This window comes from Electrona antarctica (assembly GCF_951216825.1).
Source record: "Electrona antarctica genome assembly, chromosome: 21".
Lineage (NCBI taxonomy): Eukaryota > Metazoa > Chordata > Actinopteri > Myctophiformes > Myctophidae > Electrona > Electrona antarctica.
The window spans coordinates 17,166,265-17,238,353 of NC_136802.1; the positions used below are offsets into that span (position 1 = coordinate 17,166,265).

The following is a 72,089-nucleotide window of genomic DNA, read 5'->3' on the forward strand; positions in this document are numbered from 1 at the left end:
GCGTGCGTGTGTGCGTGCGTGCGTGCGTGCGTGCGTGCGTGCGTGCGTGCGTGCGTGTTTTCTCTCAAGGGATGTTCATTTCAGTTTGCCATCTGTTGTATTGTTTTTTTTTTCATCACGTATCCCAATTCAATGTAATGTTCTCTCTTCTTTCCCAATCTCCCTGTCTCCTAATCTCCATCTCTCTCTGCCGGCCGGCCGGCCTGCCTCTCTCTCTCTCTCTCTCTCTCTCTCTCTCTCTCTTTCTCTCTCTCTCTCAGACACACCCAACCCCTCTCTCACACCCTAATCTCTATCTCTGTCTCTGTCTCTCTCTCTGTTTGCCAGACACACCCAACTCCTCTCTCTCTCTCTCTCTCTCTCTCTCTCTCTCTCTCTCTCTCTCTCTCCAATCTTCCATGTCTCTCGTCCTCTCATTCTGGTAGCTCCCAGCATGCCTGTTGTTCCGATCATCTGTTGTTTATTCCGACTCTTCCCCTCCTCTTATGGGATGCTGTGTATTCACACCGCCATCATCCATCATTCTGACCTGTGTATGTTGATGCCACACTGCAGGTGTGTGTGTGTGTGTGTGTGTGTGTGTGTGTGTGTGTGTGTGTGTGTGTGTGTGTGTGTGTGTGTGTGTGTGTGTGTGTGTGTGTGTGTGTGTGTGTGTGTGTGTGGGTGGGTGTGGTGTGGTGTGGTGTGGTGTGGGGGGGGGGGGGTCGGGTATGAGACGGTGCTCTCTCTGAAACGTGTTAATATAATTTATTTCCACGTTCTTACTCTAACCTCCGCATGTCCCCTGGTCTATTTCTCACTTTTAGTGTCGTCTGCACATTGAATTACAACAACACAGACAAGACAGACAACACAGAGAGAAATGACCTCACCAGCAATTTGTTGCACAAATAAGACATTCCAGATCCCATCCCATTTCAGCTTAATTGATGCTTTTGATGCCTTCTGGTCCTTTCGCCCCCATCACAGATATTTATTTTGTATATATACAAAATATAGTGGTTGCTTGTTATTGGACTTCTGTGCTAGTCATAGACTGACCATAACAAACACAATGTTCAAGCATAAGGATGCTCATAAGTGTACTTGGTACCAGAGCACCTTAGGCCAAAGATCAATGATCGATTTTGTAATCGTGTCAGCTGATCTGAGGCCGTATGTTTTGGACACTCGGGTGAAGAGAGGGGCTGAACTGTCAACTGATCACCATCTGGTGGTGAGTTGGTTCAGATGGCGGGGGAAACCTCTGGACAGACCTGGCAAACCCAAGCGTGTAGTGCGGGTGAACTGGGAACGTTTGGAGGAGACCTCTGTCCGGAAGGACTTCAACTCCCACCTATGAATGAAAAGGCTTTCAAAATAAGACGGTTAACAATGAAGTGAACGGTGGCGGTCTTCGAGTATAAATTCAGTCACCAAATGGCGGTGATGGCGGCAGGTGAGTTAAAACTCATTGGCTGCCAAGGACGAGTTAGACAAGTTTAAAACCTTTTTTTTATCTCGGATACTTTTCTCCGATTTCTTTTTTGATCACAAACGTTTTTAAAGTCACGGTTCATAACAAAACGGTTACAAAACTAATTTTTCATCTTTAGTGTGACTCAGTAAGGTATTCATTTATTGAAAGACATACAAAAGTTTAAATATTACACAATGATGCGTGACTTTATGATCGCCTTTCCTCAAATGTCAACGTAACATGGCTCTGTTTATACTTTATTTTACTCCTATTTATGTTCAATATTTAATTGTATATACGTACATGTTTTTATCTCCATTGTTTTGTTCCACATTTGCTTTGGCAATGTAAACATATGTTTTCTCAGGCCAATAAAGCTCATATAAATTTAAATTAAAAATGTAATAAAGCAGCTCCGCTCTACATGAGAACAGAGTGTGTGCGGGAGCTAGGGATACTGCATTATTATTATTCTCTCTCTCTCTCTTATTTACAAACGGCACAGCCGTAGGGTCTCTCTTATATTATTTTAGTGGTTTCCAGATATTTACAGGCTTGTAATTCTCTCTCTCTCTCTCTCTCTCTCTCTCTCTCTCTCTCTCTCTCTCTCTCTCTCCCTCTCCCTCCCTCACCCTCCCTCCCAGACACGTTCGCCAGCAAGGTGGCCGCCATCCAGGACCAGTACGCTGACGCGTCCATCGGCAACGTGACAGGCTCCAACGCCGTCAACGTCTTCCTGGGCATCGGCGTGGCGTGGACCATCGCGGCCGTGGTGTGGCGCTCGCGCGGCAAGCCGTTCCTTGTGGACCCGGGCTCGCTGGCCTTCACCGTCACGGTGTTCACCGTCATGGCCACCGGGTGCATGTTCATGCTGCTGTACCGACGGCGGCCGGGCGTTGCCGGCGGCGAGCTGGGCGGCCCGCGGACTTGCAAGCTGGTCACGGCGGCATTGTTCTTCTCGCTGTGGCTGGTCTACATCCTGCTGGCCTCCCTGGAGGCCTACTGCCACATACCAGGCTTCTGAAGAGGAGGATGCGAGGGGAGGGAGGAAGGGAGGGAGGATGGATGGATGAAGGAAGTGCATGTGTTTGGTCCGACGTACTAACAGTCCTACAGTCATGAGTCCGACACCCTACCCAAAACCCAACCCTAAACCTAACCTCACAGGACACCACAGGTTAGTTTTAGCCTGCCACGGGTTAGTTGTAACCTGCCACGCATGTCGGGACCTATGGGTTAGTTTTAACCTGCCACGGGTTAGTTTGAACCTGCCATGGGTGAGTTTTAAACCACAGCACGGGTTAGTTGTAACTGGCGACGCACGTCGGGAGCGACATACAGTGTTGTCGAACTAATGCCTGTCAGACTGTTAGTATGTCTAACAAACGTATGCACCCGGGAGGAGGATGGGGCGGCAGTGAGAGATCCGAATTTGACAGTTTATGGTCTGCACATTTGACACAACTCTCTACAATTTAGGCATTAGCAGACACTCTTAATCCAGAGAGCGACTTACAGTATAAGCGAGAACAACGACCGGTGGGTCTCAAACTTATAATAGGCCTACTTTTTGAGACGGAATGGAGTTGTTGGGTATTGTGGCCTCGTCTGCCAACTGAGCACGGCTACAATATTACCCAGAGACTGAGGCACGTGGTGGGAAGATCAGAGAGGACGTGGGGAAGGCAAGGGAGAGATAACGACCAGCTGGCACACGTCCTCCGTTTAAATATTGGATGTTTATATATTACAATAAAGTACAGGAAAAGAAGGAAATAGAGATAAATTAATGGTGTGTGTGTGTGTGTGTGTGTGTATATATATTGTATATATATCTACTATACATATATCTCTTCTGCAACACTTCCTCTCTCACTCTCTCAGCCCACCATATCTTGGTCACCACGGGAACGGTGGATCCACGCCATATCCATGGCAACCCCAACATGTAATTCTATTAGCCACTTGCTCCTCTGCGATGGCACATGCCTACGCAATGCTATCATGCACGCACGCACACACACGCATGCACACACGCACACACACACAAAATTTATTTTTCTTATTTTCTTTTTCTCAATGGTGTCAAGTGTTGATATTGTTTACCGTGAAATTGTTAAAACTTTTGAAAAAAAAGACCCCCCCCCCCAAAAAAAAAATAGAACTAAAAATGGACAGAAAGGGAAAAACAAAGCGCATTTGTGGAAGATTTTCACAAGAGACATGTAAAATATGAAGTGCAGCAAACATAATGGAATAGCATTTACACTAGGGGGAGTTGTGTGTACTTTGTATGGAAACATCATTGTGTGAGTTTGAACAGTGGAGTGGAAATGTTGAATGGTCCTTGATGTTAAACTAGCATATAGAAAAGCCATTCAGAGCACGGCGTGCTTTCAAAGCTGTCAATTGTTTACATTGTGATACTGTAGAGTCATAGACATATAGAAAGGTAGATGCCTCTACGGCTCTGGGACGTATATGTGCAAAAGTGAGGGCAAGCTTCCGCGTTGGTGGTTCAACAACAGGCGAGAGGCAACAGTCTGGCCACGCGAGACTAGTGCTTCACAGAAGCTTCCACGTGCGTCACAGAGCGGACGTTCGGGTCTGACATGTCCCGGAAAAGACGTGCTGTGATTGGCGAGTAGTCACTTGAGTGGCCGCGTGGCTTAGCATGCCTTCCTTCCGCACTTCCGCCCTCACGTCGATATACACGTCTCTCCAATGAACTGCAGCGGCCAATGAGGCATCTATTTTGCAGTAGAGTACAGAGGGTCAAGTGTGACTGGCGCTTCCGCTCAGTTCAAAGCAACATTGGCCTGGTACCGAATAGGAAATGATGCAACATCATGATGACACAGGAAGTAAATGACTGGGAGACATCAACGGCACTGATCAGAAGGATTGACTCCATTGACCAATCAAAATGAAGGATTGTAATGACGGAGAGCGCGATGACAATGATGATGGTGGTGATGCTGGGGGAAATGAGCGGTGAACTCCGTTATTTCAAATTGTACATGATAATAATCTTCATTGATGTATGTGAGAGTATACGTTGTATTATACTTTATATTAAGCCGTCCTTCCCAGATACGAAACATTTCATACAGTAGGTCAACTTGATTATTTGAGGAAATTTAAGAATGAAGAATTTGTGCTGTTTCTCTGAAACAAAGTTTTAATGGACATTTGCCAATGATACAAAAACAAAGAGTCAGATGAGTGATAGAAATAGAATTGTCGACAAGAGGGCTGGTTGTTCTTTTGGGAACTGTGTGGCAGCTCTGGAATATTCCACAGAATCAATGCATTCTCACACCCGTGCCATCAAACGGGTGACAGCTGGAGGACGGATTTGACCATACGGACTCGCTGGCTTCAGATGGCATGCCCCCCCCATCCATAGTTTCAACAGATCACCCTCTGTTTTGATACTTGAATACAGTACAGCAATACTGTTAAAACAATTCTGAAAGGATAACAGAATTGTAGTCCATTGTACTTAATTAATGATGAAGACATACAATCAGTAGTACAACACCAATAGTAGCAGATATATTTAGAGAAAAGTGGATGCCACTCCCTCTGTATACGTTTTGGGTTTGAGAACGGCACTTCGGCAGTCCAGTGTGGGTGGGATTAATGTTGTCTCGTGCCGCCACCAATAGAACGGCTCGAGAGTGAGAATGCGTGACAGCTCGCGAAGTTGTTACTTTCGTTAGAGCGGACACAGCCCTCTTGTTCTCCATCTGTGCAGCTACCCTGTGTTATGTGAGCTGCATCAGTGGTTCCCAAACGTTTTCATGTCAAGGACCCCTAAATTGACACTAATTAGCCCGCAGACCCCCATTTGAAGATATATGCCAGAGACGCCCATAAGAGAAGATTTGTATGGCTCTAGCAGTGATTTTTATATTGTAAAATCAATGTTAATTTAACTCTGAGAGTGTACAAACATTTGTACACTCTCAGAGTTACAGACCCATAAGGGTCCATTTGGTTCCAAACTATCATTTAGCTGGGGACCCCCTGGAACTCCTTCAAGGACCCCTGGGGGTCCCCGGACCCCACTTTGAGAACCACTGAGCTGCATGTCTTCACGGTGTGCAGCTACCCTGCGTTATGTGAGCTGCATGTCGTCACGGTGTGCAGCTACCCTGCGTTATGTGAGCTGCATGTCGTCACAGTGTGCAGCTACCCTGCGTTATGTGAGCTGCATGTCGTCACGGTGTGCAGCTACCCTGCGTTATGTGAGCTGCATGTCGTCACAGTGTGCAGCTACCCTGCGTTATGTGAGCTGCATGTCTTCACAGTGTGCAGCTAGCCTGCGTTATGTGAGCTGCATGTCGTCACGGTGTGCAGCTACCCTGCGTTATTTGAGCTGCATGTCGTCACGGTGTGCAGCTACCCTGCGTTATGTGAGCTGCATGTCGTCACGGTGTGCAGCTACCCTGCGTTATGTGAGCTGCATGTCGTCATGGTGTGCAGCTACCCTGCGTTATGTGAGCTGCATGTCGTCACGGTGTGCAGCTACCCTGCGTTATGTGAGCTGCATGTCGTCATGGTGTGCAGCTAGCCTGCGTTATGTGAGCTGCATGTCGTCACGGTGTGCAGCTACCCTGCGTTATGTGAGCTGCATGTCGTCATGGTGTGCAGCTACCCTGCGTTATGTGAGCTGCATGTCGTCACGGTGTGCAGCTACCCTGCGTTATGTGAGCTGCATGTCGTCATGGTGTGCAGCTACCCTGCGTTATGTGAGCTGCATGTCGTTGCGGTCGGGCAGAAATCTGTCATTATGTCCAAGACCAAAACCGTTACTTTTAAAGAAATGGAATAGTGAACCTGTGTTTCAATGGATCCGATGTAGTTATCGAGCTGTTGTTAATACTTTTTTCAGTGGTTACATATTTATAGAATCCACAAGAAAGACTTTATGTAAAAATATATTAAAAAATGATGTAGATTTTGCCAAACAGCAATGATGTAAAAAGGCTGAATTGAAAGTCTAATAGAGCACCAAAGTCTGACGTCAATATCGCTAGAGGGCGATAATTCCACAGGTTTGTGTATTTTTGTATTTGTATTATAATCCGCATAGGGGGATCTTAGATGGCCTCATATAAGAACTGTGTTTGAAAAATAAATAGCGTTTTCACGTTTCACTCATATGGATATGAAGAACCAACTGACTGCGAGAAAACTCTAATGTTACTGCTGCCGAATTAGTAACATTTTCACTAGAAACAGACTATGAAATATTAGTGACTGACTGTCATAAACAATACAGAGACAGACACCTCCCCGACAATATCACAGAGACTTATTTTGGACCACAATTCTTATGAGACGATTTTACGACCCAATGTTATTCTCCATAGATAAATTACTTCTGCAAACCAGGGGATGAGCGGGTGATGTCAGGACTTTGGTGCTCCATATAGAAACTAAATGCAAGCCATTTTACAGTGGTTCTCAAAGAGTGGTCCAGGGACCCCCAGGAGTCCACGAGGAGTTACGGGTCTGTAACTATATTAACATGTAGTGCTTAAATTGATGGGCGACCTTTTGTTGTGGGAGAAAAACAGCATAGACATGGAACTGAACCTGTGGATGTAAAGGTATTAAACATGCTGAACATCTGTATTTTCATGGAATGATATCGTAACAAATTCTATCTATTTTCTTTTTTGTTTGTTTGTTTTGTAAAGTCTGTGCTGTTTCAGGCATGGTGTGTGTGTAAAATGCTCATTGGTCAACTGATAATAGCAAAATGATTTCATATGAAAATATGACTTCTATGTATCTTCACCAACTATCTCTCAACAGTCATTGCACGTATTTTTCAACAACAAAAAAATCGAACAAATCGGAAGAGCCATGGCTCATCTGCAACATGGTGGCACAGCTCTTTCCAGTGCCGTTGCTTTGTTCCATCTTTCGCTTTATACGTGAACTTGTTTTGCCCTCTCACTTTGCCCAGGTCAGCAACCATTCCCAACAAGTGGGTGTTCAAACAATTGCCAAAACACTGACTTTGATAACATGGAAAAAGTCTGAATCAAAAATAATTATCTAAAATCAAATGTCGTGGTATATTTTTCCTTTAACACATTCCGTGCGTTATAGGCTATATGGTCACTGCCGATATTGTTTTAATTACCTTTGGAGCATACGCCGAAGTATTTGTGCCTCCATGAAAATCCCACTGAAAATAGTCCCATGGTTTGTTGCCAAGCCGAAAAATAATCCACCGTCGTGATGCGGAAGAACAACAAACATTAATGGCTGGATGGATCCCAGTGTAAAACCCTGTTCACTTGCATTGAACTCATTTTTCCAGAAGCCCTTGCAAGCCAGTGGATAGGTCGATTTCCGGTTACATCATCATAACGCGTCGGCCTCGTCACCATGTCCGCGACATTGCTTTTAAGTCATTAAAAACGGCGAATTAAACATATAAAACAAATAGCGGGTATAGCGTCTTACAATGGAATAAAACGAGCGGGTTACGCAGGGAAGCTGTTAAAGTCTTGAAACATTTGTTTTCATTGTGATACTGATAAATGGGAACTTAAAGAATACTATGTTATTTATTTTGTTCCAAGCCGGAACACAATTTTTGAGCACCGCTGGCCTAGGTGACTCTTGGACGCTAGTGAATAGAGGGATTGTCATCCCTCTAGTCTAGTGTGCCCGTTTTGAATGCCATCAATGCATTGAAAGGTACAAAATCACGTTTAATCAGAGCATTCAATGCTCTAGTAGACGCGTCTACTGACCTACCAAGATCTCAGTGGGCTGTGTTCTGTGTGGTTGATCACGGCTACCAGCGACGACGCCCGTTGTCAACTTACTATGTGGCTGGTTAAAACTGATATGAGGTTAGGGGATTTATGTGGCCGGTTAAGACTGATGTTAGGGTTATAGTAAAGGTTAGATTTAGTTTTAGGGTTTGTAATGCCGTGACATACAACGTTTAAAACGTTGTATGTCCTGCCTGCTGTGATTGTGAAAGAATTTACCTGGAGCATTACAAAGTGAGTTGCGAGCCCTTGCTTTATATCTAGTTTAACAGTTTGGCTCAGCACCAAGACCGGAGGATGTGCGCTATTTTATCTTATTCTGAAGGTTTGTAATGTAGGACAACGCGCGTCTAAACAGTAGCTGTGATCAACGCAGAATACAGCCTACTGAATTTCTCCAAAACGTCACAATGAAACATTTCGCGCTGGAGACGGTTGCAGTAGACAGCATTGAATGCTCTAATAATTAAACGTGACTTTGTCCCTTTAAATCCGCTATCTATAGTGCCATGATTAAATCCCATCAGCACTCATTAACCCAGCCTAATCTCACAGAAATAATATGCATACACAACTAGAAACCCCCCAACTCCGTACATATGACAATATAGTGTTTTGACCGCGACAGAGGCGTGGCTTTCACTAGTATGGAAGTCCTATTTCACCGTGGCTGGTTCGGGCTGCGGGTGAGTTCGGGTTTGACATTATTTAGGCCTACTATTCTGTCCCTATCGGTTTACAACTCGAGCGGGGCTGATTCGGCTCTACCGAACTTCGCAACGCAAGTTCGGTAGAGACGGTACCCCTCTGTCATAGTCTATGACTCTATGGGGAGGTATTTCAATGTCATATTTACGGATTTTTGGGTTTTCTAGTCATGTATGTACGGAATTGCAATTCCGTACATATCTTACTATCTCTGTGCATGAGATCGGGTTGCATTAACCACTTGCACCCTAGGAAAACATTACAGTTGGCAAAAATACCGTAGCAGTTTGTGATGCATTTCAATGCGTTCTGAGCTTGTAGATCAGCTATTTTCAGCGAAGATATTTCGTGTAGGCCTACTGTAGAGGAATACAGTTAAGGGGGGCTGGGATAGAGCCCCCAGGGAACCCGGTCAATGAAGGGTTTAAGTGAATAATGAAAGAACGTCATTGCAAAACTAATTTGTACTTGGTCAAGCGTTTTTTTCTTTTTGCCATACTACATGCTAATTTGACCATGTATAAATTGGCTGTTAAGGCTGGCTAAGTGCAGGGCCCAAGAAGTTGAGACTGAATGGGCAGTGAAGTGGGCTTTCTGATACAAGGATATGATGACGTTACACAACTGAATCTGAAGTGCAGGCTATTTAAAATGAGTGATAAGCCTCATGGGAGATCTTATGTATGTGCGTGCATGCATGTCTGTCTGTACAGCATCCTTGTCGGGTGGAAAACTTGTATGTCCAATATGGTTACTTTTCAGGAAATTGAAAATAGAACCGTGTGAACCGTTCGAATGGATCCAGTGTGGTTATTATTATCACTAATTCATCTGTGCATGCATGTCGGTACATGTCTGTGCGTCTCTGTTGGGTGGAAACCTTGTATGTCCAAAATGGTAATTACATTTCAGGAAATTGAAAATGGAACCACGTGTTATCACAAGCTATTGTTGTTAATGCTTTTCATTGGTTGAGTATTTAGACAAATCCACACAGACACAGCCAATTTGCCAAACTATCTCTTTCAAAATGGTTATGGATTTTTGTATTACAAAGCAGTGAATTATTTTATGGAAAATAATATATATAAATAAGTAAATAAATAACGAAATAAATAAATAAATATGGAGATAGATGGGAGGTTTTAACCATACAGCAATGAGATGCATTGTACAGTGACGGAATGCGAACCATATTTTTAGTCTCTTTCCTGTTGCTTAGCGACAATCTATCTTCACAAGCCATTCTTGTGTGTGTGTTTGTGTGTGTGTGTGTGTGTGTGTGTGTTTTTGTGTGTGTGTGTGTGTGTGTGTGTGTGTGTGTGTGTGTGTGTGTGTGTGTGTGTGTGTGTGTGTGTGTGTGTGTGTGTGTGTGTGTGTGTGTGTGTGTGTGTGTGTGTGTGTGTGTGTGTGTGTGTGTGTCATAATCAGCATTCTCACTTCTCCATTGGCTTCCATTGTGCTTGCTCATTCTTGTTTCTCTGTGATTCTCACTACACTTTGGGTCTTGGTCATGAGCGAGTGTGTGGTGTGTGTGGCCATGTCTTTACCCCTTGCCAGGCTTGCCTGGATTGTATACACGTGTGTGTGTGTGTGTGTGTGGGGGGGGGGGGGGGGGGGGGGGGGGGGGAGGAGACTGGCACAGTTCTATTCACTAGATTAATGCATTTGAATTCCAGTGTGATCCACAACCAAGAGCATGGAAATTGGATTCTGTGTGCGTGTGTGTGTGTGAAAGACAAGGGAGACGGATGGAAAGAAATGGAGAGAGTTGGCGGATAATGTATTCCTGCCTCTACCTCTTCCTGCCTCTACCTCTTCAGTCAAGCCAGGTGTGTGTGTGTATGTGTGTGTCTCATTGGATTAGATGTATAATAGGATCTGGCGGTCGATTTAGACTTGGAATTGATGGTGGCACTCAAGGAAATTGAGCGTGTGTGTTGTGAGTGTGTGTGTGTGTGTGTGCGTGCGTGCGTGTGTCCGTGCATGCATGCGCGCGTGCCTGTGTGCTGCATTGGTCTATCTTCGCATTGATTTGCTGTAGCCTAAAGTGTTGCGTGTGTGCGTAAAATATGATGTGTTGCACTGTGTGTGCTTGCTGTAATGCAGACTGTTTACCATTCACTCACTTGTACAAGTGTGTAGGGCATGTGTGATGATACGAACAGTAATCCACTTATGTGCACATATGACGGCATGTGGGCCAATACATCGTCTTCGAGTAGGCCTGGAGAAGAACCCTGCATGCATCTCTTCTCCAGGCCTCTGCTGCTCGCTAACGTGGACAATATTATATTAGTTTACCTTTAATTTATTTTCATCTCTTTATTATTAGGTTTCATTATTTATACAGTGCATCGTACAGCCCTATTTAATGAAGATGTTGGAAAACATCACCAAGTGCTTTGGGAATAACTGTATTGTAACCTGCTATTATCCTTCTTTTTTATATACACACTATTTGTGTACTTTGAGTGTGTTTTCCCCTTTTTTTTGTTTTGTTTTAACTGCACACAGTAACATCAAAAGATTTAACCACTTAAACCCTCTAGACTTAATAAGCTGCACCTGAGTTGGCTCTGTACTTGGACCGCTCCTTTCCGTTTACACCATATCTCTTCACCAAAAACAACTGATGTACAACAAGCTCACAACGCAACACGCTATGGATGCTGGGTTTCAAGTGCATGGTTAACCACTAAAACCCATGCCTATATGGTTGCCCGGAGTCCCTCAGGGCTCTATACTAGTGTATTGTCCTCTTTCTGTTATCGTGGGGAAAGCTTTCCAAAAGGCATACAGCGACATTTATTTTTCTACACTCTCAATAGTTAAATTATTGTTAAACATCTGCATTACTTAATTTACAAGAAGTCTACACTATTAGAGAATGTAAAATAATAATACAGCATGGATGGAATTGTGGACAAAAACTTATCCAACAAACCAACAAAAAATTATTTAGTTTTGTGTCTTGAGAGGCTAAATGTCATCAATTGGTGGTCCGTGGCTCAAATGCTGAATTGATAATGGGTCTTAATATGAAACAGGTTGAAAACCACTGCTGTATGCCAATCAAGCGGCTCGACTATTGTACTATAAGTTCTCAAGTGCAAATTTGACAGATCTACTTTCACTTCTAGTTGAGGAATATTTGACCTATAAGTACCGACCCGGCGTATCTATACTTTGACTCAAATACTGGCGTTGACTCGGCAGTAGCCTACAGTATACTTTGTCCACTGCCGGTGGAGGCACACCCAGTAGAGACATCTGCTAAATCAAACTCACTGCGGGTCCTCCACCCTCCTCCTGTCCGGCAAATATCAACGGTCTGTACCCACACCGTACCCCACCTGCCATTTCATCTGTTTCCCCAAAATAGGGCCCTCTGGGTGTCATTAATCTAATTTGCTGTGTATGCAAGCCCTCAAACAATGTAAACAGAACATTTGCATATTTATAAACTTTATTTGGGATATGACTGAATGTGTGCATGTGTACGTGTCGTGCGTGCATATTGCGGCATATCTTGCGGCATATCTTTCTTCATATGATCATATCATTCCATCTTTGAGTGTGTTGTGCATGAATCATCCTCCGATAACAGTGTTGATGTTGGAAATGTAAAGGGAAAGGTGACCGTATTTTTTTAAATGACACAAATAATCTAGATGTTTACAAAGACCAAACGTTTATTCTTTCTTTCTTCTTTCTCAAAGATGAAATAAAACTGACTGAGAAACAAAAATCTGTGTCTGCTCCTGCTCCTTTATTTGGAAATCAGGGTCCCGCAGAGTGTCGGGAGGAAAGGTGAGAGGCATTTGAAGTCCAGTGTGACGTTTTTTCCACAGTCAGTGGTGATTTGGGGTGCCTTTTGTCATCTGCTGGTGTTGGTCCACTGTGTTTTATCAAGTCCAGAGCAGTGTTGTTTTCGTCGACTAAAACTAAGACGAAAAATGTTCGTCGACTACCTTTTTCCACTGATGAATTCTAAATGGAAACGAAATGAACTAAGCTAAGCTATGACGACTAAAACTAAGATAAACATACTGACAATTTTGTCAACAAATAAAAACTAGACAAAAATGTTAGGAAGGAACTAGTGGACAAGAGATCCAGTATAAGTCATTTTACACTTGGTTGCATGCTGAAAATAGATCTACAAGCTCACAACGTGTCGCGCTGTGACGCGTTGTGAGCTTGTAGATCGGCTATTTGCAGCAAGTGTAAAAACAGTCATTAGGACGGCATCAAGACCCGCCAAAATACATTTTAGTCGACTAAATCAACTGTAGATTTAGTCGACTAAAATCCTATGATATTTAGTCGACTAAAACTATAGACTAACACTAAGACATTCCGGGTGACTAAAATGTGACTAAAACTAAATGAAAACTATTCAAGAGACTATGACTAAAACTAAAATCAATTTGCTGCCAAAAACCACACTGGTCCATAGTTCTTTTCCAGCAGGAAAACAGTTTCCAAAACTACTAGTAACAGGTATAGGCCTACTGACCATGATATTACTGTGCTTGATTGACCAGCCAACTGGCCTGACCTGAACCCCATTAAGAATCCATGTTACATTGTGAGAGGAAAAAGAAAACACCACACCCAACAATAGAGATGAGCTGAAGGCTGCTATCAAGACAAACCTGCAGGTTTATGGAAGCCCAGGTTTAACACCTCAGCAGTGCCACAGGCTGATCGCCTCTCCATGTCACATGTGACTGTATCGACGATGTCATTAATCAAAAGTAGCCCAGACAAGTATTGAGTGCATACATTTACATATTTTTCAGATGGTTGACATTCCTGTAGTATAAATCCTTTGTTTGAGGGGTCAATTTTAAGTATTTCTTTTTAGTATTTTGAGATGCTGGATTGTGAAATATTTCATGGGCAGTGGTGGAAAAAGTACTCAAAAGTCCTTACTTAAGTAAAAGTATCAATACTGTTACAACTAAAAGTGTAGCCTACTTGAGTAAAGGTATACAAAATTGGCATCAAAATATACTTAGTAGAAATTAATCATTGTTATAGTCATTAATTGTTTCAAGTGGTATACTTTTTTTTTTGAAAATAGATCTACAAGATCTAGTAGATCAGCTATTTTCGAATGACCGAAATAGGCTGAAGTGGTTAATGTATGTTTTGTGATAATAATAAAATGTACTACTAACTAAAGTTTCCAAATAAATGGAGTAGAAGTAAAAGTAATGGAAATTTGAATTACTCAAGTAAAGTATATGCAGGCCACTTGGTTACTTAACTACACACCACTGTTCATGGGGTGAAAACAAACAACGTACATGCAGCCATTGGAATTCAATTGCAGAAGAGAACTTACATTTGTGGACGGTTACATTTTATGCACATTTCTTTCACTTGCAAACAACTCGGTGATTTAAAGACGTCCTCCAGTAGGTGGCGGAAGACAACAGTTCTCAATCATGCCTGGAATCTCTTTTGAGCGTGCGTGGAACACGTTGACCCGGAAATAGATTATAAATATATCATGTCAACAAAAAAGGAACAACAACCAATATACTGACGTTGGTGGGAGAGGAGATATTGTAAGTTTTGGAAAAAATAAAGAGATTTGTCAGCGAGCGGCTGACTGCAGTTGCAGAGCTGATCTGTGAGCTATTCCAGAGAGAGATAGAGACACTGCAAACACTACTGGATCCTGCACACCATCACATAGCCCTGGTCCAGTCAGTGAGAGACTCGTTGACCCACTGGACCATGCAGGGCTAATCATCACACTCTGATGGACAGCAAACTGCACACAGCAGGTTGGTTAAAACACTGTCAACCACATTTACAATACACTGTACAAAACAACTAGCCTGGCTAATAAGCCAGAATCAGATCACACGGAAGGTAATGTTTTGTTTAGACTACGAGAGTCTAAATCTTAGGCTAGGCTTTAGCCAGGCTACAAAACAACCTGCAATCAATCAATCAATCAATCAAAATCAAACTTTATTAAAGACACATGGTCCATAGTGAGTATTAGTGACATAAAAAACATTTGCCAACATTTGTTGGCAAATATGTTTTGCATTTTGTTGTTGTAGCTTCTTTGCAAGAGAATCAGCCCTCATTGTATTTTCGTTATTTTTTTAATGAAACGCAAAGCATATGCTCCGTCGGACCATAGTATGCCTCCCCCCTTCTCTAGCCTCGGCATGAAGCTCACCCACATATTCCATCCAGCCTGGCTTAGCCTTGTATTATTGATCCTACGTTTATACAGAGGCCTGCTGGACTTGAGGAGGGACCTCACAATGCAGTCATACAAATTATATAATTCAGTGCTATGTTGAGGGTTTTTACAATTTACTTCACTAATCACTGCACACAGCAAGCATCTCTTGGCAGTACAATGTTACTCAAAGTTGGACTGAAGATGGTACTGACTGATAACTACACTCAAGTTAGACCAGTCAATCCTCCCAGCACTCATAGTATTGTCCACAGGCAACAGTGTGGGTACCTGACCCATATTTATAGAAAAAGAAAAAGGTTAAACCAAGGTTAAACCCTGTCCATGTGGTTCTCAAAGTAGAGTCCGGGGACCCTACTTTGGGTCCTTGAGGGGTTTCCAGGAGGTCCCCAGAAAAATGTGTTGATATTTAACATCATCATCAGTTCACCAACTTTAAACCTGTGCATCAGCAATTTGAAAAATGAATTGCCAATCTACAACCTCTGAACGGACCTTGTAGATTTGATGTTTTTGTCTCCACCAGGCCGAAGGCATGGGGTATGTTTTGCACTCCGTCCGTGTGTCCGTCCGTCCGTCTGTGATCAGCTAATCTCCGGCACCGTTAACCCGGTCGATGCCAAATTTTGCACACACACTCCCTGGATGCCAACGATGAACCTCTGCCCCAAAATTTCCAGAACGGCCTGTTATAGCGCCACCAGGAGGCCGCTTTGTGCAAAACAAGTTTTTGGACAGTACACCTACAGATTTTGTCCAAACATCACGCAAATTGGTACACAGTCTCTCTAGAGCCATTCAACGAAACAGGTCTTTCAGATTTCTCACACTCCATCCTGATTCGCTAAGATTGGCTTAGCAAGCAGGAGTGCTCGGTTTCAAACAAAATGCTGCAAATCATGAACACATCGTGTGATTTCCGTGAAATTGTGCACGCACACGCACACACACGTTTATATTGCTCCTAAACATTTTGCCAAACATCACACTCACACTCCTATCCTCCTGGTGGAGACCTGTGCCCAGAAGGGCACTTTTTCTAGTTTTTTCTTTTTTACATTTTACATCCCAAATCTTGACATTAATGAAGAGGTTTGACAAAGTGCTTTGGAAATAAATGTATTGTAAGCCTACTATAATCTTTCTTTTTTATATATACTATTTATGTATTTTAAGTCGGTATCAGGATTTATTACACGGCTTGGTTTAATGCTTGATTCAAGCAATCGCCAAATTCATCGGCCTACGAGACACGGCCAAAGCATTTCCGGGGGTTCCCAGCCAAAAACGTTGAGTATCCCTGCTCTAGTCTAGGTTGTTTATGTCTATAATGTCGTGTTTCCCAAAAAAGGACATAGAGCCAAATTGGCTGCCATGCCAATTAGGCAGCACACAGGCTTCTGTGTGCGGCCTAGAGTGCATGTGTGCGTGCGCACACATGCACGTGCGACCCAAGCTACGTGCGACCCAAAATTGCTTTGGGAAACCCAGCCAATGTCATTTACAGCTAAACATTGCTCTCAAATATGTTTATGAAAACATTTGAGCGAGGAATAGACGATGCAGTATCCGAAAATGGATTCTATTTGATCAACTCACTTCCTTTTTTTCCGACTTTCCAGCTGCAGCTGGGCAGACGCCGGCCAGCATGATACTTATGGAATACTTTCATTACCAAGCAAGGAAATGCCTCGTTTTGTTGTGTTTTGGGTCAATTTATGAATTAATGTATTAAATATGCAGATGATATTGGCATTTGGTGAAAAAATTATAATAATAAAAGGGTCAGAATTCGACCGACCAAAAAGGTCTTTGATCAATGATCACTAAAATTCTCTTTGGTGAGACCACCTGTTGCGCAAAGTCAAAATAAAGTTTTCTTTCATCTAAAATATCACGTGCGCAAATGTTTTGGATTGCGTCATCGCGGGGAGACACAACACAACACATCATGGACCTGTGTACTAGTGAACATATAAGAATTAAGCCCAACACTTATACACATACGTGACATGACATAGGCCGCCGCCTATCTGTTTAGGAACGGTTCACTTCCCTCAGCATGCAGTGTAGCTCTCCACTCGAAATTAATGAATCTCTGCATGTTCTCATTTTAGTTTCGATTGTGCCTATACTTCGACTTCGTTGCGCGGCGGCGGTACCGCACCCAAAATAGCCGCTCTACAAGCTCATAACGCGTCCGCATTGTGGGCTTACACAGTGTGTAGTGTGTGTTTTTTGTCTCTTAACCTGTAGCACTAGCTAGCTATACTCAGGCAAATATTGAAGTTATTAAAAAAGAAGCCTATCCATCATTGCCGTAGGGGAAAAGTAAATATATAAATAAAAAATAAAATAAATTCCTTGCTACCCATCCTTCCCACGAAAAAATAAAATAAATTCCCTACCTATTCAGTCCAAAAATGACTGCAAATCGGAGACCAAAGTATTATTTTGCATGGCCTAAGCTACCTTCAGGCTGATTAACCACCTCCGCTTCGGTGATTTATCTATAAACAATGACCACTCAGCCATACATTATCCCTTACATATTACGTAATTCACGTATAGGGCATTGAATATTACGTCACCGACCCATGGCTTACTCTCTGGTGGCAAGCTTGAAGACTTATCTACTAAGTCCTGTTGTGGATTGCGGACAGGTGCGCTTTAATGGTGGTTTTGAATTGAGATAAGGAGTCGCACCGTTTGGTGGTAAGCCGTACAGACGTTTAACATTGTTAGAATTGTTTCTATCTCAATGAGTCTCCTGACTGAACTATCATGTTATTTTTCTCCTCCTAGACTGTGTCCCTGTGTGTAAAGATCAGCAGGAGACGAGCCAGAGTATGGTCCATGGGGAACCAGAGCCTCCACAGATTAAAGAAGGACAGCAGGAGAAGAGCCCCAGTATGGTCCATGAGGAACCAGAGCCTCCACAGATTAAAGATGAACAAGGAGAGCTACTTCAGATTAAAGAGGAACAGGAAGAGCTACTTCAAAGACTAGAGGCTGATGGGACGACGTCGACATCAGGAACGGTGAAAGGTGATTATGATGTCAACAGAGAGACAGGTCCTCCAGCCAGCACCTCAGCTGAAACACAAACTGATGCAGAGGACTGTGACGTTCAGCTCCTCTCTTCACACTGTTCTGAATCTGACACTGAAGACAGCGATGAGTGGGAGGAGACCAGGGAAGCTCAGACCGTTTTAAACACACTGAAATCACACAAGACACCAAATGTTGAACAACGATTATATTTGAGAAATAACCTTTCCCAGGACCTGAAATCATCAACACAATATCCATCTGTGAGAAATCATACAGGGGAAAAGCCCTTTAGCTGTACAGTTTGTGGCAACGGCTTTAGTGAAAATAAAGCTCTGAGGAACCACATGAGGATTCATACAGGGGAAAAACCCTTTATCTGTACAGTTTGTGGCAAGAGCTTCGGTGTGAAGGAATACCTGAAAAACCACATGAGAACACATACAGGGGAAAAACCCTTTAGCTGTATAGTTTGTGGCAACAGCTTTAGTATACAAAGAAATCTGAAGCGACATATGATGATTCATACAGGGGAAAAGCCCTTTAGCTGTACAGTTTGTGGGAACAACTTTAGTCTAAATAAAACTCTCAAGCGGCACATGAGGACTCATACAGGGGAAAAGCCCTTCACCTGTACAATTTGTGGCAACAGCTTCAGTCTAAATGAATCTCTAATGGAACATGTTAGGATTCATACAGGGGAAAAACCCTTTAATTGTACAATTTGTGGCAGCAGCTTCCGTGTAAAATGTAAACTGAGGATGCACATGAGTACTCATACAGGGGAATAGTTAATTAGCTTCTTTGAAAGATCATGAGGAACATTCATCCTAATACAGTATGACAATGTAAAAGTCACAGATGCCATTTTGAACGGCCCACACATGCGTTCCTTGGCCACGCGTGCGCAGACATCATTACAGTCACAGAAAACTGCCCAATGATTGAACCACAGAATGTTCGACTGTTAACATCCCTAACATAAATAAAATAAGTCAAGTCCCTACAAACCCATCCAATGTTAATTAATAATAACAAAAAAACATAATACGTGATTTCATTGACCGGTACTTACCAATTTCAAGTCAACCAATAATGTAACAGCAGTGGGATCTGCTGTTATATTATGAGTGCCATTGCTGACTTTGTATGTACATTATGATTGTTATTATTATTTATTTTAATGATGGAAGGCGCTTAGGTCTTTATAAACTAAAGTTACAATTAAGAAGTTCATATGTCCCAATTATTATTATAAATGGCTTATTTAAAGCCATATAGCAGCTTTTTTATGTTTTGTTGTAACCTAGAATTAACTGATTTTCCCCACATCTTTTTATAGACTAATAAAGTTCTTGTTGGCCTAATGGTTCTCACCTGAAATGTGTTGTCAGGGATTGGATGGTTTACCTGTCAGTTCATTTTGACAATTCTTGTGCTGATGTCCAGTCTGTGGCTGAAACACGTTGGTTTGTAATTGTTCCATAATTAACTAGTCAGTCAAAGGCTTTGTATCTGTTTTGCACAAGAAGAGTTGTCGTGCACCTTTTTGAGTGGTGTAAACCACTCCTACAACTGGCTTTTGTGTGCATAAAAAAATGACCATGGTTGCTATGTTCAAAATAATTTCTGACGTAATTAAATCACACCCGGGTGAACTGGATGACCGTAGCAACCGTGGTCATTTTCTCTGCGCAGAAAAAGCCAGTTGTGAAATCACATCCGGGTGTGATTTCATTACGTCAGATCAGAGCTGATCAGGCTACATAATACCTTACCTTATTTCATTACGTCAGACATTACGTCAGACCACAGCTGATCATGCTATATAAAACCTTACACCACTCAGTTCACACGGGTGTGATTTTTTCTTCTATTGTTGGGTCAGTTTTTATTTAATGTATTAGACTTTAGTATGATAGAGTAGTGTGCACACTTATACATGCAGCTGGTCTCGGTCAGCCAAGTGATAACCAATTGGTTTTCAACATTTTTCATATCAAGGACCATTATTTATTCTGCATTTGAGCCACGGACTACCATTTGATGAGATTTAACCTCAGACACAAGACTTAGAATATTATTATGTTCTCGTTGGATAAGATTTTGTCCAATTCCATGCTGTGTTGATGTTGGTACCATAGGAGGACTACAGGCAAATTCTCTAATTGTAAATTAAGTAATGCAGGTGTTTCATTGTACAATCTCAAGAGTTAAAGATCTATAAGGGTCCATTTGGTTTCAAACCAAATTTTACTAGGGCACATTATTCCTCAGTCAAGTGTGACACCAAGTGGTTGATTTCGGTATTAGAGTCCAATCCGGCTTTACTAAACCTTAATTTTGTCGCACCATCACTAACCCTGGGTAAAATATTTGACCCGAAATATAATGGGGAGCCCTATAATGGGGGGGATAAAAAAATTGCGAAATATTTTAATTAGGTTTTTTTTTATTAGGCCTACCGGTATTTAAAAAATCCATAAAAAAATGGAACTGGGAACTTCTTTGGTCCACCCATTACTGGGGCATGTGAGAATGGGCCAGTGATAATTGCATCAACTGCCCATGTGGGAGTATGAAAATCAGTTGTCTGGGTGAAAATCACATTTAGTGTTCTATCAATTACAGCGTAGGGTTGAATATTACTTGCCCAACTGTACTAGACAGGGTAATTTATCAGTGATATAGTAAACTTAATCAGGTCTAACCAGACCAGTTGATGGGATGGCCAAAGATCAGAGGTTATGCTGGTTCCGTGCTGTTTGTCTGATATGTTCATACCGTACTATGGCAAATTGTTTTTGCTACAGTACGTTTCACAGCTGCTGCTCAAAAGGGATTATCATGGGCATTTCACCTATACGTTTTACATGCAGTATGATGTAGCACTGATAGGCAATCAGAGGCAGAGTTGTGCCTTATTTTATATTTTTTTGGTTTCTAAGGTGGCTCTTTAAATCAGATTTCCCCAGTATGTTTTCCAGACAAGGAGCTCACTGGGGAAAAGAGCATCACTTCCTGTTGTCAGTCATTCAATTAATTTGAGGGAAATAGGAACACATCCTGACAGAAATCACAAAGGGTCATATTAGTCTGCCTATACCAATATATTACCAGTTGCCCTGCATGGTGAGGTTGTGCTGAAACTACAGGTTTGGGAATGAGCCTTTTTTGAGGGGCCCCTCAAAAAATGAGCCCCTCCTATGATGTTTGTCTTTCAACGATGCTTGTTCAAGAAAACGCCACAGACAATAAAGAGAAATTTGTGTTGAGGACTAAAACAAACATTAGCACCCGTTGCTTAAACAAACATTATGTTGTTGATGTTGTAAGATGATAAGAGCGCCCCTCACTTCACACAGGTGTGATTTTTTGCTTTACGTTTTCGGGCCGGGTAGGGCGAAAAATGTGTGCTAATTAGTAAGGCCAGGCAGGGCCTCGGGCCAGCCCCTGTTAGGATCCAATTAGAGCTATCCAGGTTTGATGAGGTCAGTGTCATGATCTTCATATAATGGAGACGGCCATATGGAGCGTGTCACGAGGCGTGACGGACTGACGTCCATGTATGGTGGCTTGACGAGTCACAAGGCGTGACTGACTGATAACCAATACCATATATAGAGGCGTGGCTGACTGACTGACAGGTTTTGCAGGTTTTCATAGTAATCTGCGACCTCGTAATAACTATATGGCCTATACCCAAAAGGTATAGATTGCAATATACCAGTAGATCACGAAGGCTGTGCAGGTTGACCACATGACATACTTTATGCCGATTTGCTCAGAATATGTAAATTCTCTGACTCTGTTCATGTCAGAGGCATTTTTAATGTTTGTTCAGACAACACAAACATTAAAGCTGTATATAGGAGGGGCTAACTTCCCCCCACCTACATGTGCCACTAAGGTGACTTGATTGATTCACATCAAAAAGGACTCAAATCAGCTCAAACCCACAATGCAATAGGCTACTTTGTTTTCAAGAGTGTTGCGCACAACTGTGTTCCTTCCACGCGCTACGTCCGGCCGGGGAAATTCCCCCCCTGTCAGGTGAAAAGAAGCAGCTTGGACTCCTCATGCATAGAAGGAAGCATGATATCAGTCCGCTGCCCCCCAGGTTGGCAGAGGAGCATTATTCTATAAATAAATAAATAAAAATCACACTCGTGTGAAGTGAGGGGGGCTCTTATCATCATACATCATCACATTCCGGCCAATCACTTTTCGCGTCCTCACTGTGTGTGTGTGTGTGTGTGTGTGTTTATTCCCTTTATTATAATTATAATAAATTACAAATTTATATATATATATATATATATATATATATATATATATATATATATATATATATATATATATATATATATATATATATATTTGTGTCTCCTGTGCGCTAGCTCTGGTCCATAGCTCTGAACTGCTCTAATGCAAAGGCATTAGAGCTATGGACCAGAGCTACCCATATAAGTCCTTACTAATTATCTATAATGTATAAATCATGGATAAGTATAAGGGGTCAGGGCAGATAGGCCTTTTCGGGGAGGGGTCACAATAAATGATGGACTTGGATGATTTTTCCTCTCAAACCTCCTCCAGCAGATGGCGACATTCATCAGTTGATTCTTTATTGAGCACGAGTGAAACACGTTGATCCCGGAACCGTCTTTGTGTTTGTTTACATTCTGGCTCTGTCGATCATCATCATCCCATATGGCAGCAAAGACCTGGACGAAATGTCGACCAAGCTACTCGAAATGTGTCAAATACAATATCTCAGGTCGTCGGTAAAGGAACAACTGACGTCGGTGGGAGAGGAGATATTCTGCGTTTTGGAAAAACAAAGTGATTTGTCGCAGCAGAAGCTTCATGTCAGAGTGTTTGTCAGCGAGCGGCTGGCTGCAGCTGCAGAGCTGATCTGTGAGCTCTTCCAGAGAGAGATAGAGACACTGCAAACACTACTGGAGCCACATCATCATCACACACTGCACACAGCAGGTTGGTTAAAACACTGTCAACCACATCATGTTTACATACAAAATCTGCATCTCATCCTAGCCTCGTATCAATACTATCAGACATGTACATTTTTACATTTATAAAAATGTCAAAATGTATCAAGTACATCTCTGACTCTGATACAAGGCTATACCACTCATCCTACCCAGAGCACAGAGCAGGCATTGGTTAAAACACAAACATGTTTACATATGAAACAAACTGAATCCACTGCGCTTTGGCATGGGGGGTCAGATCAACATATGGAATGAATTCTGTACTGGCCATAATGGAGTGTGTCTTGAGTGTACAGGGTTTGGTGAGGTCAGATCAACATATGGAATGTCAGAACAGGTCAGCTCCATATATGGAGATCTAAGGGTGGCAGCGGGGGCAGTGTCTTATTTAGTGTACAGGGTTTGATGAGGGCCCGCCCAGGTAGAGGCAGGCCTTAATTTTCGGGCCTGTTGATATAATAATAATAATAATCTTCTTACCTAAGTCTATTGTCCTGAGTTGGTCCAAGATATGTGAAACTGTCAACCTGTTCTACTGTTGTGTGGGTTGTTTCAATGAGCAGTTATTTTGTTTTGTCCACATTCAACTCTCGGTAGTTATCAGTGCACCACTGTAAAATTAACTTTTAAATATAAATGAGAGTAAAACTGAGGTGATAGTGTTTGGACCAAGTGCCATCTGTAAGGCTCCCCCCTTAGACCTGGGTCCACTGCAACCCTACGTGGTACCCATGGTCTCAAATCTTGGAGTTAAGATGGATAATGCTTTTACACTTGATAAGCAGATAACCACTGTGGTTAGATCTAGTTTTTATAATTTGAGGCTTTTATCACAAATTTCATCAGTTTTATCTCTACACGACAGACAGTTAATTGATAGTTGCAGTGTGCAACCATTTGAATCTTTGACGTTAGTGCAAACACAATGTTATGGTTACATGTGCGCATTCATATTTTGATTCGACCCTCGTGCTCTCTGGTGATGCTAGATGTGGCAACCCATGATGGCTCTGTGGCCAGTGGTGTTGTGTGTACCAGACAAAGAAGAAGAAGGAGGAGGAGGCAACAATGTTGCCTCCTCTCCTCCTTCTAGACCACAGGTACTTCTTGTGTGTAAGGATGAGGTGTCCACTGAACAGCAGGAAAGAACCACTAAGCACTCAATCACAAACATCTTATTTTATTATAAAAGTTATTTTGAACATAACAAATAATGTTGCCTGTGAGTGTGACGTGTTGTGAGCTTGTAGATCTGCTATTGGTGGATGTTTTATTGATTTATTTGACATTCCCCAGTGGTTAACATATTTATTACCTCCTTATGGATAATTATAGTAGTTTATATCAGGACTTTTTACCCTTTCAGACGAATGTCAAGGACTTGCTTCATGCTTTATTCTAGGGCTATAGTAAAGCCAACGTAAAAAATATTGTTCAATGCCAAAAATCCAATTATGTCATTACTCATTATTAGCAATTAATGACAATTAATCATCAACAAAATGTCTACAGTTAATGTTATGCACAAAGCCTGTAAGATGGACATGCATCCATTCAAGGGGAATTCAACATGCTCGTTGTTACACAGACAGTGGATTACTTGTGGCTCTGCTCGATTCTGGAGCATCACAGGAGCAGTTTGACATCGGCAGAAACAAACATGTAACATTCTTGGAATAAATTGTTTATATCTTGCTGATTGTCTTGACTGAATTATCTTTTCTCCTCCTATACTGTGTCCCTGTGTGTAAAGAGGAGTTGTCCCGTGAGCAGCAGGAGAGGAGCTCCAGTTTCATCCAGAATAAACCAAAACCTACACAGATTAAAGAGGAACAAGAAGAGCTAGTACTTCAAACACCAGATGAGGCTGATGGGATGTTGACATTGCTAATAGTGAAAAGTGAAAATGATGAAAACAGAGAAACCTCAACCTCAACTCTACACATGAAAACACGAGTTGATGCATCACAACCTATTAGTGATGCTCAGCTCCTCTCTTCGCACTGTTCTGAATCTGACACTGAAGACAGTAATGAGTGGGAGGAGACTCTATCCATGAGGACTCATAAAGGGGAAAAGCACTTTAGCTGCACCGTTTGTGCCAAAAGCTTTAGTATAAGTAGAGATCTGGAGCGCCACGTGAGGAGTCATACAGGGGAAAAACCTTTTGGCTGTAAAGTTTGCGGCAATAGCTTTAGTCTGAATAGAAATCTGAAGCAGCACATGAGGACTCATACAGGGGAAAAACCCTTTAGTTGTACAGTTTGCGGTAACAGCTTTAGTGAAACAAGTAATCTGAAGAAACACATGATGATTCATACAGGGGAAAAGCCCTTTACATGTACAGTTTGTGGCAACAGCTTTAGGCTTAAGGGAAACCTGAAGATACACATGAGAACTCATGAAGGAGAAAAACCCTTCAGCTGTGCTTTTTGTTGCAAAAGCTTTAGTCAAACTAGTAATCTGAAGCAACACATGAGGGTTCACACAGGGGAAAAACCCTTTAGCTGTACAGTTTGTGGCAAAAGCTTTGTTGAAAACCGAGGTCTGAAAAATCACATGATTAACATTCATTCTAATAATACAGCATGACAACGAAATGTCACAGATGCTAAAGCAGAATCTGACTAGATAAAGATATACATAACATGCAAAACACATGTGTTCACATGGTGAAAGTTAAGTCTTCTGTGCAGGGCCATAACAGAAAGGTTGTTGCAGGATGGTCTTCATGTGTGTAATATCCAAGAGGAAAATTAGCAAGAGAGGCCAACTTTGCGTGAGGTGGGCGGTAACATTATTAGGAGACGGGAAGAATGTTGGAGTCTATTCATTTCCAATGGGAGAATGAACGTGAAGCTTCTGAACCATTCCTTAACTCCATGGTCACTGAACTAAATACTGGACCCAATCATCACAAGGCACACAATATTTACAAGATATTCATAGTAAAATGGCTTCTTTTAGCGAGACAAATCAGGAGAAAATCTACTTTGTTAATGACATTTCTTTATCCCAGCAGCAAACTCTCACGAGATTTGAGATGAGTCCGGAAGCCTCTCTCTGTCCATCTGCAATTTGACGGACAACACATAGGGGGCTCTGGCCCCATATTTAAGATGACAATATGTGAATAGTATAACGTGAAATGAATGGGTATATTAAAAGTGAAATAAAATGTGTGTTCCAATGCTTAATAATATAATTTTCCATAATTGTCTTAGACTCTGTCTTACTGACACAACATGTAGTCCAGGAAGGAAGTGAGACCAGTGTCTGTGACATCAGACACTTTGAAATACTAAAATATCTAAAAACACATATTACCCCAGGAAAGTGTTTATTGTCTCCCAAACATATTAATTAAGATAAGATCTGGTTGCAAAAGGGGTGAAGTGGCCTTTTAAGACATGCAAAATAGGGCCCAGGCCTGTGACTGAAAGTTCAAAATAAAATTCCTCCATGAGCAAGCATGCAGGTAAAAATGTTAGCACTAGCGCTTGAGATCAGTTCAAAAAGTTCAAAATCGCGGTAAAACAGGAAAGTTACATTTGAAAAGCCTATAATTGTATATGAGGGTGAAGAGATGCAGGGTCTGTTAAGACTCAAGACTACCCCAAACGGGAGGCATACTTTGGTTAGACATAGCATTGGTCCGACTGGATTAAGGTTGGTGAGGGGTGCGCTAAAACGACCAGATTAAGGTTGGTGTGGGGTGGCATTAAAACGACCGGATTAAGGTTGGTGAGGGGTGCGTTAAGACGATTGGATTAAGGTTGGTGAGGGGTGCATTAACGACCGGATTAAGGTTGGTGAGGGGTGCGTTAAGGGTTGGGAGAGGGTTATGGTTAGGTTTAGGTGTGCTACCCCGTGGGACGTTAGGGTTAGGGGGTGAGGGTTTGAGATATCGGACCAATAAGTATGTCTAACCATTTATTTACAGCTTGGCTCTACACAATCTGCCATCTTGTCTTTGTAAAATATGAAACTTTTCACTGCACATTTGACCATGAAGTGGGGAACATGAAGAGGAATGCAAGAGAACTTTGGCCTTTTTTGGGAAGCCTTATTAGGTTACATTTAATTATTTAATGTATTAGATATAATTTTATCTATGACTATGTTCTATTAAATTCATGTATTATGTTTAATTACATCCCACAAGATATCCCACTGCTTCTGCTTTAAAGACTAAAACACTATGCTATCAGCCTGCCACAGAAAATAAAGATAATAAACAAGGCAATGTTTATGTGGTTATTAGTTTCTGTTTCTGGGAAGGCCGGGGGGGAGGGGGGGTATAAAATAGAGCTTGTTATGGCAAGAGAGAGGACCTACTAGTAGGAGTGGGAGTTCAAAAGACAGATGTATTAGCCTCTTGAAGAACTATAAGAATCTGTCCTTTTCTTAATCAAAATAGCATTCATTGTCACAGAAAAAGTAACGTCAACACCTTGCAAAGGTGCTTGTCGAGTATTAAAGGAAAACCATGCATCATGCACTAGGCCTACACATGCCAACATCATGGGGGAAATTGCTGGTTAATTGTTCTGCTAATTGAGAAAGACATCTTGACCTTGACCCCTTGTAATTAGCTTGTTTGATTAATTGAATACTTTGACAGTTTGCAGAAAAAGGAACAGGAAAGTACAGTTCAATAAAGGTCTGCCAAGAGGATTTACAAACAACCCAAGAAACACTAGGCCTGTTTTCATTGCATGGGGTCCTTCATATTCAATTCATTTTGGCATTCTCCGAAAATAGCAGATCTACAAGCTCAGAACGCACGTTGTGAGCTTGTAGAGAAGTTTGGAGTAGTAGAGGGAAATAAGAACAGGACAAAAGCATTCAGGTTTACTAAGTTTAAGTGGTTAAAATGTCTGAGAATACACATTAACATGAATCCAACACATTAATAGAAAAGACAAACACACAAACTTTTTTTTTTTTGATGATACGGTAGCAGCTGTCGAACCAACCCCTAGAAAAAAAGGCTGCAATCCGAGCACTCAAAAAGGTAGGGGGGGGGGGGTGTTCCAGACCCACAGGAACGCACCCAGGGTGCCGGCCCGATTCCAGGGAGCTGCCCCGCCCGAAACGGTTGAGAAATGACAGTTACCGTGTGGGGTCCCTCTACTGTACCCTCTGTACTGTACTGTATATATACAGTTAATATGTGCGTGTGTGTTTGTGTGTGTTAGGTTGCGCACAGGTGGTGAAAAACAACCATGCTGTTTTCGTACTCAGACGCACCCACCCAGCCACTCACCCACATAGCTCTGTAAGGAGTAAGGACCACTCAAAAATCCCTCTGAGTCTATCATCTTACCTGCCCTGATGAAGACTCCTGTAGAGTCTTAACATGTTGGCTGTTTTTAACTTTTCTAAATAAAGTACCTTAAGTTGATTGTATCCACCCTCTCCTCATTCTTTTTTTTACCTTGTTGAGTGCTCGGATCGCTGCCTTTTTTCTAGTAGTCCAGACAGTCCCATGGATTTTTGTAGCACCACTGCACCAGTCCACTTTCTTTTTTACTTTTATTGCACCTCCATCGAGCACCTGGTTGACATCTCTTTGTCGCTCAACACAGTATTTATTTAAACTGGTAAACTTTAATATTTCAGTAATTCAGTTATGTAGGCATATGATGTGCTGTAGGCTTACTAGGCTACTACACACCTTCTCCAGTAGGGGCGACAATTCTCAACCATGCCTGGATTGTTTTTCCTCCGAGGTGGAAAGCCTGGTGACGCGAGGTTAGGATTGTTTTATTGAGCATGCGTCCATGCGCGAAATTGACGGGGACCGGAAAGCGGAAATCTGTTGTTTTGCTTCTTCATACTAAATAATCAGAGACCACGATAAAAGATGTCGGCCAAGCAACTCGAAATGTGTCAAATAGAGTCTCTCAGGTCGTCGGTAAAGGAACAATTGACGTCGGTGGGAGAGGAGATATTGTTCGTTTTGGAAAAACAAAGTGATTTGTCGCAGCTGAAGCTTCATGTCAGAGTGTTTGTCAGCGAGCGGCTGGCTGCAGCTGCAGAGCTGATCTGTGAGCTCTTCCGGAGAGAGATAGAGACACTGCAAACACTACTGGAGCCACGTCATCATCACACACTGCACACAGCAGGTTGGTTAAAACACCGTCAACCACATGCTATTATAATATTAGTTTTGACTTTGTTTTTTATATCAGACATGACAAACGGATACAACAAACTAGCTCTGATCCATAGCTAACAACAAACAAGACAAACACCAGACGATTGATTGAAAATGTTATTCACATATGTATGATGGACCATAAGTGGTTTCACCGAAGTGAACCCAATTGCTCCCGTCCCGATGTGCAGGTTGGTGCCTTGCATGGTTTCCTCCGCCATCGGTGTGTGAATGGGTGAACCCAATCTATGAAAGTGTGTGTGTGTGTGTGTGAGAGAATGTAATGCACAATCTATGTAAAGGTGTATGAATGGGTGAATGTACAGCGCTATATAAATGCACCATAAAATGTACCATTAGTGCTGCACGATTCTTGATCAAATGTGGATCTCGATTTCAATCCACATCAATTGAGAGCACGATTCTCACACAATGTTTGGCTTGAAAATATGTATTGTCTTTATAGTCTGTAGTCGCTGAACATTACTGCAATCAAAACGTGGCACCTGAGCCAACTACTGTGGCTTTAAACAGACAACATCAAAGTGCTCGACTTAATACCTTGAGTGTGCCGGAAATTTCCACAATATAGGCCAAGCAGATTGGGCAGATTTTACTCTGAAAAGCCCAGCCTTCCATTACCCCCCAAAACCTGGAGGCATAATCTTCTGTTGTTACCTTGCGCTGTCACATCTAAAGTCTCTCTAGAAGAGTTTATATTCCAAACGAGATGCTAGGTCAGAAAATAGGACAGAACATCAGCGTTCTGATCCAAAACATCTCACTTAGGGCCACCAAAATCCTAGGTCCGGCCCTGAGTAGGATAATCAATATTGTCCAATGATCCAATCAGAAAGCATTTTGACCTTTCTCCTCCCCCTAGACCTCCAACTCCTCCCTGTGTGTAAGGAGGAGGTGTCCTCTGAACAGCAGGAGGGGAGCCACCGTCTTGTCCAGGGGGAACCAGAGTCTCCTTTCTTGAAGGCAGGAAGCCATCAAGGTATGTACCATTCAGAAGACAAAGCGTTGGGCAGGTAATCAAGTTGATCATAATTTAATTGAATGTATTATTCTTTTAATGGAATTGTTTGTACCACTGATAAAAACATAAATAAACAACTTATCCTTGCGGTTCAGTGGTTATATCCGCATGGCTTGGCCCACAGTTATTGCTATCAGCTGTAACCCACATCTGCACTGATGGATTGACCACTAGAATAATTAATAAAGTTAATGAGACAAAACATTGCCGGTATCGAATATAATATTTGAATATAGAACGATAACAACTATGCAAGGTTGGTTTGATTTTAATGTAGTTATTGTTCGTCCCTGAGTTTTGTTTTTTGTGAATGTAAACATTTTGTTTGCTTTTTACGGTGGATTAAATATGACTAGTGCGGTGCCCGTTGGGCCTACTTGGAGCAATGTTAGAGTAGAGTAGGGTTATTTGTCAGGCATACCCAAATGTGGAGTCTATGCAGATGTCAGTACATAATCGTGATGTCAGAACAGGCCAGCTCCATATATGGAGATCTGGGGGGTGATCAGGTGTGATCAATTGGCTAATTTGGGCCCTATCCAGAGCCTGGGCAGGGGTTGTGCTAGTTCTGGACAACGGTGTATCCCACCGACTCAAGGCCGGGCACTGCATTCCCTGTGGTGGTGTGGAACACGTGTGTCAAATTTGAATTTGTTTGTGGGGAGAACGGTTCTCGAGTTACGTGTATTACAGACGTACATACTGTGCACACGTACAGAGACGTGGTGCACATCTGCCTCATGCTTTTTCCCCACCTCCTCTCAGCAACTGGTACCTTGGAGCTTTAGGGATATCGCGACCATAATTATTGTGCCATTGAGCGCTCGAGCGCTGTTCATGCAGCCTGGAGTGTGACAAGCTGGAGTTTGAAATACATTGTTTTCAACGAGGGTCGAGGGTGGTGCAAATAACAGCAATTTTAGGCATGTGTGCAACATGACAACTGTTTTAAAGTATTGTATTGTACACAACTATTGAAACTTTATTGTAAACAAACACTGCGCGGCGCTCCACCCCCCAGCCCCCATTCACTTGAAACATGACACCTCGTGTGTGTCCTGGGCTCCTGGCCGCTCTGCAGGCTACAGGAGCCAGCATTGCCTAGCAGCAGTCAAGCTTGAGCACCGCGGCGAGCGCTGCGACCACTTCCGTCGGTAAACATTAAAAAATGGTTCGGTCGGTTTAAATAAATTAATACGGTTTACTAGATGAAACCGGATCGTACCAGTTGAAGTGAAAACCGCCACATGCTTAGTTTATATAAACTGTATGACACAGAATTAATGCACAGAGAAGTGTGTGTGTGTGTGTGTGTGTGTGTGTGTGTGTGCGCCCTGCAAGGAGGCTCGGACTAACGTGTCGGTATATTATAGTGCCGTGAATTTTGTACTTTTTCTATTTTGTGTGTGTCTATGGAGTTAACATTACTCTAATAGACCCCCAGGTGTGGTTATAATATTCAAATATGCCTTCCCTGTGTATTTTTGGTTTCTTCCTGGAAGCTGAAAGCCTTTGAGTCAAAAGGCCCAATCGAAATACACCACTTTGGTGACATAACCCTAACCCCTCAACCATTATCATACAACACACAGCTGTGGGCAAGGCTTAAGTTTAGTTGGGTGGTGCTAAGGTGAAAACCATACTTGATGAACTGGTGGGTGTGGCAACATAAAACCATAATTGTAACACTTTGTATAATCACCTAGTATAATAATAGTACCTGATGATCAAGTTTTAGGGGGGGGATCACGGCACTCCATCTTTAATTTTGCGCAAGAGAGAGAGAGAGATAATATGTTCATCTGATTAGTGACTTGTACTATCATGTTATCTCATCTGTCTCCTCCTAGACTTTCTGCACTTCCCTGGGTGTAGAGAGGAGTTTTCCCACGAACAGCAAGAGAGGGGCTCCAGTATGGTCCATGAGGAACCAGAGCCTCCGCAGATTAAAGACGAAGAGGAGGAGATGCTACTTGAAGCACCAGAGGAGGATGATGAGACATTATTGCTAACAGTGAAAATTGAAGATGAAGATGAAAACGATGTGTCAGACACTCCTGCCAACACATCAGCTGAACACATTGAAACACCAGCTGATGCAGAGGACTGTGAAACATCACAACCAACTAGTGATGCCCAGCTCCCCTCTTATTCACACTGTTCTGAATCTGACACTGAAGACAGTGATGAGTGGGAGCAAACCAAGGAATCTCAGCCAGTTTTAAACACACCGAAATCACACAAGACACCAAATGTTAAAGGACAAAGATTGTCTTTGAGCAACAAGCTGTTCCAGGACATGAGATCCTCAAAAGAACTTCCATCCACGAGGACTCATAAAGGGGAGATGCCCGTAAGTTGTACACTTTGTGGCAAAAGCTTTAGTATAAATAAGTATCTGAAGAGACACATGAGGATGCATGCAGGGGACAAACCCTATAGATGTACAGTTTGTCACAATAACTTTAGTCTAAAGGAAAACCTGAAGCAACACATGAGGACCCATACAGGGGAAAAACCCTTTAGTTGTACAGTTTGTGGCAACAGGTTTAGTCTAAATAGAAATTTGAAGCAGCACCTGAGGACTCATACAGGAGAAAAGCCTTTTAGTTGTACAGTTTGTGGCCACAGCTTTAGTCTAAAAGAAACTCTGAAGCAGCACATGAGGACTCATACAGGGGAAAAGCCCTTTAGCTGTACCATTTGTGGAAACTATTTTAGTCTGAATACCAATTTGAGGAAACACATGAGGATTCATACAGGAGAAAAGCCATTTACCTGTACAGTTTGTGGTAACAGCTTTAATCATACTAGTCATTTGAAGCAGCATATGAGGACTCATACAGGGGAAAGGCCCTTTAGCTGTGTAATTTGTTACAGCAGCTTTAGTCTAAATGAAACTCTGAAGCAGCACATGAGGACTCATACAGGGGAAAAGCCCTTTAGCTGTACAGTTTGTGGCCTCAGTTTTAGTCTAAATAACAATCTGAAGCGGCACATGAAGACTCATACAGGGGAAAAGCCCTTTAGCTGTACAATTTGTGGCCATAGTTTTAGTGTGAAGGGTAATTTGAAGCAGCACATGAGGACTCATACAGGTGAAAAACCCTTTAGCTGTACAGTTTGTGGCAAAAGCTTTGTTGAAATCCGAGGTCTGAAAAATCACATGACAAGCAAACATTTGTTGTAACAGTATTACAATGATATGTCACACATATTAAAGTGGACACTATCTGATGCAAAGATTTACTGGGACTGAAATTCAGCCCAGGACTTTTAAGATGGATGAATCAAATAAGATCAGGACAGATAACGTCTGTGACACATGTTATGGCTTGGCTCTAAGGCCATAACAAAAAGGGGAGACCAGGCGGAGGTAAATCAATAAAGTGTTTTATTTAACAAGTAATGAAAATAGAATCAATGTTGCAATGTAGGTTCCAACTAGGGATGTCCCAATACACTTTTTTCGTTTCCGATCTGATCCAGATACCACAATTTCTGTGTTAGCCGATACCGAATACCAATACCAGAGAATAATATTTATAATAATAAAAAAAGGAAAAATCTTATTTTGAAGTCCACCGACCGGGAATAGTGTTTATAGCTATCTAGCTACAGTATATATATCGTGTTGTGTTTATAGCAGACTCCTCACTCATATGTGCACTTGCAGTTTGGGCAACTCCAATGCAAACTCCACATGCCCCACCATTTAATTTACCTTGCATAGTGTCAACCCCTTACCCCTGTGTTGGATCGGTGGTTAGACTGGCATATTTGCCGATACCGATTTGACCAAATAAGGGCCGATCCGATACTTTTCCGATACCGATGCTGTAAGCGCCCTCGATTAGTGAAAGAATACAAGTTGATGGTCTCAACAGGTGTTGTTTATTTCAAACTTATCAACATAGATGAATTCTAATGACAATTAGAATAAGTACAAATAATTTTGTCACATAATTTCACATCAAACAATAAAATGCTTTCAATGTTTCATTCAATAAAATCAGTGCATTCCAATCAATAATTCAACAATAAGAATTAAATTATAATGCAATGATTTCATAACTCTATACCTTAATCTCAATTAAATGTATTCAATTCAACAATGGAAGTTTCAAATCAGGTGACATGAAGTATCAAAATAAACAAAAAGTAACAAAATAAGACAAAATATTGTGCTTGTGTAATGTATATGAAAACATACAATTCATGTGATTTAAGAAACAAAGTGTGCCAGTCCATAACACAAGTCATTTCAAAATAAAAAAATTGAATCAGGAGACCAGTTTTTGTATTGGTGCTAAAAACAAAGCAGGCCTAGACCTGTGTTACTTCAGACATAAACACAAAGAACCTAAGAACCTAGATGTTATCTGTACAGGGTGTACAGATAACAGAGTTTGCTTTTCGACCAGCACAAAGGTGCAAAAGAATTCAACAATTAGATTTGGCACACCCAGATATACTACTCCCAATTAAAAGCATGTATTATTTTATTTCCTTCCTGGCTATGCTACTGCTGCAGCAATGACCATTTTCATATGACTCCATTTTTGTAATTGAGCTTATTTAAAGACGAAGACGTTTTGTGTTTCTGTTATTTACTCATGTTTTCTTTTTTGCTATTAAGGTGCTGTAAATCCTACTATTTAGTATTTATAGATATTTGATTATTATTATATTATATATATTATTATATTATTATTATTATGTCAACCTTTCTTGTTTAGTTTAGTTATATTGACCTTTCTGTTCTTTTACTCTTTTACTGATTTGATGAGTTTTGATGCTAATGCCAATTTCACCACTCAGGGCTGGGCGCTATAAATCATTATGATTATTTTACACCTTTGCCTCAATTATGAATAACATCATGTTGTGAGCTTGGAGATGGGCAACTTTTTCTATTGCTTATTGTAAAATATAGCCTAGTATATCATGAAAAATTATATAAGAAATAAAATGTATCAAATGTACCTGCGTCTTGATTATTCGATTAACCTGCATGGGATAGATTAAAGGTCAAGGTTTTTTTCCTACCAAGGTTCATGTTTGAGGTTATTAGAGAAAGTATAAGATGAGTGTAATTTTTATTTTTTTCATTTGTTGCTTACTTTCGTTTTAGCAGCAAATGGAAAGAAATTAACCCTCAACTTTCTTTAATAACAACCTAAAACATGAACCTTGTTTGAAAAAAACCCCCAAAGTTGTCCTTTAAGTCAGTTATTGGTTCTAAATTTCGGTTTTTGATATGTTTTCAATATTTCATTATTTGAATGTCCTGCTTAAAAAACTGCTTTCTTCTGTTATTTATATGTTCAGGCTGTGGATCACGGGGACAGCCTAGCAGGATATCTGGTCCACACCACTGCTGTTCCTCAAGCACATGGCCCTGAGCAGGTGTCCAACCTGCCTCAGAGCACTGCTGGAAGGCCAAAGACCGAGAGGCGGGCTGTAGTTCCCCGTCCTGCTGTCATACCAGCTATCCGGCCAAGATTGTCAACCCAGAGACAGTTTTTCCTCAAATCTCCTGTTGCTGGCGGTCCTGTCATTCTCTTCCCCCAGATATATTCTGCCCCTACTCAAGCCCCTGCCACTGTTTCCTCTCACGTTCCCACCACTGGCATCTCTATATCCGCCCCAACCCCTAATGTGTTTGCCCTTCCCCGTCTTCCCATTGCCCGACTTGCTCCCCGTCTTCGGCATCTTGCTCCATCTGCACCTATCCCTCCAGCTGCCAGTAGTCATGGAGGCAGGCGGCCGTCCAAGGCCAGGTTTAACAAGAGGACGGTGCTGGCTAACTCCTGTAGGAAGTGTGGACAGTTCAGGACTGCACAAACGGGACACAGCCAGTATAAGGGTACCGTTTATTGTCCTAAAACAGAGACTCTGTCTGTGAGGGACTGGTTGGAGCAAATAAAAAAAAATGTACACACTGGCATCTCTATAACCGCTCCAATCCCTAATGCTTCTGCGGTTCCCCGTTTGGTGCAACAACAAAAATCTGAACCCACTGGCATGTCTATACCTGCTTCAATCCCTAATACTTCTGCGGTTCCCCGGTTGGAGCAAATCAAATTATCTGAACCCACTAGCATGTCTATACCCGCTCCAATCCCTAATACTTATGCGGTTCCCCGGTTGGAGCAAATACAATTATCTGCACCCACTGGCAACTCTATACCCGCTCCAATCCCTAATGTGTTTGCCGTTCCCCGTCTTCCCATTGCCCGACTTGCTCCCCGTCTTCGGCGTCTTGCTCCATCTGCACCTATCCCTCCACCTGCCAGTAGTCATGGAGGCAGGCGGCCCTCCAAGGCCAGGTTTAACAAGAGGACGGTGCTGGCTAACTCCTGTAGGAAGTGTGGACAGTTCAGGACTGCACAAACGGGACACAGCCAGTATAGAGGCACCATTTATTGTCCTAAAACAGAGACTCTGTCTGTGAGGGACTGGTTGGAGCAAATAAAGAAATCTGCACCCCCTGGCATCTCTATACCCGCTCCAATACCTAATGCTTCTGCGGTTCCCCGGTTGGAGCAACAACAAAAATCTGAACCCACTGGCATGTCTATACCTGCTTCAATCCCTAATACTTATGCGGTTCCCCGGTTGGAGCAAATCAAAGTATCTGCACCCACTGGCATCTCTATACCCGCTCCAATCCCTAATAGTTATGCGGTTCCCCGGTTGGACCAAATACAATTATCTGCACCCACTGGCATCTCTATACCCGCTCCAACCACTAATGTGTTTGCCGTTCCCCGTCTTCCCATTGCCCGACTTTCTCCCCGTCTTCGGCGTCTTGCTCCATCTGCACCTATCCCTCCGCCGCCCTCCAAGGCCAGGTTTTACAAGAGGACGGTGCTGGCTAACTCATGTAGGAAGTGTGGACAGTTCAGGACTGCACAAACGGGACACAGCCAGTATAGGGGTACCGTTTATTGTCCTAAAACAGAGACTCTGTCTGTGAGGGACTGGTTGGAGCAAATAAAAAAATCTAAAATGTAGAGATGCCAGTAATTATTTCATAATTTGTCAGTTTTATCTGTTACATTTGTTTATCATCTCCACCAGGCTGAAGGTCTGTCTGTCTGTCTGTCCATGGGCCAATCTCACAAGCTGCTGGACTAATCATTGCCAAAGATACATTGTGTTTGTGTGCATTTCCAGTAGCTTCTTTCTGCCTACGGATGACAGGTAATTTCAAACAATATTTCAATATTTACTTTTAATCTTGTTTATTAATGCAAGAACAATGGATTCTATTTCATTATGTTAACTTTACTAGAAGAAGAGGAAAAAAAGTTAGTTTCTATTAGCTTGGAAAGGAAACCCCATCAGTGATGTCATTGGTAGGCACTAGTCACAGCTCACGAATGAGACACACTTAACACAGCCGACGCGAATCGCGTATCAATACGTTATCAATTAATCAAACGTCGGGTGCGAATCACGTATCAATACGTTTCAATCACTTTTTTATAGCATACTTTCATTCATCTTTTTACCCACCCGGACAATGAAGAACCATCGCCCTATCATTGCTGCTTAGTCCCGCTCACGTGATCAGAAAAAAAAAAACCCTCCCCTCCTGAAAACAGGAGGGCGGGCCGCTTTACGTGTATAAACCAGTGTAAAATGGATGCGCCCATGCCGACCTAGTCTGTGTGTGAAAAGAATCAAATTTCACCTAACCTCGCCTCACCAGGCTTTCCTCCACCTATTGGCTTTTATACTCGATTCCCCCCTCCCCTCCTGTTTCTCCTGCAGGAGGAGGGCCTTGCGAGATGGGGGCTCATGTCTCGGAAAAAAACATGAACGGAACGCTGTTACGCTGCCTAACACATGATCTGCAGATTCTGCACCAGATCGGCATTGCTGCAACACACATGGACAGATGCATGTTTACTTCTTCATACTGTAGCGACCAAACGATCCCCGAGCCTACAATACTACGAACTAACAAACGAACTACAGTATCGAGAGGGGCCGCCATGACAACAGACAGTCTACCGTTGGTGGATCACGTATCGCCATGCAGAGCCGTCATAATCGGAGATCGCTCAGACGTGTGATTGTAACGCTTTTTTATTCATTATAATTGTAGTGATAAGACCGAAATGAACGCGTCGGGGACGTAATCGACCCGGGTGTAATGTATAACGAACTTTTCCGCGTCCTAAACCGTGCATGCCCAGGCATGTTCCCTATACTAGGTTGAAAAACAAAATCAGCTCATGATGACAACGCGTCTCACCGTTATACTATAGTTCTGAACCGAACGGTGGAATGGGACTTTTTATAGCCGTACGATCAAGACTTTTGCTGCCCAATGTGCCCATGACCCCCCCCCCCCCCCCCCCCCCCCCCCCCCAATGTTACTGCGATCAAAACAATGAAAGCAGTAAATCATCATCATCATCTAAAGGATGCAGAGTTATGAAGGTTTATAGTCAGACATTGACAGGCAGATATAACAATAAACACAATAAATATGCTATACATCCTATACACCGAATGAAAGCCCTGAATGTGTACTTTTACGAGGAAAAGAGTAAACATTGATCCCATGTACAGTCTGTCATAAATTGGTTACTGGGTGGATGCACATTGCGCCCACCAGATATAACTGCAGAGAAGACATGGACCCGAACTCAATATTCACAAAATAAGGCCCATAGCGACATATAAATACTATATACCGTATGAAACAGAAGACTCTCTGCTTTCATAAGAAAAAAACTTCTACTGTAGTAATAATAAAAATCACACCCATGTGAAGTGAGTGGTGCAACTCTGTCCCATATTCTGTTCTCTGCTTATTCAATACAGCTCGCTATATACGGACTGAGGCAGAAAGTCATGTAAACCTTTTATTTACAGTTTGGTCTGTAAACTTCTACTGTAATAATAAAAATCACACCCCTGTGAAGTGAGCGTTGCAACTGTTCTGTACTTATTCACTACAGCTCGCTATATACGGACTGAGGCAGAAAGTCATGTAAACCTTTTATTTACAGTTTGGTCTGTAAACTTCTACTGTAATAATAAAAATCACACCCCTGTGAAGTGAGCGGTGCAACTGTTCTCTACAGTTGCGCGGTGCAACTGTAGAGAACAGTTGCACCGCTCACTTCACAGGGGTGTGATTTTTATTATTACTACAGTAGAAGTTTTTTTCTTATGAAAGCAGAGAGTCTTCTGTTTCATACGGTATATAGTATTTATATGTCGCTATAGGCCTTATTTTGTGAATATTGAGGAGTTCACCTCCATGTCTTCTCTGAAGTTATCTGGTGGGCACAAGCTGCATTCAATAACCAATTACTGTCTAACTGTACATGGGATCAATGTTTACTCTTTTCCTCGTAAAAGTACACATTCAGGGCTTTCATTCGGTGTATAGGATGTATAGGATATTTATTGGGTTCAATTTTATATCTGCCTGTCAATGTCTCTGACTTTAAACCATCCATAACTCTGCTCGCTGTTCAAGATAACCACTTCCAGGCAAATGCAGGTGTTGCAAAAAGGTCAATATCTCCAGAATGGAACATGGTAAAATCAAAATGTATTTTTTAAATTGAAGTGGACAAGTTCAGCTTTCTTTTGATGTATGCGTGTGATTCTCGCTATAAGAGAACATTTTGCTGTGGGCCCCCGAACAAGGCCTTTGTGCAATGTTAAACGGTAGCAACATCCAAATAGGCCTGTCGAGATCTTGTAGCAATCAAAGTGTTAAGTGTCATCTATAGAGCGTCGCAGTCCCGCCCCCTTTCATGACGACGAGATAATTCCCCGTTCATTTTCCTCATAGACTTTTCAAAAAGTATGTATTTAAAGATGTTTACGCTGCGGACAAAGCCAACTCGAGTTGTGACAAATCATGACAATAAACACAATGTTTTGGGCCGATCAAATAATTTGTAATAAGAAAAACAAAACAAAAAGTGTTGTATCCTGCCTTTTTTTTCTTCTTTCTAATTAGTTGATCGGCCCAAAACATTGTGTTTATTGTCATGATTTGTCACAACTCGAGTTGGCTTTGTCCACGGGGTAAACTTTTTGAAAAGTCAATGAGGAAAATTAACGGAATACTTTCCGGATCTCTCGAGGGGGCGGGCCTGCGACGCTCGCCCCCGACGACAGGCCCGGAAGACAATTCCCCATTAATTTTGCCCATAGACGTTTCAAAAAGTATTTATTTAAAGACCTTTTAAGCCTCTGACAAAGCCAACTCTTGTGACAAATCATGAAAATAAACAACGTTTTGGCACGATCAAAAAATTAGAGGGAAAACAGGGCAGCGTATAACACTTTTGTTTGTTTTTCTTCCTTCAAATTATTTAATCGGCCCAAAACATTGCCACAACAAGAGTTGGCTTTGTCCGCGGGTTACATCTTTAAATAAATACTTTTTGAAACGTCTATGGGAAAAATGAATGGGGAATTCTCTTCCGGGCCTGTCGTCATGAAAGGGACTATGAGTATCAGTGAGGACCAATTAGAATATGAAGATGTGGTAGAAAATGGGTGAAGTGCTCCTTACAATTTAAGCCCTGCTGCCAACTAGATTGTTAGTCAACACAACAGAGCACGAGTAATTTCAAGTTGAAATGAGCATGTTGCTGACAATCAAAGTAACATTAACATACATTTTTGAGCGGTGCTAAGTGCTCACAATTAAGGGATTTGTGTGTAGGTCTGTCTGTCTGTCTTTTTGGAAAAAATAACCTACATGATACAAAATGGTTTGTATCATGACCTATTTGACCCCTCTAGATCATTGGGGTCTTTCACACCGATACCCCTGCAGCTGGGTCATTCACACTGAGCAGTCTCACACACACACACACACACATACACAGTAACTATAACAAAAGTATAGTTGCACCGCTGAAGTTCGCACGGGTGATCCTAAATGTTGAAATCAAAGTAACATTTGTTGAGATACGCGTATAGGCTATATATTCTTTTTGTTCTACATTACAACCAATGTATTGTAAAGTCTACTGTAAGCCCCTCTGGGTTTCTTACCTCACAACAGCTATTGGTCCTAACTAGTACATTATGTATGTGTATAATGTTCTGTTGTGCAAACTGCAAATCAAATAAATCAAGTATTGCTCACAATGACCATACTTCTTAGTCTTATAGACTATAATAGTCCTATATGCACAAATGCTTGGAATACTTTTAAATGTCAGATTGTTGTGCTGTGATTCTCAACATCATAGAATATTATATAGGCATTTATATGTATTTAGGCATACAGGAAAGGAAACCCCATCAGTGATGTCATTGGTATCAGTCCATCAAAAAATCACTTCGAGACCATGGACTATAGCCCATGGTCTCGGAGTGATTTTCGTCTTTTTTTCAAATCCTCAAAAATGATGAAAAACAACGGCATGCTATAGTATGCCGACTATATATAGCCCATGGTCTCGGAGTGATTTTCGTCTTTTTTTAAATCCTTGTTTTACATCATTTTTGACCCATATCGGACGGCATACTATAGCACGCCGTTTATCTACATTTTTGAGGATTTTGAAAAAAAAACCGAAAATCACTCAGACGGCATATAACAACTAACTCCCCCTCGATGTCTGTCTTCGCCGTCAGCCCAGCGAACGGCCCCTCCCGTCCCCATAGTTCCGTGCCGCGAGACGCGTGCTCCGATTCTGTACAAACATCCAAGTGTCACTTTTATACTGGCGTCCTACACCACGATTGTAGGGATCGATGAGTTCTTTGAGATATTGTGGTGCCTGACCATTGAGAGGTTTATCGGTGAGAAGGATTTTGAACTCTATTCTGTATTTAACCGGGAGCCAGTGATGGTTCTAATCACATGGTTCTCGGACCCCTAGTATAGGGCTTCCTCAGTGTTACATATTACTGCAGAGGAGTTCCAAATCTTTGTGATTGCAACTTTTTTCATTTAGTATTCATTCATTCGTTCATATCATTAATGTAATAAATACATACATCCAATTTTAATTTATGTATTTATTACATTAATGACATGAACCCTACAATCACTATTCTGAGGGGAACATTAGCAAAAACAAATCAGATCTACAAGCTCATGATTTGAGGATTTGAAAAAAGATAAATCATGAAAAAATGACAACTATAGTCCATGGTTTCGGACCGCATGCCGTTTTTCATGATTTTGCAGGATTTGAGAAAAGATGAAAATAATTGACCTGTAAATTACAAGAAAACAAACTAAGGCACTGGTGTGGTACTCCTGGTTTACCAGAACGGGGTTCAAGTCCCTGCAGTGCTCTGCTCAATTTGTTGTATTTACATGTTTTTTAAAATTTCTGCTCATTGTGTTGCCTTTTCATAGATGATCCGCCAGGTTCTCTGTGTTTGTACTCCCTACAGTTTGGTTACCAAGTCTATTTATTACTTGTGATTTCTGTTCACTCGGAGACCATGGACTATAGCATTTCGCTTTTCCGTGATTTTCACCTTTTTTTCAAATCCTCCGAAATCGTGATAAACGACATACCTATAGCATGTCCTCCGAGACATGGACTATAGCCTTTCGCTTTTCCGTGATTTTCATCTTTTTTTCAAATCCTCCGAAATCGTGATAAACAACATACTATAGCATGCCCTCCGAGACCATGGACTATAGCCCATGGTCTTGGAGTGATTTTCGTCTTTTTTTCAAATCCTTGTTTTTCATCATTTTTGACCATGGGCTATAGCCCATCTCGGATGGCATACTATAGCACGCCGTTTATCTACGTTTGAGGATTTAAAAAAAAAAGACGAAAATCGCTCCGAGATCATGGACTATAGCCCATGGTCTCGGAGTGATTTTCGTATTTTTTTCAAATCCTCATTTTTCATAATTTTTGACCATGGGCTATAGCCCATCTCGGACGGCATACTATAGCACGCCGTTTTTCATCATTTGAGGATTTTTTTAAAAAAAGACGAAAATCACTCGAGACAATGGAATATATATAGCCCATGGTCTCTGAGTGATTTTAGTCTTTTTTTCAAATCCCCGTTTTTCATCTTTTGAGGATTTGAAAAAAAAAAGTCAAATCACTCAAGACCATGGACTATTTGAAAAAAAGACAAAAATCACTCGAGACCATGGACTATACTATAGTCTATGGTCTCGGAGTGATTTTCGTCTTTTTTTCAAATCCTTGTTTTTCATCATTTTTGACCATGGGCTATAGCCCATATCGGACGGCACGCCGTTTTTCATCATTTGAGGCTTTGAAAAAAAAGACGAAAATCACTCAAACTACAAAACATTTCAAAATAAAAAGTTCCAGCATGTGTCTCCACAGTATTATATTTAAAGGTGTAATCACAGGGCTGTCTGCTTCATGTATTATAATTAAAGGTTTAATCACAGGGCTGTCTGCTTCATGTGTGACCGACTCAGTCACAAGAAAACTATTAAGTAAAGCAACTCTTTCAGAGAACACAGAAACATTAATTAAAGTGCACTGTTTTAAAAGTGCGGTGCATATTAACTGTGATACTCCATAAAAATTGTCTGTAGCCAACTACGCCACCTTTTTGAGAGGTCTGGTCCTCTATTAAATAATACAAATATAAAAACAAGGCAACACAGGTTCAAGTCTAAAACCAGGTAAAAAGAGCATAAATAGCTAAAAACACAGGGAAGGACTGAAACAGAAACAGGATGTTGGGGGTTACAAAAAAGGGACAAGGAACTTTAAAGGACCACTTCACCCCTTTTCAACTTCTCTTCCTATAATTGGTCCTAACTAATGTTCATGATAAAATACCACAATTTGTTCCTACTCAGTCTGTGTCTCATAGGAAGGCTGTGGGCAGTTCAGAAACCCGTCCACCAGTGACATCATCGATGGTGAATCCAAGCTACATAGAGCACCGAAGTCTGACGTCACTTTCAGTAGAGGGCACCAACACACAGGTTCGTGTATTTTTTTATTTGTATTGAAATATCCATAGGGCGATTTTATGTCGCTTCATATAAGAACTGTGTTTGAAAAATAAACCGACCACCCCGGCGTTTCTGTCAGGGGAGTGGCTGTGCGTCGTTAATGATGTCCATTCATATTTGATACAGCCAGTTTCTGGAGAAAATGGAATTAATGTGACCGCAAAAGCCTTGAAACTACATATGAATGCAATGTCGCTGAGCATATACGTCACGCCCAGCTGTCAACATATTGCGTTCCTGAGATTCCTCGTTGGCGTAAGCTCAGCTGGTGGTGACTCGACTCGTACTAACCACGATACATTATATATCAATAAAATAAAAAATTAAATAAATGTAATTAACGTAATTGTGCGACGGGCTGCGGGCAGATGCAGCCTACGCGGAAATGTAGTCTCTGGGTTGTTTGGCTCGTTTCTAACGCTTATTTTGTTACTCTTTGGGTATATTTGTACATTTCCACCTTCAGTCGATGCTTCATATCCATATGAGTGAAAAGGCCGGGGTGATCGTTTTTTTTTTCAAACACAGTTCTTGGATGAGGCGATCTAAAATCCCCCTATGGAGATTACAATGCTTATAAAAAAATACACGAACCTGGGGACTGGCGCCCTCTACTGATAGTAGAGGGCAGTGACGTCAGGACTTCGGTGCTCTATAGAAACGGCAGGCTTTCTTTTTCTGATAAGTTGCAATGCAAAAGTTGAAGCCATCGTTCTCACGATAATACAAATCTAAATATATTTTAAAACAAATCTTGTTTAAAAAAAATCTGCCTAATGATGATGTCACTGGTGGACGGGTGTCCGAACTGCCCAAAGCCCTCCTATGAGACACAGACTGAGTAGGAATGCTTTTGTATTTTGCCATGCTTTTGCTATTGCTTAATGTAAGTCGCTCTGGATTAAGAGCGTCTGCTAAATGCCTAAATTGTAAATTGTAAATTGTAGGAAAAAATGGTGGTGTTTTATCATGAACATTAGTGAGGACCAATTATATGAAGACATGTTGAAAAGTGGTGAAGTGGTCCTTTAACTAATACAGGGGGCACTCTAAAATGGCCATAGAAAAATAGTTATATTAAAAACGCCCTAAGCCTAAAATCCCTATAACAATCCTAACTAACTAAACTAAACTAAAAATAAACACCAAAACAACTTTAAAATATGGTTTCCCACAATGTGCAAATCAACAATGTGCAAAATGCAGGAGGAGGTGCGGGCTGCTGGGACAGTCACGATCACACGGTTTGTAATCTTTTCATCGGTACCTTCTACTCTTCTGGCCACTGAAACACACAAGAGGACTGGACACAGTTCATCTGGTTCACAATACGGCTATAAGGATGGGAGGGACAGGTCGGTCTATAGTGCGTCTGCAATAGAGCGCCGCAGTCCCGCCCCCTACCAGGGCCCAGGAAATGATTCTCCGTTCATTTTCCTCATAGACATTTCAGAAAGTATTTATTTAAAGACGTTTACGCCGCGGACAAAGCCAACTCTTGTCGTGACAAATCATGACAACAAACACAATTTTTCAGGCCAAACAAAGAATTAGAAAGTAGAAAAAAACGGTAGGTTACAACCAGTGGCGTATCCAGGAATTACGTTTTGGCCAGGCAAGATATGTTAATTGTCGTCTCCCTGCGCACAATCGTAGGTTTTCAAAGAGATATACCTGCCAGACGAGTGGGATACAAAGGCTGAAAGCCAAAGGCATGCATTTACATTCCAATGGGTGATTGAGGGTCGCGCTCTACCGCAACGGCCAATCAGCTGTCCATTTTAATAGTTCTAGTTCTTAATTTGTCCTCTTTTTTCTCATTGTATGGATTTTGGCCAGGCCAGAAATGGATTTGGACAGGCGGCCGCATGCCCTCGCCTTATTGTAGATACGCCTCTGGTTACAACACTTCTTCTATGTAATTATTTGTTTGGTCCAAAATATTGTGTCTCAATACATCCAATAGGCTACATCCAATACACTTACAGTGTATTGTTTAGTCACAAGCGCTTGTTAATACTTTTCATTGGTTAAATCTTATAAAACGCACAAATTTAACCACGCATCGCCTTGTGAGCTTATATTTCTGCTATTTGTGCTATTTTGTTTGACACTGTAGTATTGATGTATGTAACACTTGAAGTTTGAGTTGAAATATGGAATGATGTGTGTGTGTGTGTGTGTGTGTGTGTGTGTGTGTGTGTGTGTGTGTGTGTGTGTGTGTGTGTGTGTGTGTGTGTGTGTGTGAACCAACAATAGTAAAGGAACACATCACAAGTGAAAATAAACCAAGACAACAATTCCAAAACCATACAGATAATTATATCATCGTAAAATAATAGTAAGTATGCATTGATGAGAATATACAGAAAATGAATATGGAATGGAAAACACATGTAGATGTGGCTGCACGCGCACTGCTATAGACGAGCTGAGTACTGGTACGGTGAATGCCCCCTGAGAGCCACGCATTGCGAATGCACAGCAACTACCTGTGCCTGACGGTCATACAGGATGAAGAAAACAAATAATAAAATAAAACGCTCGGACGAGTCAGTCAGCGGCGGCCAAATGGATGAGGTCTGGCGATGACAAGAATGACAAACACTGTGTTAAAAGACAGCGCGGTATCAATTACGTGGCGCCATCAATAGCTGGCTGCGCTTGACACGCGGGTTAGAATGATGAGGCCTTTCAGTGGGCCGTGTTAAATGGATAAAGAAAAACATCCTAACAGCATCCATAGACCTGAGCACAGGAAGCCCAAACAACACCTTGTTTGCTGTCAGGCAGACACCTCATAATGTCCAACACTGTTGTCTTGTATCATGAAGTGCATGGGCAGTGTTGGGGAATATGACTTAATATGTTATTACTCCTTAGAAAAGTAATATTATATTACTTATTACTTGGAATCAAGATTAATATTACATTATATTACACCCGCAAAAGAACAATCTGTTTAGCCAGCTCCTTTTAGAACTGATTCCAATTCATTGGAATTATAAAGTATCCAATCAGCCAAGCTGAATAATTTAAGGATATAAAACAAAATAGTCAACAGTCTCTCACCAGTCTCTTTCTGCTGCATATTCCACATTTATAATTCAACATCAACAATTTGAACTGCACACACTGGACCGGCAAGACATTTCTTTATAAGCCATATCTCCAAAACTAGTGGGTCAAACTGAACAACCAATATGTCGATTTGAAGCTACGATCCCCTGCGTTCATATGACATGCAAATACAAACTGTAAAAATAATCCAATGATTTATTGTTTGTCAATCTGTGTCACATATGTCTGGTGGGCCGGCCCGGTGGCTTGTGGTGGTCCGGTCTGGGTCAAAATGTTAAATGAGTTGCCTGTTTCAGTGTAGGTGTCTGTGACAGTGTGACCCCACCCTGTCACTGTCTGTTTGTTCATTACATGCCTGTGTAGCGCACACTGGTTAGGTAGGGTACAGACAAACAAAACAACAAACTATAATCTTCAAGGTTTTATTAGGCAAGCAACAAACAAACAGCAATCAGCTCTCACCATATCTCTGTTCAGCCATCAAACATGTTCAATGGGTTCTGTGACTTTAAATGGGGAGAAGCACAGCTGAACACGAATTGGGCCAATTTGGGCCAAACCAACTCCTGTCTGTGGATAGGGAGCATTATTTGTCACGAGAGACATTGGACTCTAAAAAAGGACTTGAAAAACTAAAGACTTGAGAAAGAAAATATCTACAAGCTCAAATTAATTGAAATTCATGTAATTGTGTATTGTGACAGTTTTGAGCAAATATGGCATTTTGTGGATCATGTTGACCCCCTTTTTCATATGGTCCTGTCTTGTGGGAGGAGCCATGGCGTATATAGCTCAGAGAAATGGCTCAGTCAGTCAGTCTGCTGTCTTCTGCTGGTCGAGGAGGTTGTCAGTCTCTGAGGAGGTGATGCTTTTATTTATCCTTTATATAACCATGGTTAAAATGCATGTTCTGTTATTTGGATCCTGATCTGTTATAATAATGTTTGATTTATTACTTCATATAAAAAGGCCTGATTAATGCTTGATTATGGTATATTAGTAGTACTTGGTTTTGAATATACTTCAGATTATTGGTCTCCTTTGTTTAGCACTTTATGACACCTTGTTTAAACTCTGCCCAACTGCGTTGCCTTGCCATTCTTGATGTGAATTTTGGGTCATACTACACGAGACAGGGGTGTGACAGTGTCTGTTGGTTGTGTATCATTTACGTTTTTCTGTGAAAGTGGTGGTATTAAAGGCTTATGTATTAAGTATTTGTAGCCTATGTGCCTCGACCCGAAATGTAGGTAGAGTATCTGCGTGCTGGTTGTGCTGGGCCAGTCTGGGCAAATTCTGTGAAAATGTCGGAGAATTTTTGTGTCAGTCCAGCCCTGCTCTTTTCTGCACGCGTCTGTATTTCTCCGGTTGCGGAAGTAGACAGGAGAAACGGAAGTGAAATGTCAGCTGGCTTATGATGTCTATGGGATTTTTTTTAAATTAATTTAACGCAGATTATTTTTCCAGGCTGCCTTTTTGATCAAAAACGAGCTTGATTTGCGGCTCAACTATAAACGCTATGATCGCCGGTTACAAAATATGTTTTGGATGAATTTAACACCTTAGTAGCCCGGAACGATTTCATCCATGTGCCCATCATTTGTAGCGCACTGACCGTGTCTGTGTAGCAGCTAACAATAGCCACACCACTCTAGAGTCGATCGACAACAAGAATAAATCTATCACGATTTCTAAGTAACAATGACAATCATTTTGCAGCCTATTTGTCATGTTGTAGACCAACTTAGGTGCTTAATCATTCATCCATTTAAATGCGTGCTTTACAGTCATTCAGATAAATTGCAGATCTGGATCAGGCCTAGCTAGCGCTTATGCGAGACTCGAGCATTTTCAGGAGTCGGGACTGGCAGCGTGATTATTTAAATCTTTGTCGTATCTGGTGGAACCACATTTCATCAATATAGTCCATAAGCCATATTTGCCATATTCTGTCAATAATGATACCATACATTTGGGTCTCTGTGCTAGTGTGATGGTTAGTGAGCTAGGAGACGGTCGGTCTAGACTCAGAGCAATCACTCAGCCTGAGTACCTTGCATTGTTCTCAATCTGTTTGAGGCTTGCTGAGGTGTTGAAGACACTTAGCATTCTTTTGTCTCAAGAAACCTTTTGTGAGACAACTTGTTTACCATGTGTTTTTCAATCTCTGAAGTTTCAGACTCCACCTCTGAATTCAACTCGGTATGCAAAAGTATATATCTTGTCATTTTGTCAATGAAAGGTTCAGTCTTAGCAGGCTGGCCATCAAGGTGGTCAGCTTTGCTTGTGCTCCCGTGGGCCGACCAGGGCCTACGGGGAAGCTATGCTATTTTTGTCATTCTGGACTCTGTCTTTGATTGCAATAAATGGTACATCACACTCCGAGGAAATCTCTCTCTGCCTGCGTTTCTCCGATTCGATCTGATGCTTTGACGAGGTTTTTCACTACTCTACAGTTCGCTTTAGATAGAGTTCAGTTTTCTCTACTTTAGTGAGTTTTAGTGGTTAGTTGGGTGTGAAAATACACCTCATCTTCATGGACAGTGACGTGAGGTCGGCACATCTTCTGGAGTTGTGTACAACCTCCATTAAGGATAAACAACCCTGTGCCCAGTGCATTAAGGATGATATCTTAGTCCCCCTACACAGCATGTTGTAGTCCAAACAAACCCCTCGTTCACTTGCATTGAGCTCATTTTCCCAGAAGCCCTAGCAGCCCAGAGCATGGCTTGATTTCCGGTTTCGTCATCATAACGCAAGTTATTCATAACTTTGATATAATTCACGGCAGAATTTTCCCCCGTTATTTTGAAGAGCCAAAAACCCAGACCGGATGTTATGATCTTATGTTTGTGTGTGACACGATCCATGATCACTTCCTGTTTTACCGTCCAGGCTGCTAAAACATGATGGAGGGGGATGACATCGTCAGCTCTGGGCCGTGGAATAAACCTTGTTTTCACCAGAAATGCCACCTGGGACAAGGAATAGGAGATACAGGCGATTGAAAGAAACGGAGAGAATGGGTCTGTATGCGCAGCGATCAAGATGGCGCGATCCAGTGTTATTGACAACACCCAAAGCTAACGTCAGTAGCATTACGACTTGATCAATCGAAAGCACTATAAAAGACCAATTGCTGTACATCTACGGCATTGGCATTAAGCGTAACATGTATTAATTGACGTAGATCATCGCCAATAGCGTTTTATGTGCTGAGCAACAATTTGTGGCAGAATATACACTATATTGATAAATGGCGTTTAAACATGGTGTTTAAACAGCAAAGGCTCTGGTTGTATGGTACTCCTGGTTTACCGGGACAAGGTTCAACTCCCTGCAGTGCCCTGCTGACTTATTCACCTTTTATCCTCTTGTATGTGTACCTGAAACATTGGGAGGAATAGGCCTGCCCACAGAGGAGCACATTTTTCAACATACTATGTCGCAAACCATGTCGTTTTTCATGGTTTTCGACTTTTCAAATGGGGCCTTGGGATCATGTACAGAGCATTGTAATGGTGTTTGCTGTGCATCAAAGGTGTCTTTAGTGCTTTTAAGTGTTGTTATGGACTACCTGCTTTCCTGCCTGTTTGTCCAGGGGTCCCGCAGGGATCGGTTTTAGGGCCTGTACTTTTTACATTATATATTAATAATATTGTTTCCACTCTGAAGGATTGTCAATCCCATCTTCACGCGGACGACCGTTTTATATTGTGTTGCCAATTCATTGAGGTGCTGAACAGTTCAGGAGGATTGGAACACAGGGTGCTGAAGGAGATCAGTGACAGGACGACCCTTTTCCAAGGCCCACAGCAAACGTGTTGTAGTGAGAATCACACCACATACCTCAAAAGAAAGCTTAATTTGCCTGGGCCATGGCTCAATGGTCCAGGCACCTTGGCTGGTAATCCAGTCTGGCAGTGTGCCGCGGGTTCGACTCCCGATCCCGACGGCCTTTACTGCATGTCTTCCCCCCCCCCATCTCTCTCCCCATTTCCTGTCAGCCTACTGTCTGTCCCTACATAAAGAAAATTAATAATAAAGGCAAAAGCCACACACAAAAAACATTAATAAAAAAAAAAGCTTAATTTGTCCACTCCAATTTAAAATATTTGTTTTATTTTACCATCTTCTATTCTGGAGATATTGACCTTTATATTTTGTAGGAAAGTGTCACAGACATTGACAGGCAGATATAAAAATGACCACAAAAAATATCCTATACATTCTATACACTGAATGAAAGCCCTGAATGCCTATTTTCACGAGGAAAAAAGTACGCATTGATCCCATCTACCCTTCGTCAGTAATTGACTTTTTAATTCAGCTTGCGCCCACCAAACATGGTGAGAGAGAAGACCTAATGTATGAAACACGAGTTGTTCAGGTACATAAAAAATAAGGCCTATAGCGACATATAAATACTATATACCGTCTGAAAGAATGGACTCTCTGCTTTCATAAGAAAAAATAATTACATTTACCCCATCTACCATTCGTCAGTAATTGAAAGTTTAATTCAGCTTGATTTTTACCAATGCAGCAGAACGATCTGTAAAACACACACTCCGACAGAAAAGTCATTTTGACCTTATAGCTATACTGAATCTACATAACTCTACATTCATAGTTTCGGACGGAATACTATAGCATGTCGTTTTTCACGATTTCTGAGCTTTTGAAAGAAAGAAAATCACGAAAAAACGACATACTATAGTTCATGGTTTCGGACGGAATACTATAGCAGTGATTCCCAACCTGTGAACGACGTTCGCTGTTGTCATACCGTGAATTCATAATTATATAATTTTCTCAAACGTAACTTTCAAGTGAACTTTATGGAAGTCTTTCTTGCCTGGCTGCGGTCAACAAACGTGTGATTCAGCGTGTCACAGACACTCAAACTTTGTTGATCATGCGTGACGTGATTTACACCACTCAAAAATCGTGAAATGTATGTACTATTTCACGATTTTTCACGACACTGGGCAGACACTAGGGGGGACACTGGGGAGGCACTGGGGGACACTTGGGAGGCACATGGCAGGCACCCCTGGTTTACCAGGACAGGGTTCAATTCCCTGAAGTGCCCTGCTCATTTTGTTGTATTTACACTTATATAGTTTGTCTGGTTTGACTGCTGCTGCGGATCCTCAACATTATTAAACAAGACTCATGACATACCATAGTTCATGGTTTCGGACGGAAGGCTATAGCACAGGGGTGCCCAAAAGGTAGATCGTGATCTACCAGTAGATCACAAAGGCTGTGCAGGTAGATCTAAAAATATATAATTTAATATATATTTTAAAAGAATTTAGGCGACTTGACTTGATTGACATCAATAAGGGCCTGTCAGCTCAAACCCACAATGCAATATCTTCTTTGTTTTCAAGAGTGTTGTGCACAAACGTCAGTAGCATTACAAAGTTACGGTATATACCACAAAAAAATCACACCCGTGTGAAGTGAGAGGCGCTAATATATTAAAGTCTAACTCATGTTGATTAGGTGATGTAATGGTGATGTAAAACAAACTGTATCAACACAAACATTAAACGCCATTAACAATAAAGAGACAATTTGACGTAATGAGTTTTATTATGACGTACATTTTCCTTTTTTTTTTTTTTTTTTTACTATTTTCAGCAATGGGATAAAAACAATTTTGGTGGGTAGATTTCGTTTAGCTGGGCAATTTGAAAGTAGCTCTCAAGTCAAAAAAGTGTGGGCAACCCTGCTATAGCATGTCGTTTTTTCCGATTTGAGGTTTTGAGAGAAAGATGAAAATCGAGAAACGACATACTATAGTTCATGGTTTCGGATGGAAGCATGTCGTTTTTTCGATTTTTGAGGTTTTGAGAGAAAAAAACGAGTGCCAGTGTCCCTCCCCCAGTGCCCCCCCAGTGCCAGTGTCCCTCCCCCAGTGCCTCCCCAGTGCCCCCCCCCCCAGTGCCAGTGCCTGCCCAGTGCCCCCCCCCCCCCAGTGCCAGTGCCTCCCCAGTGCCAGTGTCCCTCCCCCAGTGCCTCCCCAGTCCCCCCCCCAGTGCCAGTGCCTCCCCAGTGTCCCAAATAATTTGAAAATGTTAACTTTGTGCTTTATTTTTCTTTTATATACCGTTATTATTGCCTACAATGTAAATTGTGAAATGACTTTACTGTTGAAAGAAATGTAAATGAATGTGATGCTGTTGGACCTGTAAATTACAACAAAACAAAGTAAGGCACTGGTTGTGGTACTTCCTGGTTTACCAGAACGGGGTTCAACTCCCTGCGGTGCCCTGCTCAATGTGTTGTATTTACATGGTTTATTCTCTGCTCAATGTGTTGTATTTACATGGTTTATTCTCTGCTCAATGTGTTGTATTTACATGGTTTATTTCTGCTCAATGTGTTGTATTTACATGGTTTATTTTCTGCTCAATGTGTTGTATTTGCATGGTTTATTTTCTGCTCAATGTGTTGTATTTACATGGTTTATTCTCTGCTCAATGTGTTGTATTTACATGGTTTATTCTCTGCTCAATGTGTTGTATTTACATGGTTTATTCTCTGCTCAATGTGTTGTACATGGTTTATTTTCTGCTCATTGTGTTGTCTTTTCATAGATGATAACCCCCAGGTTATTTTTAGATTTAGTTATTAGATCCCCATTAGCTTACTGTGAGTCACAGCAGCTACTCTTCCTGTGGTCTTTACTCTGTTTGTAGTCCCTACAGTTGGTTTCTTCCGAAATCGTGAAAAACAACATACCATAGTATGCCCTCCGACACCATGGACTATAGCCTTTCGCTTTTCCGTGATTTTCGCCTTTTTTCAAATCCTCCGAAATCGGGAAAAACGACATGCTATAGTATGCCTTCCGACGCCATGGACTAGCCTTTCGCTTTTCCGTGATTTTCGCCTTTTTTCAAATCCTCCGAAATCGGGAAAAACGACATGCTATAGTATGCCTTCCGACGCCATGGACTAGCCTTTCGCTTTTCCGTGATTTTCGCCTTTTTTCAAATCATCAAAAATGATGAAAAACGGCATGCTAAAACTATGGAACATTTCAAAGATTCCTTTTCAGGCAAACATGTCCACCGTAAGATGAACCTAAATAGGTTTGAATGGGGTTTCTAGGTGTAAGTATGTAGGACTAGTAGCATGCCAAAGTTTGTGCTATTGCCATTGAGAATGCATTGGGCGTTTAAGTTAAATAACTCAGAAACTGCAAAACATTTCAAAGTAAAAAGTTCCAGCATGTGTCTCCACAGTAAGCTGAATTAGAAACAGTGTGAATGCAGTTTCTAGGTGAAAGTGCTTTTTTGACCTGCCAATATCTGCCATTGAGCCCCATTGTAGATTTCTCAAATTTAAAGCACTATTTCTAAAACTATGAAGAATTTCAAAGATTCCTTTTCAGGGAAACATGCCCACCGTAAGATGAACCTAAATAGGTTTGAATGGGGTTTCTAGGTGTAAGTATGTAGGACCACTAGCATGCCAAAGTTTGTGCTATTGCCATTGGGAATGCATTGGGCGTTTAACTTAAATAACTCAGAAACTACAAAACATTTAAAAGTAAAAAGTTCCAGCATGTGTCTCCACAGAAAGCTGAATTATAAAAAGTGTGAATGGAGTTTCTAGGTGAATGATTTTTTGACGTGCCACTATCTGCCATTATACATTTCTCAAATTGAAAGCACTATATTTCTAAAACTATGAAACATTTCAAAGATTCCTTTTCAGGCAAACATGTCCACCGTAAGATGAACCTAAATAGGTTTGAATGGGGATTCTAGGTGTAAGTATGTAGGACTAGTAGCATGCCAAAGTTATAATTTTTTTCGGACGGCATACTATAGCATGTCGTTTTTCGTGATTTTGGACTATTTGAAAAAAAGATGAAAATCATGAAAAAACGACATACTATAGTCCATGGTTTGGGACGGCATAATATATTTCGTCATATTTTCATGATTTTGGGACACTATGTGAGAGCCAGGACTTGAACCTGCAGCCTCCTGATTCCCAGGCAGGCTCTGTACCCAGTGAGCCACTGTGCATGCTGTTCTTAAAAGGCAGAATAGATAATGACAGAAGAGCCAGAGACTTGTTTCCATTGTGGTTCATAAACATTCGAACGTCTAGAGATAAACAGCAAAAGAAACAATAGACAAATCTCCTGTTATTTTATTTTTGTATCAATGTTGTACTCAAAGGGAACAGCAGACTGTGTTGTGGCAGGTAGCAAGTAGATCAGTGACTTTGCACACTGGCTGCATGATCTGGAGATTGTGGGTTCAAACCCCACTCAAATCTTTACTTGCCAAAATCTGCCATTGACCCCCAGTCTGTATTTCTCAAATTTAAAAGCAGTATATTTCTAAAACGATGAAACATTTCAAAGATTCCTTTTCAGGCAAACATGTCCACCGTAAGATGAACCTAAATAGGTTTGAATGGGGTTTCTAGGTGTAAGTATGTAGGACCACTAGCATGCCAAAGTTTGTGCTATTGCCATTGGGAATGCATTGGGCGTTTAACTTAAATAACTCAGAAACTACAAAACATTTCAAAGTAAAAAGTTCCAGCATGTGTCTCCACAGAAAGCTGAATTATAAAAAGTGTGAATGGAGTTTCTAGGTGAATGATTTTTTGACGTGCCACTATCTGCCATTATACATTTCTCAAATTGAAAGCACTATATTTCTAAAACTATGAAACATTTCAAAGATTCCTTTTCAGGCAAACATGTCCACCGTAAGATGAACCTAAATAGGTTTGAATGGGGATTCTAGGTGTAAGTATGTAGGACGCCAAAGTTATATATTTTTTTCGGACGGCATACTATAGCATGTCGTTTTTCATGATTTTGGAGGATTTGAAAAAGACGAAAATCACTCAGAGAAAAAGCGTGACGAAAGCGTGACCTGGGGGTTATCATCTATCATCTATGAAAAGGCAACACAATGAGCAGAACATTAAAATAAACCATGTAAATACAACACATTGAGCAGAGCACTGCAGGGACTTGAACCCCGTTCTGGAAAACCAGGAGTACCACACCAGTACCTTAGTTTGTTTTGTTGTAATTTACAGGTCCATTATTTTCATCTTGTTCTCAAATCCTGCAAAATCATGAAAAACGTCATGCAGTCCGAAACCATGGACTATAGTATGCCCTTATAGATAGAATACTTTATTGGCAGTTTAAGAAAAATTACAGAAAATGACATCATTTTAAAAACCGCCAAATGGATTTAGTCACAAAAAAGCCTTCGCTTGTTTCCATTGTGGTCCACTTTGTAACTATACACAAACATACTGTACAAACAAAACAACAACAACCATGGAACATCTTCAAATCCTCAAGAATGATGAAGAATTGCGCACTAAAGCGCGCCCCTCAATGACCTTGACCAGTAAAAATGACCTTCATAAGACTAGTAAATTACCTTCATAGCTGGGTCCCAATTCGTGGGTCCCAATTCGTTATAATCGTGCACTTCATGACAAGTTCTTCAATTTTGGCATGGTGTGAGGGATGGTCATTATGGTATATAACCATATAAACACCAGTATGAAAATCAAACACTTGTCATTAAGTGCACGATCTTGTTGCTTTTGGACGAATTGGGACCAAGCTATCACCAGTATAAAGGACCTTCGAAATGGTGAAACACGACATACTATAGTAAGCCCTCCGAGACCATGGACTACAGCCTTTCGCTTTTCACCTTTTTCAACTCCTCAAAAATCATGCAAAAAGTGACCTTGACCAGTATAAATGACCTTCATAAGACTAGTAAATGACCTTCATAGCTGGGTCCCAATTCGTGGGTCCCAATTCGTTATAATCGTGCACTTCATGACAAGTTCTTCAATTTTGGCATGGTGTGAGGGATGGTCATTATGGTATATAACCATATAAACACCAGTATGAAAATCAAACACTTGTCATTAAGTGCACGATCTTGTTGCTTTTGGACGAATTGGGACCAAGCTATCACCAGTATAAAGGACCTTCGAAATGGTGAAACACGACATACTATAGTAAGCCCTCCGAGACCATGGACTACAGCCTTTCGCTTTTCACCTTTTTCAACTCCTCAAAAATCATGCAAAAAGTGACCTTGACCAGTATAAATGACCTTCATAAGACTAGTAAATTACCTTCATAGCTGGGTCCCAATTCGTGGGTCCCAATTCGTTATAATCGTGCACTTCATGACAAGTTCTTCAATTTTGGCATGGTGTGAGGGATGGTCATTATGGTATATAACCATATAAACACCAGTATGAAAATCAAACACTTGTCATTAAGTGCACGATCTTGTTGCTTTTGGACGAATTGGGACCAAGCTATCACCAGTATAAAGGACCTTCGAAATGGTGAAACACGACATACTATAGTAAGCCCTCCGAGACCATGGACTACAGCCTTTCGCTTTTCACCTTTTTCAACTCCTCAAAAATCATGCAAAAAGTGACCTTGACCAGTATAAATGACCTTCATAAGACTAGTAAATGACCTTCATAGCTGGGTCCCAATTCGTGGGTCCCAATTCGTTATAATCGTGCACTTCATGACAAGTTCTTCAATTTTGGCATGGTGTGAGGGATGGTCATTATGGTATATAACCATATAAACACCAGTATGAAAATCAAACACTTGTCATTAAGTGCACGATCTTGTTGCTTTTGGACGAATTGGGACCAAGCTATCACCAGTATAAAGGACCTTCGAAATGGTGAAACACGACATACTATAGTAAGCCCTCCGAGACCATGGACTACAGCCTTTCGCTTTTCACCTTTTTCAACTCCTCAAAAATCATGCAAAAAGTGACCTTGACCAGTATAAATGACCTTCATAAGACTAGTAAATTACCTTCATAGCTGGGTCCCAATTCGTGGGTCCCAATTCGTTATAATCGTGCACTTCATGACAAGTTCTTCAATTTTGGCATGGTGTTAGGGATGGTCATTATGGTATATAACCATATAACACCATACGAAAAATCAAACACTTGTCACCAAGTGCACGATCTTGTTGCTTTTGGACGAATTGGGACCAAGCTATCACCAGTATAAATGACCTTGACCAGAATAGATGACCTTCGAAATGGTGAAACACGACATACTATAGTAAGCCCTCCGAGACCATGGACTACAGCCTCACTTTTTTCAAATCCTCAAAAATCATGCAAAAAGTGGCACACTATTGTATGCCCTCCGAGACCATGGACTATAGCCTTTAGATTTTTCTTTCAAATCCTCCGAAATGGTGAAAAACTACATACTATAGTATGCCCTCCGAGGCAATGGACTATATAGCCTTTAGATTTTCAGTGATTTTCACCTTTCTTTCAAATCCTCAAGAATGATGAAGAATCGCGCACTAAAGCGCACCCCTCAATGACCTTGACCAGTAAAAATGACCTTCATAAGACTAGTAAATTACGTTCACCAGTTTAAATGACCTTGACCAGTATAAATTACCTTCATAAGACTAGTAAATGACCTTGCCCAGTATAGATGACCTTCCCTGGTCGACTCTCCTGCTGGTGTACTAGTAGATCTGAAACGTTGGCGGTAGGTCTCTTCGGTCACATTGTACTTGGCAAGGACAGCAGCTTTGATGTCGGAATAGAGGTGAGAACGCTGCTCGTCCATGCTGGCATAGGCCTCCAACGCTTTACCGGTGAGAAGGGTGACCACACGAGCAGCCCATTCGTCATGATTCCACCCCCATGTCCGGGCGATGCGCTCGAAGCGGATGAAGAAGCTTTCCACGTCTTCTCCTTCACTGAATTCTGGAATCCGGGCCCCGTCGTACCGGCGGATGGGCTGCTGCTCCGGTTGAGCATGTGTCGGCGTTGTCCATCGGCTGGGCTGCTGGTGTTGTTGAGCTGCAGTGGGCAGATCATAGGGACTCTGGTGACCAGCTGGGTCATCAGTCCCCCGTTCCTGTTTGGGTTTATGATAAACAACAAATTTCAGATCTCAAGCCCATCAAACAACTTTTTCTCATTTCTTTGTTGCTTATACATGAATTCTCTCATTTCATTCATAAATTGTTGCCCAAAAGGAAGGCCATCTTGTGAAGTAGGAGTACTTAAAGGGTAAGACCACTTTTTTAGAGGTTTGGGTTGTTTTCTTACCTTATTATGGTCAAACTAGTCCAGTCCAGGAGTTATTTCGCTCCATAGTGCAGTTTTACAGAAAATAGCGTTATAAAAATACCAGCCCATTGACTTACATTGTACACTGAAACAGCTCTCAAAATCACTCTTTTAGTTCGTAAACAAACACAAACAAAGTTGTTTCAGACAATATAGAGCAACACCAAACCTCATGTGGTTTTTTTTTTTCATAAAAATGTTAACTTCCTGTTGATTTTACTATATGAAGATCTGGATCCGGATCCATGGATCCAGTCCGGGTTTTCTTCTGAATAAAAATGGACAAATCAACAGGAAGTTAACATTTTTATGAAAAAAAAAAACCACATGAGGTTTGGTGTTGCTCTATATTGTCTGAAACAACTTTGTTTGTGTTTGTTTACGAACTAAAAGAGTGATTTTGAGAGCTGTTTCAGTGTACAATGTAAGTCAATGGGCTGGTATTTTTATAACGCTATTTTCTGTAAAACTGCACTATGGAGCGAAATAACTCCTGGACTGGACTAGTTTGACCATAATAAGGTAAGAAAACAACCCAAACCTCTAAAAAAGTGGTCTTACCCTTTAACTTAGTTGGAAGGTTTTTCTCAGGTGGCCCCTTTGGCTTTACTGAAGGACCTGGGTGTGGCACCAGCTGCTGGTCCGCCGCTAATTGGGATCCATCTGATGCCGTGGCCCCTCCCCCACTCGCCTCAACCACCAGCTCCTCCTCTAGCTCCTCCTCAGGCTCCTCAGGCTCTTCTGCCATCAGCCCTGGGTTTTTCCGGGTAGGTCTTAATTGTTTGCTACTGCGCCCTCGTCCAGCCATTTTAGGTTTTCTACTGACAATTCCTCCTGGGAGGCTTTACAATCCCACCACTGCCACCAATTGTTACCAAGTGGGATCGTAGATCGGCTGTTTGTCAGTAATAAAACCATAAAAATGACATAATGGACATGAGGCAGACTTGCAGGTGAAAGATAAGTTTAATTAATTCCAGGCCTGGACAACATAAGTGAAAAAGAAACCTCAAAGAACATAACAACTTAACAGAGAGGTACTGGAGTCAACCTCTCCCCATGGCAGCCCACCCTCTACTGAGCCATTTCCCCTTTATATAGACTCCTGACTCCACCCCTGGCTAAGCAGTCAGCAAATCACAACGCATTTAGCAGCACACAAGATGCTCCCCCTAAAGCAATCAATCAGAGCTCTCTTCAGGCAATCAAGGCAGCGTCCCAATTACAGCATCTGCATAGATAAACACAAGTAGGTTAGATTCACATGTCACAGCAGAATGTGCACCTTCTGTGGGACTGAGAATCAACTTGTTACAAATAAAATACAGAACAATACAATGAATGTGTATTGTTGAACAACATTACTCTGACAGAGGCTGCTCTGTCACACAGTGTAACAGTGTTAAATAGTTCTATATTGTGGCAGTAATGATTGCTATAGTGTGTGTTCAGTAAGTGTTAAATAACTATATTGTGACAGAATATTCCTGTCTCTCCAGCTCTTTAATCAAATGAAAAGGGCTTAAAAAATAATAATGTTCAAGTAGGTGACACATTTTCAGCCAATCAGGAGAAAGTAGCTATTTATGAGCTTAATGTTCCAGTTCTAATTTTGTTTGTTACATTACAATTCCACTTGTTTAATCTGCATCCTGACTGGGTTCCTGGTGCAATGATTACGGTCACACTATAGAGCTATTTAACACTGTTACTGAACACACACTATAGCAATGATTACTGTCACAATACAGAGCTATTTAACATTGTTACTGAACACACACTCTATAGCAATGATTACTGTCACAATACAGAGCTATTTAACACCGTTACTGAACACACTATAGCAATGATTACTGTCACAATACAGAGCAATTTAATTTAGGTAACCAAATGGACCCCAATAGTAGATCTTTACACTCTCAGCATTTGATTCACGGACCACCATTTGATGGCATTTAGCCTCTCAGACCCATTTGAGCCACTGACTGACTGACCACCATTGTGAGAGGCTCAAATGCTGAATAAATAATCGACTAGATGTGAAAAGAGTATTGGTACATTAGTACATTCTAATTGTGATGTTACTTAACTTATTCATGCTACTGACTTATAAAACTGTTTTCTATAGTCGAATGGTTAGAGTCGGTGCCTAGCAAAAGCAGGGCACGAGATCTCGCCCCAGTCGAGGTATAAATCTTTTTCACTTTTACCAACCAAACAAACAAACATCATACCCATTTGAGCCACTGACCACCATTGTGAGAGTCTATAAAATGTCATCATATGGATGGTCCGTTGCTCAAATGATGAATAAAAATTGACCTTTTGACCAGATGTATTTCGTTTGTTTGGTACTAAGGAAAAAGACTAATGCCTTGAACGGGACAAGAACCGCTGCCTGGTGTTTACAAAGCGGCGACTCTACCGACTCCACTACAGGAACACTGGTCAACAGTGGTGTAGAGACATAACATATATAAACAACATAGTAAGTAACAACAAAAACAGCGTAGTAACATTAATTGTTTACCTGCAGACGGTGAGCACGATGGGTGACGTGGCACTGATCAAACCCGCATTTTTATTTGAGGGGGGCGTCACTTCCTTCCGGTGTGAGGCTCCGCCCACGAGTTTTTCCCGCTTGTTTGTTGTAGTCATTTGTAGTCCTACTACGTTACATCCGGGTCCTAGTCCGCACCAGCTCCCGTCCGCTTCTTGTAAATACTAGCATTCTTTTTATGTGATAATGACGTTATTTTTCAAAAAGGAAGCCATTGATGGTTAAAATGGGTCTTAATGCTTCCAACCCGAGTAGAATTAATAATGTAACTGTGTCCATGACAAAGACAATATATGATGTGGCAGCGGTGGCCGAACGGATAGCGGCGCGGTCTAGATACCGGAAGGTTCCCAGTTCGAATCAGCCGTCCGACACGTTAAAAATTACCACCGCTGAAATGCCCTTGAACAAGGCATCAACCACTACGATGAAATGTGTTCTATGAGCAGGGCCTGGCTGGAAACAAGTTCTTGAGCTTAGCCCAGATACCCTGGGTAAATATAGATTTCATTTCATTTCATGTGGAAGCTTAAGTAAGACCCGGAAGTGGCTCTGGAAGAGCGGGTTACGTCACGGCGTAAATAGTCAATACAGACATTGATCCTCATCCTGGCAGCGTCCTCAGTGGTCTAGCGGTCTCGACCATAGATATCTATGGTCTCGACACCCGACTTTGAATCCGAACTTCATGGGTTCAAACCCCTCTGATGTTTTTTCAACAAACACGGATTACTTGTTTTGAGAGGTTACGGTTAGGGCTTTGACATGAACTAGTCCACGGACCACCATTTAATGGCATTTCTATCTCTGGGACCCCCAATTTATATTGTAAAATCAAGGTTAATTTTTTGAGAGTGTACAAATGGAACATTCTGGCGGATTCTAGTGCTGATGAACCACTACGGAGGTAATGACATTTCTCAACGCGCTGTGGCACTGTTCTGATTTTCCCTGCCAACTGACTTTTGTGTTTTTTCCTCTGCTGTTCTTCTTCATCACCTTTTAGTTCCTTTATCACAGCGAACAATCAAACCAAGCCAATGACTAGCTGACTATATATATCTCGCGTTTTTTGGCGTTTTATATTTTTGGACGACATTAAGACCTGGATTTATATTTATGCCCCAGTGTTTACTCCACATACATTCAATTAAGACCCGAGCAGCAGCAGGTAAAATATATTTTCTTCACCACAGAAACGCCACTAAAGACACGGTGTAAAGTAGTGTGTATAAATTGGCGGATTTTTTTAAAATTTATTTTGCATGTCATAGATCACTTTCTGACATTCCAAAGGAAACGTTTTAATTCTGTCTGTCTTGGTGATTTGGTGAATATAGTGGATTAGTTTTTAGATCAATCAGGGATTTGTTAATACTGTACTGGGCTGACTGTTACTGTACATGGGGCTGAAAGCTGCATAGCAACAGACGACTAATAATGACTCATAGGAGTCGTATCAGTGATCAGTGTTTACTATAGACCCTACCAATGTTTTATTTCATATGATTTTAAATGTATTTGACTGAGTTTAAAGGTCTGATTTGTTGAAAATAGCTGATCAACAATTGCTCGTAGATTGGCTAGTTTCAAATAGCCGATGACCCCAGTCTGAGACTCGCTGTGCTATTATTGTTACTATAGGTCAGTCAGTAAACACTGAAGTTGGTGCTTTCATGAAAGTAAGGATAGCTCTCAATCCATTGATTCACAATACCAGAATGCACTTTTAATTATATCACATGAAGCAGACAGCCCTGTGATTAAACCTTTAATTATATTACATGAAGCAGACAGCCCTGTGATTAAACCTTTAATTATATTACATGAAGCAGACAGCCCTGTGATTAAACCTTTAATTATAATACATGAAGCAGACAGCCCTGTGATTAAACCTTTAATTATAATACATGAAGCAGACAGCCCTGTGATTAAACCTTTAATTATAATGCATGAAGCAGACAGCCCTGTGATTAAACCTTTAATTATAATACATGAAGCAGACAGCCCTGTGATTAAACCTTTAATACATGAAGCAGACAGCCCTGTGATTAAACCTTCAGCATTACACTGCAACCACACTGTGGCTACCTTTTTATTCACAATGCAAAGTATATCAATGCAAATATATCATGGTGTACAGTAGTCTAGCTCTGGTCCATAGCTCTAATATATCATGGTGTAGTCTATCTCTGGTCCATAGCTCTAATATATCATGGTGTAGTCTAGCTCTGGTCCATAGCTCTAATATATCATGGTGTAGTCTAGCTCTGGTCCATAGCTCTAATATATCATGGTGTAGTCTAGCTCTGGTCCATAGCTCTAATATATCATGGTGTAGTCTAGCTCTGGTCCATAGCTCTAATATATCATGGTGTAGTCTAGCTCTGGTCCATAGCTCTAATATATCATGGTGTAGTCTAGCTCTGGTCCATAGCTCTAATATATCATGGTGTAGCCTAGCTCTGGTCCATAGCTCTAATGCCCATTAGAGCTATGGAGGTTGGGACAGCCACCTTCCAATAGAGCGTCGCAGTCCCGCCTCCTACCCTGGACCAGGAAATGAAACCCAATACATTATTCTCATAGACATTTCTTAGAGTATTTATTTAAAGACGGTTACGCCGCGGACAAAGCCAACTCGAGTCGTGACAACTCATGACAACACAAACAATATTTTGGACCAAACAAATAATTAGTAAGAAGAAAAAAACGGCAGGTTACAACACTTTTTTTGTTGTAACCACCAATGTATTTCCAATGGAGGTCACATGGTTTGACAACATTGTGTTGTGTGAGGGGGAGGGGCGTTTCGACTGCGCCCCTCCCCCTCACACAACACAATGTTGTGTCAAACCATGTGACCTCCATTACATTGGGCGGCCATGACACAACACAGCATTGATCCAACGAGCACGAGAATTGCATTACAGGTGTGAGCTCAGCCTAAGTGTGGGGAAAGGAAAGGAGCTAAGAAAGCTCAGAAGTGTAAAGGAAGAAAAAGTAGAAAAAACGTTCAGAGTGTGTTTCCACTTACTGTGTGCCAAAAGTGCAGGTTCACAAGCAAATGCAGAGTCAGACCGCTAGTCAGACTGTCTCTGAAACTGAGCTACCTATATAGGAGGTGGAGAGTTTTTCTTCAAAAGTGAAGGAGGAGCTAAGAGATCAAGTGGGCTGTTATTGATAGCTCAATTGATTGCAATTAGTCCTACTCTCTTTGTTCAGTTTAAGAAACACAGACAGAAGACAATTAAGACAAACAGATAGTACAAATAAAGCAAGAAAAAGTAGAAAAAACTTCAGAGTGTGTTTCCACTTACTGTGTGCCAAAAGTGCAGGTTCACAAGAGTCAGACCGCTAGTCTGACCAGTACTAGTCTTATAAATGACCTTCATAAGACTAGTAAATGACCTTCACCAGCATAGATGACCGTCACCAGTATAAATGACCTTCACCATATAAATGACCTTGACCAGTATAAATTACCTTGACCAGTATAAATGACCTTGACCAGTATAAATTACATTGACCTTGAAATCAGGCAGGCAGGCAGGACGAGACAGGCAAGCATGCAGGCAAGCAAGCAAGCAGGCCGAGGCAGGCATGCAGGTAGGCCGGCCGAGGCAGCCAAGGGTTAGGGTTAGTCAGCTCAGCCAGGCCTCTCTCGAGGCCTGGCTCTCTGTCTGCCTGGCCCGGTCTGCCCCGCCCTGCCTTGCAGCAACAGAACCAGCCGGCCTGGCAAGCCAGCCAGCTCAGAATGCGAGCTCAGCAAGCCAGCGCAGCGAAGATTTTTACAAGCCCAGACTCAGAAAAAAACAGTTTCAGGCCAGGACAGGACAGAAAGTTTGTGGCAGACCTTGGCAACCAGGAAGGGTCGCAGGAAAGCATTGGCAGCTGGCCCGGGCAGTCAAACCCTACCATTTGGCTTGGATGACTAATCAAAGGCACTGCACTGTTAGGGCTGAGAGCCTGGCTTGCTGCAAATGTGGGTCTGGTCTGGCTGACTGTTGGCTGTCAGGTAGGAGACCCTGGCTGTCTGCTGGGCATCCTGAGTCTGGGCTTGTAAAGATTTTCGCTGCGCTGGCTTGCTGAGCTCGCATTCTGAGCTGGCTGGCTTGCCAGGCCGGCTGGTTCTGTTGCTGCAAAGCAGGGCGGGGCAGACCGGGCCAGGCAGACAGAGAGCCAGGCCTCGAGAGGCCTGGCTGAGCTGACTAACCCTAACCCTTGGCTGCAATGGCTGAAGTGCGCTGGCTTGGCAGCCCGACTTTCTACACTGGCTGACTGGCGGGGCTGGCTGGCTGCGTTGGCTGACTGAGCGGGCTTGCTGGCTAGAGCCTTCCAACGGTGTCTACCTTGATCTCCGTCCTAAGAAAGAAAGAAAAAGAAACGCACATAAATTCAGAACGACTTAAACCCTCTATATTTAATAAAACAATTCTGGACAGGAATCCTGTATTGCAGGGGTGCCCAAAAGGTACATCATGATCTACCAGTAGATCACAAAGGCTGTGCAGGTAGACCACATGGCATGCCCCTGTATATAATCTATCACTTGAATTAAGGTGACTTGATTGATTGACATAAAAAAGGCCTGTCAGCTCAAATGTTGCACACAAACATCAGTAGCTTTACAAAGTTATTGTGACAGTAATAATTGCTATAGTGTGTGTTCAGTAACAGTGTTAAATAGTTCTATATTGTGCAGTAACGATTGCTATAGAGTGTTCAGTAACAGTGTTAAATAGTTCTATATTGTGACAGTAATCATTGCTATAGAGTGTGTTCAGTAACAGTGTTAAATAGCTCTATATTGTGACAGTAATCATTGCTATAGAGTGTGTTCAGTAACAGTGTTAAATAGTTCTATATTGTGACAGTAATCATTACTTGCGCAAGCAGAGCGTGCAAGTCATGTTTTTGGCCAGGTGCGATGTTTGGGGCCAGCACACGTTATGACGTCATATGCTGGCCCCAAGCCGACCGCACAGGTGTGTTTGTCATGCTACGAAGCATATGTCCCATGACGTGATGAAGATATGTACAAATGTCCCTTAGAATGTACGTGATATGATGTCATACGGACATACGGAAGCTGACCGTGCAGGTATGTTTTCCGTGAATCGTGATTTAGATTATGTACCAATGCCAGGGTATAATTGGTTGACGATGATGATACGTTTCAGTGTCAATTGACCCAGCCGATCACATTATACCACCAACCACAAGTAGGCCATTTATGGCCTACTTGTGTGCAACAAGCAAGTAGGCACTCGACAGAGTGCAGTTCTAGTTGCTATAGAGTGTGTTCAGTAACAGTGTTAAATAGCTCTATATTGTGACAGTAATCATTGCTATAGAGTGTGTTCAGTAACAGTGTTAAATAGCTCTATATTGTGCAGTAATCATCGCTATATAGTGTGTTCAGTAACAGGTATATTCCTGTCTCTCCAGCTCTTTAATAAATAGAAAATGGTTTTAAAAAAAGACATTTCAGGTAGGTGACAAATGTTCAGCCAATCAGGAGAAAGTAGCCATTTATGAGCTTAATGTTCCAGTTCTAATTGTGTCTGTTACATTACAATTCAACTTGTTTAATCTGTATCCTGATTGGATAAAATTGCTATTCCAGTTTCAGAAAATGCTTTTTCTGTTCAACAAAAAGCTGGAGACCGGGAGACCTCTGTTACTGAACAAACACTATAGCAATGATTACTGTCACACTATAGAGCTATTTAACACTGTTACTGAACACACACTATAGCAATGATTACTAACCAATGATTACTAACCATAGATCTTTACACTCTCAATAGTTTAATTGTTATTAAGCATCTGCTTAATTTCCAAAAAACTACACAATTAGAGAATGTAGAAGATTGCTACTTTTGATCCTTTGTTTGTATGATGATATTTATATATTACTGTAGTGGAATCGTTAGTGACTGTGCTTTGTTAACATGAGTGCCCGGGATTGATTCCCGCCAATTTTAAAGAATGTTTGTTTCTTCCCGCCAATTTCACAGAATGTTTGTCATTTTACCAATCAAACAAACAATACTCTTTTCACCTCTAGTCGATTATGTATTCAGCATTTGAGCCACGGACCACCATTTCAGGCCATTTAGCCTCTCAGACCCATTTGAGCCACCGACCACCATTGTGAGAGTCTATGGTCCTCATTCACAAAGGAGAAATACGCCATAGTGTAACGGAAGCGTAAAGGTCATGCGTATAGATAGCGGAAAATCCGTCCGATCACGCTACGGTTAAGTCCCGTGTGATTCAGGGAAGCAGGTGTAATCACTTCATTTGTGCGTATCGCCGAGTGTATGCTTTCCGCATTTTTTCCAAGTGATTCGCCTGGTGTCGCCTGGTTTGATGGAACATCCACGACCATATAAGGCAACAGGAAATATCGAAATACGTCATCATAGACTGCACAGAGGATTCCCAAGTTTTAAATTATATACAACAGCCGCGATGAGCTTGTAGAGCAGTTAATTTTGACAGGCGGGTCTCTGCACGGACAGATCTTCAAGCAAACAGCGCGAGTTATATGTATATAATTATAAACGAAGCTTGCCAACTTGGCACGCATTGCTTCACTCCTTGTTAAATGTTAGAACGTTAATAACTGATGTTACAGTTACTTTCACATAATGAGAAAGAAGTTAATTTGTACTGTTCACCACACGACCAAATGCTATATTAAAACTCGGCAATGATAAAAGGCCCGTCTTCTGCGGTGATTGATTCCCTGCCCTGCACTGTCGGATTTGGAAAGCAAATATATGGACATGCATGGACACAGGACATATTCTCTTTTTTTCTTGTGGGATTTGGACTTAAGGCTATATTTCATCCGATCCAACTACGTTGTGTGTTTCCTCAGCTGCATGCAACCATAGATATATATAAACTCTAGATAGCTCACCCGCCCTGTTGGCCAATGGAGAGTGACGTCGTTACGTGGCGGCCATCTTACCTCGGGACACATAACATTGTGTCTATGGGGCATGTACTCTTAAATGACCATAACTTGCTCAATTTTCAACCGATTTTCAAACGGGTTGGTTTGTTATAAACGTCAGAGAAGTCCGCATACTTATATGCTTTTATACGACGTTCATATAAAAAAATAAATTAAGCAGATAAGTGTCCTGAATCATAGCCACGTTGACAACGTTTGTAATAAACCAACCCGTTTGTAAATCCGTCAAGATGTGAGCGAGTTATGACTGTTTCTGTTTGAGCTGCCATTGAACATACTGTACTGTAGCCCCGAAGTAAGATGGCTGCCGGGTGAACGACGTCAGAAACTCCGCCTTGAGCCATCTAGTGTTTATATATATCTATGCATGCAACCCCCACCTGTACCCCACTCTGCGTATTACGGTGGACGCTTTGTTCTAGGTCCGTTAAAGCTGTTATGTTCGATGTACAATGACCACAGTGACACATCAGACGACACATTAGCTTTGGTTGAGTAACCTTTTAGTATTTTAGCAGCTGTAGATAGTGCACATGAAATACATACAAACAATGGTACATTAGCCGGCAAACAATAACCCCCAAAATAAAAATAGAAAATGAAATGTCTTAAGTGAAGTCGTCACTTTTTAGAGCTCTGTACTCTGTCAGTATTGGGTCCAAAGTCAAGTGTTTGTAATAATCACTCGATTAGTCAGTCAATAGTTCGTTGGAATCAGACTGAACAGGTCTGACTCTGATCCAGAGTTCCACACAGACCGGGTCTATGTGATCAATTCAGTTCGTTGGAGTGCACTCTTAATTCACACGTTCGCAGTCAGCACCAGTCGGGTGACTGGCACAATCCTACCATCAACAGACCGTCCGTCTGCTGTCTGAGAACGTGGTTGATGCAGATCTGGTCCTGGAATCATCAAACTGGGTAGCTCGCCATCAACTGGATCTCCAGGGTTACTGGGTCTCCAGGGATACTGGTTTCCAGGAATACTGGTCTCCAGGGATCTTCAACCTCATCAAAAAACCTGACCTGTATTTGAAACAGGTCTTTTAGTTCTATAATCTAACTCTATATGAATTAAATCCCTTCAAGTATCTCTATTTTATTGTCATCATGTTCTTTTCTTGTTGTACAACCTTTTTAATCTCAATATCAACTGAGTATTGCGGAATGCAAATACTCAGTTTTTAACTCTAAACCCAAATACCATATGAAATGAACTTTTAGAATTATATCTTCACATATGCTTGGCATATTTTTAACCAATAACTGGTTGAATACAAAATAAAAGTATTAAACTGCTTCAGTTTAACCATTATATCAACATACAAAAATATCAAATACCTCTTATTAAATCATGAACTCCAAATTACATTTTAGTGCAAAATAAAATACATCATAATGCTTTTCTGTCATAATACATCACCCAAAGGCACTAATTAACTCTCATTGTGTTTAACACATACTGACAATGTTGATAGAATACCTCATGTAATTTACTATTTATGACAAAAAATGTGGAATGCACCTTTAAAATGCATTTGCACCATAAAGAGTAATTGTAACATTTCCCATCTGAAAGTGCATCTTATAACTCAAATCCCGTTTTTGTGCAGTTAGTACAATAACAGTAAAATAATATATTTCCCACAACACTAGTAAGTTACAGCAACAACATTTCAACAGTCACATATGTCTCACCGAATCACATCCAATGTTCCAGTACTGAGCGACGTCAGGACTCAACTCTCACAACAGGGGTTTGCCTGTATAAACAGGGTGCTAGCTGTTAGCATTATGTATGAAAGACGTTAGCATTAGCTAGTTAGCAAAACATGTCATTGAGTTGATTTGTTTATCTCACCGAGTGGGTTAACGTTTGGTTCACACACCAAACGGCTGCAGGATTCTCCCCTGGCAAGACTAACATACAGCACCACACTGTAGCCACAGCTGGTGTATCTGTTCTGTTATTTATATACTTTTTTATGACTTAATCTTTCTCAGTTTATTCACCGCGCTGCTGCTGAACACTCGCGCCAACGTGAAAGAGGAAGTGTAGACGTGGTGACGTCACTTTCAGCTACGCTGTTGGGATGCTTTCAAGTGTGTGCTTGTAAAAAGCAGTGCTGCCCTCTAGTGTTGCTTCCAAGTATACCTCATGAACAACTAAACCATTGTGTAATATTAGTTTGAGGTAGGTTATTTTGTACATGTTTTTAAATAAAACAATACCTTATAATGACATTCAATACAAATAAAATAATGTCCTGGTTAACCTTGTTAACTCTTTTAGCTTGTAAGCTATAAGGGTTTTCCACCTGGGTTACATGCAGGTAAGAGTTGGCGTCCGCATGTGATCAATATACATATTATAAATTAATACCACGACGCAAATGGAGGCAGATAGGTGCTTGCAGCAAAGGCATTTAGGCCTACGTGAAACTTTAATTGGCTGAGTCTCTGTCAACATGCTGATCAGCGAGTTACAGTGGTAATAATAATCATCATCAACAGCCTTTCTTGTCTGTCTGTCCGTCATGTTTGTGAACAAGCGCGAGTGGAGGTGAGCTGGCTTAAAACTATGATATGACTGGCCGACTTTCAAACACGCTGATGCCATTCATTCAAATAGGCTAATGTGGTCTTCTATTTTTTATATAGGGCTAATTCCCCCCCCCCCCACCCTCCCCACACACCGACAGTCAGACTGACTCAAAGGAGCTCCATAACGAAACAATTTAAATAGGCCTATACTGCAGACATTACTACACTTTGGATTCGTACAGTGCAGAATGTGTATGTTCTTATTATAATT

The 72,089-nt window shown here is 41.5% G+C and overlaps 2 protein-coding genes across 2 annotated transcripts in view; both read left to right on the forward strand.

The window, feature by feature from the left end:
- The window catches only part of LOC306914237 (sodium/calcium exchanger 3-like), a gene marked incomplete at both ends in the record, with an annotated part of 73,059 nt that extends 70,576 nt beyond the window's left edge, over positions 1–2,483 (forward strand). The window contains one exon of the mRNA XM_079491229.1: positions 2,104–2,483. Coding sequence (XP_079347355.1) covers positions 2,104–2,483 — 380 coding nt within the window. The remainder of the gene's footprint in view (positions 1–2,103) is intronic.
- A 26,551-nt stretch (positions 2,484–29,034) lies between these two features.
- Positions 29,035–38,640, forward strand: LOC306914112 (uncharacterized protein). The gene is made up of 4 exons (XM_079491030.1): positions 29,035–29,408; positions 30,324–30,440; positions 32,333–32,835; positions 35,814–38,640. Exons 1-4 carry the CDS (start codon positions 29,147–29,149, stop codon positions 37,500–37,502), a joined length of 2,571 nt encoding a protein of 856 aa, XP_079347156.1. The 5' UTR covers positions 29,035–29,146; the 3' UTR covers positions 37,503–38,640.
- The last annotated feature ends 33,449 nt before the right edge of the window (positions 38,641–72,089 follow it).

Bases quoted from the DNA above. Each gene is read 5' to 3' on its own strand.
- LOC306914112 (XM_079491030.1), top strand. From the start codon at position 29,147: ATGTCGGCCAAGCAACTCGAAATGTGTCAAATAGAGTCTCTCAGGTCG. The intron at 29,409-30,323 runs GTTGGTTAAAAC...TCCTCCCCCTAG, and splicing joins TCACACACTGCACACAGCAG to ACCTCCAACTCCTCCCTGTG. The intron at 32,836-35,813 runs GTAAGTTGTACA...TTATATGTTCAG, and splicing joins CTCATAAAGGGGAGATGCCC to GCTGTGGATCACGGGGACAG.